Source organism: Siphateles boraxobius, unplaced genomic scaffold, assembly GCF_051911475.1.
Source record: "Siphateles boraxobius isolate OS27281-9 unplaced genomic scaffold, OSU_SipBor_1 6, whole genome shotgun sequence".
NCBI lineage: Eukaryota > Metazoa > Chordata > Actinopteri > Cypriniformes > Leuciscidae > Siphateles > Siphateles boraxobius.
The window spans coordinates 20186578-20258666 of record NW_027509186.1 but is presented as its reverse complement, the minus strand read 5'-3'; the positions used below and the strand labels follow the sequence as shown (position 1 = coordinate 20258666).

The window sequence follows — 72089 nt, the reverse complement described above, 5'->3', positions numbered from 1 at the left end:
CTAAAAGCCAAACCACTTTCATGGTCCCTAAAACCCAGGGTTGACGCAAACTAAACTGAAACATAGCTGGCTAGCCACCTAAACCGGCTTCATGGTATAGGCCCCAGGGGTCCGTTCTTTGTACGTTGCTTAAAACACCCAAGATCAAATGAGACATCCAAGATGATATCATCGGCCTAATCATGATCTGGCTAATTAGGTTCTTCGAACACACCTGCCGGTTATGATTAGTATAGCTGGATTGAGTTAATCTGTGATAATTGCGTGTTCATGCGCTGGTTTAAAAGGGGATATGCATTGATAGTAGAAACATTGATCAGCAACGCAGCTATTGGCTGCTCACCATGGCCAGAGAGTGCTCTCAGTTTTCTCCGCAGCGGATATCTTTCTGTTTTGAATCATACTACCATTCCCTGTTCTTTATACTGCTAAATACAACTTACTCAAAATCACATATTAACCTGACATCGCTAGCTTCAATCTAAATCATTGCTAGCACAACAAGCCACTAATTCGCTAGCCTGTGCCATCCGTGCGCTCTTTTTATTTATTTAGCTCGCGCCTTTTACAAATCCATCAAAGCTGTGGTAAGTAGAATCAGTTAACAAACACGGGGAGTCATGTCATCTTCTCCTCTTATTGTGACTTGCACTTCATGTAACATGTATAGCATAGCCTTCAATGTCAGCACAGGATTTACATTTGATAAATGCAGGGAGATAGTCAGGCTGACAGAGAAGATTTCAGAACTAGATACACACATCCAAACTTTAATTGAGGTTAATCTTAAGAGTGCAAGGGCCTTAGATACTGCTTTGGATGAGACTAGCTTAGAAAACATTGTACAATGTTCGGTTCAGGCTAAAGTAGAGCCCGTGCAGCAAGGCAATTGGGTGAAGGTGAGGCGCTGTAGTCGCGGGACAAAACACCAATCTTCCGTTCCGATTACAACATCAAATAGATTCTCCCCACTCAGTGAAACACCCACTGAGCATCCTGTTGAAAGTGGCCTAGTTATTGGCAATTCTATTACATGGAACGTGAAAATAGAGACACCAGCCACCATAAGCCCCTTTCACACAGAGATTCCGGAAAATACACGGATAAAGTGACCCGGGATTTGACCCGGGTTCGTTTGATTTTGGTTCATTCACACTGCCAGTGATTTTCTGGAATCAGAGTTGTGTTCACACACAACCCGTAAAAAACCCTGATTTATTTCAGTTCACGTGGGGATTTATTCCTCTTGCTTCTTCCTGCTCCCTCGGAGACGAGGCAATTCAATTGTGTTACCGGCTGGGGGCTAAGGAGGTCAGCCCGAGGGAGCTTCCCAATATCTCTGGTCTGGAGTGGAGAGAGGCACTCTCCTGATGTCTGGAGAGCTTCCTCCCACGGTACGCCAGGTCATCATCTGACCTCCACTCACAGCTGGATTTTCACATCCAGCCAGAGCTTCACGTCAGCCACGTCCAGCCAGAGCTTCACGTCAGCCACGTCCAGCCGGAGCTTCACGTCAGCCACGTCCAGCCAGAGCCTTCACCGCTGGTCCCGTCCAGCACAGAGCCCTCACCGCTGGTCCCGTCCAGCCCAGCGCCCTCACCGCTGGTCCCGTCCAGCCCAGCGCCCTCTCGCTCTCGGAGACAGAGGAGGAAGAGGACTTCCCGCGTCCCGCAATGCCTGGAAGTCCTTCCTGTTCTTCCTGTCAGCCCAGAATCCTCGCCGCTGGTCCCTGCCGATCCAGAGACTGTTCAAGTCACGTCTGCCGATCCAGAGACTGTTCAAGTCACGTCTGCCGATCCAGAGACTGATCAAGTCACGTCTGCCGATCCAGAGACTGTTCAAGTCACGTCTGCCGATCCAGAGACTGTTCAAGTCACGCCTGCCGATCCAGAGACTGTTCAAGTCACGTCTGCCGATGCAGAGACTGTTCACATTACTGCTGCTGATCCAGAGACTGTTCACGTCACTTCCTCTGAGCCAGTGTCTACGGACAAGATGGCCGCCTCCGAGCCAGTGTGTGTGTTGTCTGCTGTTCCAGTGTGTGTGATGTCTGTTCCCGAGCCAGTGTGTGTGATGTCGGTTCCCGAGCCAGTGTGTGTGATGTCTGTTCCCGAGCCAGTGTGTGTGATGTCTGTTCCCGAGCCAGTGTGTGTGTTGTCTGTTCCCGAGCCAGTGTGTGTGTTGTCTGTTCCCGAGCCAGTGTGTGTGTTGTCTGTTCCCGAGCCAGTGTGTGTGATGTCTGTTCCCGAGCCAGTGTGTGTGTTGTCTGTTCCCGAGCCAGTGTGTGTGATGTCTGTTCCCGAGCCAGTGTGTGTGATGTCTGTTCCCGAGCCAGTGTGTGTGATGTCTGTTCCCGAGCCAGTGTGTGTGATGTCTGTTCCCGAGCCAGTGTGTGTGATGTCTGTTCCCGAGCCAGTGTGTGTGATGTCTGTTCCCGAGCCAGTGTGTGTGATGTCGGTTCCCGAGCCAGTGTGTGTGTTGTCTGTTCCCGAGCCAGTGTGTGTTATGTCTGTTCCCGAGCCAGTGTGTGTGTTGTCTGCTGTTCCTGAGCCGGTGTCTGCTGTTCCTGAGCCGGTGTCTGCTGTTCCTGAGCCGGTGTCTGCACCGCCCTGGCCGCCCGAGGGGTCGTCTCCCCCCGGCCGCCCGAGGGGTCGTCTCCGCCCTGGCCGCCCGAAGGGGTCTTCACCGCCCTGGCCGCCCGACGGGGTCTTCACCGCCCTGGCCGCCCGAGGGGTCGCCTGCTCAGCCTGCTCCACCCACGGTCCAGGTCCGCCCTCACTCCACGAACCTGGCCCTCCGTCCCTCCCCCAAGGCCGCCTCCACTTCACCACCCTCCTGAACTTTAGTGTTTTGTTTCGAGGGGCGTCGGGAGCCGCCCTTGGGGGGGGGGGGGGGGGGGTGCGCTATGTCACGGTGTGGGCGTTGTGTTTTGTTCCTTGTTCTTGTCTGTCATGTGTTTCCCTGTCTTTACATGTTCAGCTGTTCCCCGTTCTGTTGATAAGTCTCGCCATGTGTTTCTGATTAGCCCCGCCCCCTTGTTATCTTGTTTAGCTTGTTTGCCTGTGTATTTATACCCTTGTTCTTCAGTTGGTGTTTGTCGGTCGTTGTTTGATGGTGTGTTATTCCCAGTTCCTTGTTCCTGTCCCTGTCCTGAGTTCCATTGGATTACCTGTTAGTTTGATTAAAGTGCTTGCATTTGGATTCACTCTCTGCTTCATTCCTGCCTACATCATAACACACAGAAGGCGTTCTGGCAATTTCCCGGGATCAACGTGCAAAGCAAATTTAAAAGTGCTGGCCAGTGGCGGTTTTAGAGGGGGGACCGGGGGGGCCCGTGCCCCTGTGACAACAAGCTTGGCCCCCCTTCTGGCCCCCCTAAATGTGGAGTGTGAAATAATTTTTACAAAACTGTTTTTTTGCTATCGTTGTTATCGTTGTATGCGTATTATTTTTTTTATTATTCTATCTTTGAGGATTTGCTTGTTCACGTGACAATTCGCATCACATTCGCGGGAATCGCGGCAGAATGACGTCTGTCTCCTGCACGCGAGAGAGGAGAGAAGGAGAAAGCTGGTAAATGTCAGTTCAGTTGCAAGTTCATTCTTTATGTGCATATCGGGTGTGCGATGTGTATTGTCTATTATGATATTGTAATCAATGTTTTAACTGTATACGAGGCACTGTGAGCTGACATCGCATTTGTCTCTCGTCCTTTCACTGCTGTGTGCGGTTCATAGGTAGGCTATGTCCCCAAATTAGTTTATGTCTTATATTTATATCATATTATGTTCTTATATTAGAATATCACATCAGCAAGAGTGCTGTTTTCCCGTGCACAATTGCAACTGTGATTTTGATATTATACAACAGTTAAATTAACAATAAGTTAACATTGGGCATTACTTTTTAGACACAATATTGTCAATATTGTTTGTTTTCCCTTTATTTCGCCGACTAGAATTTCAAAATGAAACCGTAGCAGAGTCTCAATGCAACAGACAGCGATGATTTCTTGACTGAAATCCGCGTTTTGAAGGAATCACTTGCTCCTTTCCCGAATGAATCAGCCGTTTGAACGAATCGGTTGAATGAATGAATCCCTCAACTCACTTATTAACACAGTGACTTGCCGCTGCCTACTGGCGGTTTTAGTTTCATATTTAAAGTATCCTTTAATTAAAACGTTAAAATTAGAAATCATTTCATGTTTAAATATTGATTTAAAAAAAATCCTCATAGCTTTATTTATGCAATTGTAAATGGAGTGTAAATATATTAATGTCGCTTCTGTGTCACCTCTAGACGGCACTGCAAAGATGGATTTTGACTTAATGATTTAATTTGACTGGTAACAGTGGTACTGTATAATTATTGTATAATTAAGTATTATTGTATAAATAAGTATAATTACTGTATAATTTGAATGTTAGTATTTGACATAAAAGGTGATTCATAACTTTAAATAAGGTTAGAAAGAATGTCCATATATAGGTGAAAATACCCCTGGAAATCAATTTAAGGTGGCAAATTAAATTAATTATAAATTAATTAAAAAATTAATTTCGGTCCCTGCTGTTAACTGACCACTGCATAGAATATTAAAAAAATATGAATATCTTTGTGAGTCTGCTGTCCACAACAGGCCTAAACCAGCCATGGCACCAGCACAAAAACACAATCAGTAAAATACCATCTAATTATCAACAAAACATTGAAAATATTGAGATATATTTTTGTCAATATTGCACGGTATAATAATGTACGGTATGAATTTTGATTTCTTCAGGTCTTAAAAAGCCTTAAATTCGATTTTAAAAAGTGTGCATGAACCCTGTAAACGGTTAGTAGTTACCTAGCAAGTCAGTTATTTTCAGTAAATGAATTAATACGCTTCTTGGTCCCCATTGCTTTTGCTCTATAGTTCTCACCAAAATGAAGGGAAAGAAGGACATCATGTCAATTACAGTTACTGTGACTAATACTGAATATGTAATGCAAATGTAAAAATATAATGGAAATGCAAATACATTGTTGAATGATTATAAACATGGTATTTTGCCTGTTAATGCCTGCAGTGCAGTGCAGAAAATGATATGACAACAATAAGGTCTAAATGTAACTGGCCCCTCTAACAGCACAACTGGCCCCAGCTTGGCCCCCCCAGTTGAAATGGTCTAGAACCGCCACTGGTGCTGGCTAATGCTAATCGTAAATTCTCTAAGATTATTATTCATGTCGGCACTAATGATGTTCGACTTCGCCAGTCGGAGATCACTAAAATTAATTTTAAAGAAGTGTGTGAACTCGTAAGTACGATTTCAGGCACTGTAATTTGCTCTTGCCCCCATCCTGTTCGCAGGATTGATGAGATAGTTAGCAGATTGTCATCAGTCAATTGCTGGCTGTTTAAGTGGTGTCCGCAAAATAATATAGAATTAATAGACAATTGTAAAAGTTTTTGGGGCAGACCTGACCTGTTGAAAAGAGATGGTATTCATCCCTCCTGGGATGGTGCTGCTCTTCTCTCTAGTAATATGACACATAGTCTTAGAGCTCAAACATGAAAATCTGGGGTTCAGGTCAGGAAGCAGACAAACTGACTAAACCGACCGTCTGCCAGCTGTCTCAAGTCACCAAGGTCAGATAAATCCCATCACATAGAGAGTCTTTCACCTAGATATCATCATAAAGAAACTGTGTCTGTTCCCTGAATTAGGAAATACAAAAAAGTTCCAAACCCATCCAAGGTTAAAAATTTAATTGATGATAAACAAATAAAAAACAGATTTAATACAAATGAACAAATGATAAGGCTTGGGTTGCTGAATATTTGATCCCTTTCCTCAAAAGCACTTATTGTTAATGATATGATTACAGAATATAACCTAGATGTACTGTGTATGACAGAAACCTGGCTAAAGTCCACCCCTCAAGATTACTGTTATAAACATGAACCTCCTCTGAAAGGCAAAGGGGGAGGTGTTGCTGTAATTTATAGTAATATTTTCAAAATTACTAAGAAGTCTAGTTTCAAATATAATTCTTTTGAAGTGTTTGTGCTTAATGTAACAATATATAGTGCAAATGATAAATCACGTTTAAGATTTGTGCTGGCTACTGTATACAGGCCACCAGGGCACCATACAGACTTTATCAAAGAATGTGCTGACTCTCTACAGCCCCTTTCACACAGTGCGTTGAACCCGGGAAATTGCCAGGAAATTGAAATAACATCTTCTGTGTGAACGCAAACACGAACCGGGATTGATGCCGGGATCGATGCCGGGTTGGGAACCTAGTAACATTGCTGTGTTCAGTCCCAGAACACGCGCTGTGTGAACAAAAGCCGTAATCAATGCCGTGTCGTAATGATAACGCTGAAGCCGTGATCGTTCGCCAGCGTGAAACGGAACATAATGCGCTAGTTTATGATCGAATCAGAGAAAAAAATGCACAAGCGTGGTTTCTCGAGAGAGAAATCGCAGCTCATAAGCAAACTATAGACGCTGCTGAGACATTATATGTCACATCGATGTCACATGTCTTTACGGGATTTTTACGGGTTGTGTGTGAACACACTCTCTGATTCCGAAAAATCACTGGCAGTGTGAATGAACCAAAGTCAAACAAACCCGGGTCATATCCCAGGTCACTTTATTTGTGTATTTTCCAGAATCTCTGTGTGAAAGGGGCTTATCAGAGTTAGTACTGGCTGCAAATAAAGTCCTAATTGTTAGTGATTTTAATATACATGTAGATAATGAAAAATATGCATTGGGCTTGGCATTTAACGACATTCTTAACTCTATTGGAGTTAGACAACACATGTCAGGACCTACTCATTGTCGTAATCGTACGCTAGATGTAATATTATCACACGGAATCAATGTTGATGCTGTTGAAATTCTGCAGCAGAGCGCTGACATCTCAGATCATTATCTAGTCTTGTGTCAACTTCATTTAACCAAGGCTGCAAAGCCAACTCCGTGTTACAAATATGTTAGACCAATCACTTCTGCCACTAAAGATTGCTTTATTAATAATCTTCCTTATCAGTTTCATCATCTCAGCATCACAGATAGCTTAGAATAACTCAATATTGCGACAGAAACTTTTAACTCTCTCTTTTCCAGCACTTTAGACACAGTTGCTCACTTGCGCTTAAAGAAGATCAAAGAAAATAGTCCAACGCCGTGGTACAACGAGCACACTCAGGCCCTTAAGAGAGCAGCCAGAAAAATGGAGCGAAACTGGAAGGAGAGCTCGATTGCATACAGAGAGGCCTTAAAAGCTGCTAGATCTGCTTATTTTTCAACCCTATTAGAAGAAAATAAACAAAAACTGAGGTATTTATTTGAAACAGTTGCTAAACTGACGAAAAATAAAGTTTCAAGCCCAGAAGTTTCCAAGCAGTACAACAGTATTGACTTTATGACCTTCTACACTTATAAGGTTGATAATATCAGGGAGAAAATTATAACTATGCAACCGTCTACCACAGCATCTCATCAGTGGGTGCATTGTAGTCTCCCTAAGGAAAAAATCGATTCATTGCTATAGGAGAGGAAGAATTTTCTAAACTTCAGGATTTAGACCATACCATAGTATCGAGACAGCTCTCATTAGAGTCACAAATGATTTTCTCTTATCATCCAAGCGTGGTTGTATCGCTATTTCGTGTTACTCGATCTTAGTGCTGCATTTGATACTATTGAACACAACATTCTTTTAAGTAGACTCGAAAATTATGTTGGCATTAGTGAAATTGCATTAGCATGGTTTAAATCATACTTATCTGACCATTGAGATGAAGAGATGTCTTCATAAAATGAAGAGATGTCTTATAGATCAAAAGTTCAGTATGGCGTACCACAAGGCGCAGTACTAGGACCGGTGCTGTTCACTCTGTACATGCTACCCTTAGGAGATATCATTAGGAAGCATGGCATTAGTTTTCACTGTTATGCTGATGATACTCGGCTCTATATTTCTTCAAGCCCTGACAAAACTTACCAATTCACCAAATTAACTGAATGCATAGCTGAAATAAAACATTGGATGACTAGTAATTTCCTAATACTTAATTCTGAAAAAACAGAGATTCTTATTATTGGACAAAAAACTTCCTCACGTAATAACCTATAATACTGTCTAACACATGATGGCTGCTCTGTCAAGTCCTCGTCGTTGGTTAGGAACCTGGTGTGCTCTTTGATAGCAATCTGTCATTTGAAAGTCACGTGAATAGTATCTGTAAAACCGCATTTTTCCATCTAAAAATATATATCTAAATTACGTCATATGCTCTCACTGACAAATGCAGAACAATTAGTTCATGCATTCATGACATCAAGGCTAGATTATTGTAATGCTCTTATGGGTGGTTGCCCTGCACGCTTAATAAACAAATTACAGCTGGTCAAAAACGCAGCTGCTAGAGTTCTTACCAGAACCAGGAAGTATGACCATATTAGCCCGGTTCTGTCAACACTGCATTGGCTCCCTATTAAACATCGTATAAATTTTAAAATATTGCTGATTACTTACAAAGCACTAAAGGGTTTAGCTCCCCAGTACTTGAGCGAGCTCTTAACGCATTATAGTCCTTCACGTCTATTGCGATCTCAAAATTCCAGCCAGTTGATAATACCTAGAATATCAAAATCGACTGCTGGTGGTAGACACTTTTTCTATTTAGCACCAAAACTTTGGAACAATCTTCCTAAAATTGCCCGGGAAGCAGACACAGTCTGTCAGTTCAAATCTAGACTAAAAACACATCTCTTTGGCTTATGATACACATAACACATTATAGATTTCTATAATTCAATGTTAGGTTGCATAGTTTAGATCAGCCGGAACCGGGAACACTTCCCATAAATCCTGATGTACTTTGTACATCATAAGAAGGATGGCGTCTACGCTAATATGAATCTCTCTATTTATCCCGAGGTTTATCGCAGTCCGCCGGATCCAGGCCGTATCCGGATCTAATGAAGGACCTGGGCCTGGACATGGCGACAACGACAAGTGTCACTAGTCTCTCCCTTGTGAAGGCCTCCTTCCCTTTACCTCTGTACTGATAAAACGTTGTTGGGATAATTACGATTCACGTGGCTACGCGGAAGAGATAAAAAATCCTCAGAGCCACCAGGCACTCTTTTATGCAAATGAGTGGCCGGATCGCATTAAAGAATTTTCTGTTCGAACGGTGTCGTGTTAGCGGCCCCTAAGTTAATAACTAATGATCGTTGTGACGGAAGTAAATCATTCAAAACTAACTTTAGCTGCACAATAACTTTATTCTACAGCTGCTGTAAAATAATCTCTGTTACTTTAATTTCCTGTTATTAATGTAAAGCTGCTTTGAAACAGTCCATATTGTTAATATTGTGCATTGCTATATAAATTAAGGTGACTTGACTTGACTTGACTTGACAGTACAGTATATATTCTTGTATTTTATTAATTTCATAATTGCTTTATGTCAGAGCCACTAGAACATGGGAACAAGTAAAAGTGAAGTACACGAATATTCTTCAAAATGGTAATCTTTTCTACTTATACTGTTCTTAGTCTCTTTCACAAAAAAACTGTTAAATGAGGTGTTCGCTTTTTTCTTGGTTTCTGTTATAAACAGACAGAGCAGAAAAAAGCAGGTGGTGGTCCTGCACCCGCACATTACACCCCGGCAGAAGAGCTGGCCCTTGGGTTAAATTGGGTGAACCGACCCATTGTGGAGGGCATCCCTGGGTCCAGCTCTTCCTCAGACCCACAGCCAGTAGCAGCAATACCTTCATTAAAAATGAGTGAAATGAGTTTTAAATTCTCTTGCTACCCTGTAAAATTATTTGTTGCTGCATTAAATTAAGAAGGCCTATAATCCAAATGGTGTAGTCATTTCAACTGTTAAATATTGAGAAGTGATCAATTGCTTTGACTTGTGAAAGTGAAAACTGATAAACTTATGTCAATGAAAAAAATATTTTGCCATGAGTTATTGATCCAATTTTTTCCCCAGTGTAGTTCATTGTAATGACACTGTGTTTTCTTCTTTTTTTTTGCAGTTTTGCATAATACACCAACACTTTTATCTGTTCCCAAGAAAGTGGTGGCTGAAACGTGCAGTAAGTGGACTTTTTTTCTAACTTATTTCATAAAATGGGAAGAAAGTACAACACTTTGTAATACCCATTTGTTTCCATTGCACAGGTAAAGAAACCCTCTCAGATGACTGTCCTTTGGAGGAAGTACGTGTATGTGCATAAATAACTGTACTTAATTTATACTTGTCTGCCTATTATTTCTGACTGGAATATGAGTTGCAGGAGTCCACATCTACAGAAAGGCCTACAGAAGAGTCTGCACAAAGAAGTCATACAGAGGTGGGCAGTGTAGTAGCCTACTTTTCCTTTTAATTTGTTGCACGAAGCATGTGTTGATAGTTCTTCAACAGAAAATTGAGTATTTTGATATGAAAAAAAATAAATAAATAAAGGGGAGAAACAGAACATGACAACTTAAAGAAAAAAATGGCACTAGAGAGAGTTGTTTCAAAAGGAACTTCAGAGGAATTGCTAATACATCATTTCACACAGAGTACTATTGCTGACCTTGTATAACAATATCTTATTGCAGGCAATATATGACTTAATCACTGGCTTTTCTTTACAAAGAATAATTGAAATAAAACTAAATAAATGTGTCAATATATTTACTAATATATCGTAATATATGTAATTTTATATTCAGTAATACACTTTATAATATATAGATGTATATGTGATCAGATATAGTACTGTATGTGTAATAAATTGCAAATATATTTACTCATGCAGCATAAACAAATATATAGAGAAATATATAGTGCAATATAATTCTTATAGTTTTAGATTAGATACATTATCAATGTTTCATATTGTCAAGCTAGTTAACAAAACCACAAGCACACCTGCATGTACTAAAGTAGTTAGCCAAGAGACTATCACTGTGCTGAGGAGTTCACAATCATTACTTATACAATATAGTAATTATGGTCTTATTGGTGTTTGGCCAATCGTCAACCGGACCACAAGCTCTAGTCTTCAGCACAATGACCCCAAAAACTCACACATATCAAAAAAAAAAAAAAAATTCCAAAAATAATAAACCATTAAACCCTAACAGATCTCTCCCTATATTAATATCGAGCAAAACACATTACAAGGTAAGTAGCCTATAAGAAATGTGAGGTATACAGTCAGTGTCATCAACCAACCACAAAATGTCCCGCCTTGATGAGATGAAAAAAAATAGACTTAAATATATTTGACTCAGACAGATTTTTGGAGTGTAGAAAGAAGTATATTGTAAGTAAATGATTCTATTGACATTCCAGAGTTAGATCAGATGCTTTTCCAGTTTATTAAAAAACTTTAGTCAATATTTTCTAGATGATAATGATCTAATTCCTGTCATTTCCTGTATTTTAAAAAAATGCTAAAATCCAATGTCATATTTTAACAGGTTGTTATGATCAAATATTATTGTATTATATTATAGACGTTATTATATTATATTATAGTAGGCTATATATATATATATATATATATATATATATATATATATATATATATATATATATATATATATATATATATATATATATATATATATATATATATATATATAATTATTATAATTGAGTAATTTGTGCTATGTATGATTCATGCCAAACCAGCAGTATAACAAGAAAATTATTCTCAGTGTACCTTAATCTATTTTTTCATCCAGCCATCAGGTCGTCATGTCAGCCGGAAACATCAGCTTTGTTAAGGAATTTTTCATTGTTGGTTTTCCAGGGCTTCAAACAGAATACTATGGCACGGTGGCTACTCTGCTATTTTTTGTCTATGTGTGTATCTTAGTGGGGAATGGAATATTTCTAGTAATTTTTGCTTTAGAAAAATGCCTTCATACACCTATGTATTATGTAATCTTAAACCTGGTTGTAAGTGATGTATTATTCAGCACTACTACCTTACCAAAAATTATTACTAGGTATTGGTTCCAAGCTGGTAGTATTTCATTTAGTGGTTGCTTCATTCAAATGTATTTTGTGCATTATTTTGGTTCAGTCAATGCTTTAATTCTGGCAGTAATGGCCTTTGATCGGTATGTAGCCATCTGTAATCCTCTAAGATATCCTAATATACTCACAAAATCAAACATTTTCTATCTTTGTATCATTGTATGGGTGCTAGGACATGCATCCTCTTTAATGATGGCAATAAGGGCATACCCTCTTCCTTACTGTGCAGAAAACACGATTATGCACTGTTACTGTGATCACATTTCTATCACATCACTTGCATGCACTAACAGGGCACTGTACAGTGTTCCAGCCTTTGCATCTGCTATGGTTGTGTTGCTCGGTCCTCTGACCTTTATTGTTTTCTCTTATTGCACCATCATTGTGGCAGTTCTGCGTATATCGAGCGCTCAAGGAAGAATGAAGACTTTCTCGACCTGCAGTCCTCAGCTCATCATAATAGCTCTCTATTTTATACCCAGGTGTTTTATTTATTTGGCTAGCAATATTGGTATCAACTTCAGCACCGATTTACGATTAGTCATTATTATGATGTATAGTCTGTTTCCACCCATGATCAATCCCCTCATATACTGTTTAAGGACAAAAGATGTCAAGGAAAGCTTACTTAAAAGGCTAAAAATTTCAAAACATCTCCAAATTAATCCAACAAAAGTTAATGTATCCACTGTGTGTACGTAAATTATTACAGCAGTCATACATTAGAAAAAACTACAAAAAACAAATAGTATTCTTTGAATGTCATGCAGCATACTGAACTAGAGCAACTGTAAGAACATAGGATTTATCCACAAAATTTGTATCATAGGAATCTTTTGTCTTTTGCTTATATTTCAGTTCTCACATTTTAATGCTCTGCTTTTTGAAACCAGGAAACACAACTGCTGTCTCTTTTACTGTAAAAAATAAACTTGAAACTATTTTAAAGCAAAAGCAAAGATTTGTATTTGTCACAACCTAATCTAACATAATATTTTATTGCAACTTCATTTTCTTAAATAAGGTTTACTTAAAAATTAGTCCAAAAAAGTCAATACATTAATTTTGTACATTGTGTGGTCATTCAACATTATGTCAGGAACTGAATAATGAACATTATGGAACATTTAACGACTACAATACATTCCTAAGTGTTCCCATTTTGTATGGATAATGAAACTGAAAGGATAACTCCTGTGTGTCATCTATCTAATTGTTTTGATAGCATTTTATTTTTTTAGATTCAGAATATATTTCAAAATTGTTCTTATTTTGTTGAAAAATTATATTAATTTAGTCCTGCCCTATGGGATCAATTTCCCGCCAAATGTATTGCGGCCACTGATCAAATATAATAAGCGTGAATCAAAAAATAACAAGCATGAATAAAACATTTAAACACATTAAAAAATATTTTTTACAAAACTCAAACTTGTGTTCATGCTTTCTTTAAAATTATGTTTTCCTTGGTTTTATTACTCTGTACTTTGCGCTCTTTCATTTTCTGCTAATAATTTATTTTTTGTACGCTTGTGCTGTTTTTCTCTTCGCTCTTCTTTCCATGTTCTGCGCTTGCTCTTCCAAATGTTGCATTTCGAGTTTCATGTAAATTAGGGCGGGCTTAAGCATCACCATTGGTCCACTAGTTCTAGATTGACAGCTCCTCCTCTAGCCAATCAAATGAAGAGGGGAGTTGACGTCACTCCAATGCGACTCGCGCTACTGATGCTCTCTCGTAGCTACAGGTGAAGATAACCATCAGCTCAGCTGGCAAAAATCTTTCCGTGGCAGGACACCGTTAAACTGTATGTGTGCCTGCAACTCGACCTGTTACGTCTACCTGGCGATCCGTTATCGTTAAATTCGTCACCCTAACGACGACGACCTGTCACAGTTGTGCCTGTCTGATGATCCATCATATTCACCTTTAATGCCCTGGCCTTACTTCTGGACCTTGCACTGTGAGCGTCGATCTCCTGCGAGCCACACAACAGTGTTTCATTAAAGAATTCCTGATTTGAACGAGAAGTTTGAATGAATGACTCCCTCATAAAGACAGTAACTTGCCACCACCTACGGGCCGCTTTACTTTCATATTTAATCTATGACATGGAAGGGCAATTTCGGTCCTCCTGGGTGCAGAGTTTAGCTCCTCCAACCCTAATCAAACACACCGAAACCAGCTAATCTTCATCTTTAGGATTATTAATGCTGCTAGGTTTTTATCGGTGTTGACGCTAAACTCTGCAGGACAGCGGCACTCCAGAAACGACATTACCTATCCCTGATCTTTTCAATATTTTTCATGTTGCTGTATTAAAAATGTAAGCTATATTTAAAACATTAATCCTAAAGTAATATGCAATTATGTAGCTATGTAAATGAACACAATAACTATAATAAATCACTGTATATCAAATCCACCTGGTTTCTGTAATCTCCTCTGTACACTATCATTTTCATTAATCTTTTGTCAAATGGTACATCTAGTCTAGAATTAATTTACCAGGCTAGCTATATGATCGCTTAACAACAAAAATTAAGAAAATATTTGAGGATAGCATATTTAACTGTAACGGATCACCAGGTAGGCTGTGCGTTTTTTTTCCTTTTAGAAAGTCTACATGTTTATTTTAAATTTTAGTTGTTGTTGTTCTTTGTTTTACATGCTCTGAACTGTACCACAAATGCCTTTGTATTTGTCTTGTACTTTTTGCACTGTATGCCTTGTCTGTAATGGATCTAAATTATATATATATATAGGTAGGCTTTGTGTAGCGTTGAAAGGCCAAAGTCCTAAATTCTTCAGACGGGCAAAATGGCCGTTTTTAACTTAATTTTTTCAAAGAAATGTAGTTTCTCTTTCATAGGTTCACTCAACGCTGCGTAGCGTAGACGCAGTGGGAACGCCCTCCGGGTGTGCCGATTGTCTGAAGCCCTTATAGAATCAGGCCAATTCATTGCTTTCATCTGCTCCTCAGATTTCTCTGCCTTCATGAAGCGGCCATCTTAGCCCTTCAATTTCGTTTTTTCTGAGCCCGTATATTCGGATTATCACCAGCTTCTTCATCTGCTTCTTCATCTGCACTTCAGCGACTGCGATTAGTGGAACTCGTTTCTCCTTGCGGTGAAGTGCCATGGAGTTTCGTCGTTGCCCGCCGCCATGCGTTCGCTTTATTGCGAACGACGACCCGCACACTAAGTGTGTCAAGTGTTTGGGTTTTTCGCATACGCGCGAGGCTGTTTTAGGCTCGTCGAAATGTAAATTCTGTGACAACTTCCTTCTCAAAACCCTCCGCTCTCGGCTCGCGGTTTTTGAGAAGGAGTCATTCGTTCCCCCCCGTCGCGCTCCTGAGGCTGCCGAGGCCTCGTTGTAATCTGCGACCTGGGGCTCGGATGTAGAGCTCGAGGATATAGAGTACGAGCAGACGGGCCAGGCGCTTTCTCTCCCTCCCTCTCCCGAGCACGCACGCGGTGTTAGGCCAGTCGAGTTTTCTCATGATTATTTATGCCCCAGCCCGAGAGCACGCGAGTCGGTTTCTTTCGGGCTGGAAGATATTATTTACACTACAGCGTCCGACTCCGAGGATTTCGGGCCTGTTTTAGCTTCTGACGCTCTCCCGCCTAGCGGCCAGGAGGCGCGGCCTACTGCGGCCTACTGCGGCCTACACGGAGCTTATCGACGTGCTTTCGCGCGCTACTGTAAAGCTTTCCATCGACTGGCCCGATGAGCCCTGCGAGTCACAATCATCTAAACTCGACGAAAGATTTTTAAGTGGCCCTAATTCTAGGCCTGAGCGGAGAAAGCTGCCCTTTTTCACCGATCTGCATCACGAGATCACCAGATCCTGGAAGCAGCCTTTCTCCGCGCGCCTAACGAACGCGGCAGCCGCTGACTTTACCAACCTCATTGGTTTTGTGGAGCAGGGCTATTCCTCTATTCCAGCGGTCGAGGACACGCTAGCTACACACCTTTCCCCGTCGTCTGCTCCGTCGTGGAAATCTCTGCCCCTCCTTCCCTCTAAACCGTGCAGGACTACTTCCGCCCTTATCGGAAAGTCCTACATGGCAGCTCGTCAGTCAGGCATGGCCCTACACACTATGGCCATCCTCCAAGCCTACCAGGCGGATGTTTTAAAAGAAATGGATGAGGGAACGGGGATCACACTGGAAGCTGTCAAGGAGCTTCGCAGGGCCACGGATCTGGCCTTAAGGGCCACCAAGCACACTGCGCGTGCTATAGGGCGTTCTATGGCGGGGGCGATTGCTGCAGAGCGCCACCTATGGCTCAATCTCACGGAAATCCGTGATAAAGAGAAGGTTTTCCTCTTAGATGCCCCAGTGTCTCAATCTGGTCTGGTTGGAGAGGCGATCAACACTGTGGTTGAAAAATTTCGGGCCGCAAAATCCCAGTCAGCTGCCCTCAGACAATTTATGCCCAGGAGAGGTAGGGAATCCTCCAACTCCTCCCAATCCCAGCCCAGAAAACGTCCTTCTCATCTTCTCATAGGCCGGATTTTGCCACTAGAAGAAGTGACGTGGCTCATCCCCTGCCCTCTACGGTCTGGGGAGCCCGCGGTCGCCCGTTCCCCCGCCAGCGGCCCCATAAGCGTCTGGAGCTGAAGCGGTCTAACAAACCCTTCACCCCAGCCTCCTTGAATCGTTCCTGACCCGCAGGTCAGAAAAAGGAGAGCCTCCCTCGATCTACGAGGTTGGGACAGACCGCCCAAGCGTTTCTGCCCACCTCTCACTTGCTCTCCTTCAAGTTCAAGTTCAAGTTCATTTTATTTATATAGCACATTTTATAGCAGTCACTGACTGACCAAAGTGCTTTACAGAACTACAAAATTAGAAGACACCAGCACCATGAGTAGTAGCACATCATAGAACAGTACAAAAAGGTTAAGAACAGCTTAAAACTGTAGACGTCCAAGCAGTCTCAGAGATTATCAGTAATAGAAAATAAGAACAGAAAAGACAGTAACAGGTTTAATACTAGTATCATACTCAAAGGAAAGAAATATAAAAATAGACAGAAAGGAATATATAAGTATATATATATATGTGACCCGTCACAGAAACCAGGGACACAAGTCGGCAGCACAACTTTCGAGCAAAATGAGAAAGAAGAGTTTTTTTTCAAAATTGGTGATTTTCAATTTTTTGGAGAATCTGTTAATTGAAATCACGAAGAAGCCTCTCCATGTTTGAGATAGCAGTATTGGTATATTTAAAAGCTTACATTTTGAGGTTGAAATCGGCTTGTTTTCGGAGATTCTAGCATGCAGTAGGGGCGTGGCGTGTCATTGTCTGTGTGTATTTCCATACTGAATAACCCGGCGCTTTTGCCCCCGCCCTCCAAGTCAACCACATGGCTACTTATTATGCTGTGCTCTGGCCAGCTCTCTCTGATATCAAAATTCAATGAAGATGGATGCCGCAAAGATTGTCGCAGACGAGATGAACCGTCTGGCAGTTACACCGAAAATGTTTTCGCCGCACTTCGTGGGCTCGGGAAACTGAACCGGAGGTATGGGCGCAGCGCGCGCGCCCTCAGTGCTTCAATACGGCGGCTCGGCTCGCTGACAGCGGTGGCTGGCTGTTTCATATGTGACGGAGAATCGAAATAGAGGATGCAGTTAAGACCTTTGCTGCGATGAAGGCCTGCCGTGCGTGTTTCTGAAATGTAAGTTAAGCTTCATTTGCTCTTTAGTCGTTATTTAAGATGCTGAACCTGCTGATGATATAATGTGCTTGCGGACATTTCATTTGTGTGTGTATACGCACATAAGAAAGTGGTGTAAAGAGATTTGCAACAGTAATTTGAGGAGGTGAAATGTGATTATTTGGAAAATTGCAGAAATGACTGCTTAAAGAAAAATGCCAGCAGGCATTTGCCTCCTACATAAACTTTAATATTGTTGACATTTTGGGCACACGAGCGTTGCGCACTATTTGCGCTATATGTAGGCCTATGGCTTATTGGTCTTTGTTTGTTGTTGTTGGTTTTGCGTTATATGTATATGGCATATTGGTCTTTGTGTGTTGTTGCTGGTTTTGCGTTATACTGTATGTATATGGCATATTGGCCTTTGTGTGTTGTTGCTGGTTTTGCGTTATATGCAGGCTATATGGCATATTGGTCTTTGTGTGTTGTTGCTGGTTTTGCGTTATATGTATATGGCATATTGGTCTTTATGTGTTGTTGCTGGTTTCGCGTTATATGCAGGCTATATGGCATTATTGGTCTTTGTGTGTTGTTGCTGGTACGTTGCAAATAGAGGGGCAGCACAATTGTTTTTCGCCTAGTGCGGCAGAAGTGCACTCATTCGAAGTGTAAAAAAAGCTGTAAAGCACATGGAGGAGCTTTACAGGGGGTATGGCTTATCTAAATGAGATGTAAATGAGCCCTATTGTCACCCCCAGCAGCAGAGACAGGTGAGAACTGCACAATCTTTAGAGCTCGTTTTCTCCTCTTTGAGCTTTTTTAAGTGCCTACTTTAAAATGGCCACAACTTCTCCAAATATTATCAGATTTCCACATGTTACACATCGTTGGAAAGCTTGGATATTACACTCTCAGAATCTATGAATAACTCAAAATGCCCCAGAACCGACTTGTGTCCCTAGTTTCCGTGACTGGTCACATATATATATCTACCCATACGCACACGTACACACACATACATATGTGCATATAAATACACATACACACACACACACATATATGTACACATATGCACATATATATACATGTACATGCACCTTATTTATAGGCCAAAGAGAACAAGTGCGTTTTTAAAATTGACTTAAAGGAATTCACAGTAGGGGCTATCCGAAAGTCCAAGGGCAAATTGTTCCATAGCCGAGGCCCAACCACAGAAAAAGCTCGATCCCCTCTACGTTTAAGTCTGCATTGAGGGACTTCTAACAGATTTTTTTCACCTGATCTCAGAATTCTTGACGGCGTGTAAGGTTGTAGCAGTTCAGTTAGATAGCTAGGCGCTTGGTTGCATAGGGCTTTGTACACAAATAACAGGATTTTAAACTCGATTCTGAGATTAATGAGCAGCCAGTGAAGAGACCTCAGAATTGGGGTGGTGTGGTTACTTTTCCGACTATTTGTGAGGAATCTTGCGGCGGCATTTTGCACCAGTTGAAGACGAGCAGTTTGCGTTTTCGAGATACCGCAGTAGAGTGAATTGCAGTAATCTACACGTGTGGTGATGAAAGCATGAACAGCCATCTCAAGGGTTTTGTGATTAAGAAAAGGTTTGACTTTTGACAACAGCCGCAGGTGATAAAAACTAGAGCTTATTACAGAAGAGATTTGCTTGTCAATATTTAAAGACTCATCCAGACAAACGCCCAAGTTCCGCACACTTGCAGAACTAAATGCCGCTAGTCTGCCTAGATCAAAGGAAGCAGCCTGGGGATTACCAGTTGACCCGAAAACAATGATCTCTGTTTTGTTTTCATTTAAAAACAAAGAATTTTGGTCCAACCAAACTTTTACTTCATCCAGACAACCTAACAATGATGAAAGGGTAGAGGGATCATTTCTCTTGATTGGAACATACAATTGGGTGTCGTCTGCATAACAGTGAAAACATACCCCATGTCTTCTTAGAATGGTGCCCAGTGGTAAGATGTAGAGGGAAAAGAGAGAAGGCGCTAAAATAGAACCTTGAGGAAGGCCACAGGTTAGATGCGCAACAGAGGAAGAGCAATTTCCTAGCTTGACTCTGAAAGTACGACCCGAGAGATAAGATTGGAACCACTGGAGGACGACACCTTTTAGCCCCACATCATATTCTAGTCTGGATAACAGGATAGAGTGGTCGATAGTATCAAAAGCTGCCGACAGATCAAGAAGGACAAGAGCCACAGAGTCACCAGTGTCAGTGGAGCGATAGATGTCATTTAACACTCTCAGCAGAGCAGATTCAGTACTGTGAGCAGACTTAAAACCAGATTGAAAATTTTCAGAGATATCATTGCGTTTTAGAAAGAGCTGGAGTTGGTCAAGAACAACTTTTTCCAACACCTTAGTGACAAAAGGCAAAACAGAGATAGGACGGAAATTATTTAACACAGTAGTATCCAGTGAAGGCTTCTTGAGCAAAGGAGTGACAGTGGCCTCCTTGAGGGCAGCAGGGATAGAGCCGGTAAGGAGGCATTTATTAACAAAGGATACCAATCCTGGCCCTACTGAATCGATAATCAATTTAAGAAACTTAGGAGAGATGATGTCTAGAGAGCAGTACGAAGGTTTTATCTTTGTGATAATTTCTTTGAGGAGATTCAGAGTGATTGGCTCGAAAGCATCCCAGGTAACAGGGTTCATCAACTGACTAATTGCAGAGCGGCTGGCATTGCATCTCAAGTTAGATATTTTGTCATTAAAAAATCTCAAGAAACGTTCACATAGCTCATCCGAAACATCATTCCATACATTTACCGGAGGATTTAAAACCGAGTTTATAACAGAAAATAAAACCTTTGGTCTAGAGTGGTTAGCCATAATCATGTTAGAGAAGTGCGCAGCTTTTGCCGCCTTTACAGCATTTTGATAGGTTGACAGACTGTCTTTAAATAACTGAAGTGAAATATGTAGCTTGTCCTTCTTCCATTTGCGCTCAGCCTTTCTGCTAGCTTGTCTTATTTGCCGAATATCCACGTTGAGCCATGGTTCAGATTTCGGTTTAGGTTTGAAGGGCTTAAGCGGAGCAGTTTCACTTAAGGCATTTAACCAAGTGGAGTATAGCAGACCATGCTGTTGGTCAGCATCTAGTTCCAATAGTGGAGAGTTCAGCAACAAGTGTGTGGAGGAATTCATAAAGTGCTCGTTAAAATTTAAGTCAAAAAGAGGAGAGTATGATCTAGATAGTCTTACATCTTCACTGGTGGTTAGAGCAATGCAAGGAAGAGATGTAGAAAATAAAATTGGCTTATGATCCGAAAGCATAAAATCAGATATTACAACCTCACTAATCACCATCCCATATGAAAGCACAAGGTCCAATGTGTGACCCTTCATGTGAGTGGAATCATTTATCCACTGGACTAGGTTAAAAGATTCAATGAGGCTTAGAAAATCCTTTGAGAGAGTATTAGATTGACAACAAACGTGGATATTAAAATCACCCAGCAATAAAAAACGATCATAGGTTGTGGTGATATTACCAATGAGTTCTGTAAATTGCTGAATGAAGTCCTTGAGTGAATGTGGCGGACGGTAAATCACCCCTAATAAAATAGGGCCATTCCAGTCTAAGTGAAGTAGTTGCGCTTCAAAGCTTGAAAAAGCACTGACAGGAACCGGCCGGCATCGCACAGAAAATGAGTCTTTAAAAATAGTCACAATCCCGCCCCCTCGTCTGTTCGGACGGGCGGTGTTGAAAAACGAACAGTCATTAGGAACTAGTTCAGAAAAAGGGGTCAGGTCACCAACCGTAGTCCAGGATTCAGTGATGAACATGAAATCCAAACAGTGAGAGGTGAAGAAGTCGTTGAGCAGGAAGGTTTTATTGACCAAGGATCTGGCGTTGATCAGTGCCATTTTGGGTGGATGAATCACATCGGGGAAAGCTCCGCCTTTCTTCAAAGAACGTAGATTACCGGGATTCACACCGTTTTGCCGATGACAGCTGCCAACCCGAGGTAAGCCAACCAAATGGACAGGCGAAGATCGCAGGGGAGTGATAGATAGGAGCCACCGATGAGCCAGCGCTCGCGATCGCCGGGCAACAAATTGCCGTCCGACATATGATTTACATCGATCCCCGACTCCCGCGTTTCCTTCTGCGTTTCCTTTGTAAAATGATAGGCGGTCACTGGCGAATACATTCCAATGTATGCGTAGTGGTGTTTCTGTGTGATTGATTAAAAGCGTGCACTACATCCTGCTTATAAAAGTCCATAAAAGAGGTGCGAATGTTCAAGAGAGACTGTCGGTCATAGACCAGACGTGTGCAGCAATTAGAGGCCCAGATAGACATCCATAAAAATATCCAAAACAATAAGTACAAGAGAGACCGACGGCCAGCCGAACACACAGGCGCCATCTTGAATCCCATCCCATTGTCCTCTCTCTCTCTCTCTCTCCTCCTCCTTCACATTCCTCCTTCTCTAAACCTGTCACCTTCGCTACCCAGCGTGTTTCGAAGTGCAGTTACCCCTCAACTTTGTTCAAGCCGTCTGGCGTAGGAGGAAGGAGACGCATTCAGCTTTCTCCCCTCGCACCCGACGCGTTTGATACCAGCCGCTCGAATCGGAGACACTTTCGTTTTCTCTCAGGAGCAGGCAGACCCTTTGGCCTTGGTCAAACAGGCAGTGGTGCCTCCCACTACGTGTCAGGACGTCAAGTGCTTTCCTTCACGCTGGACCGCGCCACACCACGGGAGACAGCGAACTCAGGTATGTCCGCCGCATTGCATCACTCCACCTCCTCTATCTAACTTCTTTCCAGAATGGAGGCGTCTGCCAGGGGTATCGCCCTGGATCCTCCGCACGGTTCGGCTCGGCTACACACTTCAGTTCTGTCGCCCGCCCCCTTACTTCAACGGGGTCTGTCCTGCTTTAGTCAACAGCGCCTCAGAGGCTTCTGTTCTACAGCGGGAGATTTCGTCCCTTCTCCTCAAGGGAGCTATAGAAGAGGTTCCTCCGAAGGAAGTCGAGCAAGGCTTCTTCAGCCGCTACTTCTTGGTCCCAAAAAGGGCGGAGGTCTGCGACCGATACTAGACCTGCGCCGGCTGAATTTCTCTCTTTACAAAGGGAAATTCAAGATGTTGACGCTAAAAGCTATCATATCTCAGATTCGGGGACTGGTTCGTGACAGTAGACCTGAAGGATGCATATTTTCATATTCGGGTCGTACGGCGACACAGGAGGTTCCTCAGGTTCGCTTTTGGAGAAAAAGCATACCAGTACAGGGTCCTCCGCTTTGGTCTCGCTCTAGCACCGAGAACATTTACAAAGTGTATGGATGCTGCTCTGGCCCCGTTGCGGCTCCAGGGCATCCGTATACTCAATTACCTGGAAAATTGGCTCCTCTTGGCCAACTCCAGGGAATTAGTGACTCACCACAGGGACATTGTCCTTCGTCACATTCAGTCTCTCGGCCTGAGGTTGAGCACAGAGAAGAGTGTTCTTGCCCCAGCTCTATGCACAGTATTCTTAGGGGTGCGCCTGGATTCCGTTCTGATGCAGGCCCGTTTGGCTCCTGCCCGGATTTCCAGTCTTCTGACATGTTTGGCCGCTTCACACTCGGCCGTCATGTTTCTGTGGGCAATTGTCGCAGGCTGCTGGGTCTCATGGCCACAGCATCCCCCGTGCTCCCCTTAGGGTTGCTCCACATGAGACCGTTTCTGTGGTGGATGAAACTCTCAGGTGCCCGGTCCACAGGATCGGCTTTTTGCCTGTTGAAGGTGTTGCGCAGTTGTTTCCGCGCGCTTTCAATTTGGCGGGACCCTCTTTTCCTTCAGAAAGGGGTCAGCATGGGTGCGGTTTACCGTCGCCAAATGATTACGACGGATGCCTCTCTAACCGGATGGGGTGCGGTTTTCGAGGGCAGGCCAGCATACGGGGTCTGGACTGGGGAGACACTCGATTGGCACATAAACAGCTTAGAGCTGAGAGCTGTTTCCCTGGCCCTCCTTCATTTTCTCCCCTTTGTCAAAGGGCATCATGTCATTGTCAGAACAGACAATATGGCGGTGGTGTCTCATGTAAACCGACAGGGGGGTTCACGGTCGCCCACCCTGGACAGGCATGCGCGCCGCCTACTCCTATGGTCTCAAGACAAATTCCTGTCACTGAGGGCAGTCCATGTTCCGGGGGTCCTGAACCTCGCAGCAGATTTTCTGTCGAGGCAGAAACTCGAGTCGGGGGAATGGATGTTGAACCGCCGAACAGTAGCCCTGATCTGGGAAGTGTTCGGAAAGGTAGAAGTGGACCTTTTTGCATCAAATGAGTCATCCCAATGCCCACTTTGGTTCTCCCTGAGCCCCCCAGCGCCACTGGGGATAGATGCATTCGCCCACCCATGGCCGATGCGGAGGCTTTATGCATTCCCGCCTGTCATATTGATACAGGCAGTTCTGTCCAGAGTAAGGGAGAGCGGAGCTCGTCTCCTACTTGTAGCCCCTTTCTGGCCGTCCCAGCCGTGGTTCTCAGAGCTGGTTCCTCTCCTGGAACTCCCCCCTTGGGAGATTCCGGTCAGGGAGGATCTGCTGTCCCAGCTTCAGGGCAGGATATGGCATCCTCGCCCCGAAATTTGGAAGTTATGCGTGTGGCCCATCAGGGGCCGTTAGCTTTAAACTTTGGTCTTCCCGCTGACGTCCAGGAGACCATTGCGAATGCGAGAGCCCCCTCCACAAGAAAGTTGTATACTTCTAAGTGGGGGGTTTTTGAATCGTGGTGTTCGGCACACACTATAGACCCAGTCAACTGCCCAGTCGGTTCAGTGCTGGAATTCCTGCAGGAGAAGTTTGCTTCTGGAGCGGCCGCTACTACTTTGAGAGTGTATGTTGCCGCTATTGCTGCTCATAGAGAATCGGATGAGATCCCCCTGGGCAAGTTGAGGTTAGTCTCAGCTTTTATGCATGTGGTTAGGCGCCTGAAGCCAGTACGCTCCCCTGGAATCCCCTCCTGAGACCTGTCGGTCATCCTGGAGGGCTTAACGGAGGCCCCCTTTGAGCCCTTAGAGTCAGCTCCAGAGCGGATTTTGACTCTCAAGATTACTCTTTTGTTAGCCTTGGCCTCTTTGAAGCGGGTGGGGGATTTGCAAGCTCTTTCTGTTAGCAAGTCATGTATTGATTTCGCTCCTGGCTTGGTCAGAGTGACTTTGAGACCGAAACCAGGTTATGTGCCCAAAGTTTTGTCCACAGCTTTCCGGTCTTAGGTTGTTAGCCTTCGCTCTTTCCATCCTCCTCCTTTTGTCTCTGAGGAGGACGGAAAGCTTAACTTTTTCTGTGACGGAAAGCACATTCCACCAGGGGCGTGGCTTCCTCTCAAGCCCTTTTTAGAGGTGCCCTCCTGGAGGACATTTGTGTGGCGGCAGGATGGTCCTCTCCGCACACTTTTGTCAGATTCTACAGTTTGGATCTTGACACGACTCCAGGTTCCCAGGTTTTGTCTGCCTGAACCAGTCGTGTGAGTTATCTGGTCTTGTACTAGTTGCGGCAGCGCTTAACTTGGCGAGTTTGGTATTTCGTTCCCACTGCGTCTAAGCTACGCAGCGTTGAGTGAACCTATGAAAGATAATGTCTCTGGTTACTGATGTAACCTATGTTCTCTGAATAGGGAACGAGACGCTGCGTTCACTGCCAAGCTCCTTGCGCTGCCGACAAGCTTCCTTTTTCGGCAGAGAAATCTGAGGAGCAGATGGCGCGCGCGCTAAGATAATATGATGACGCAGGAGCGTCATGGCGGCGCCCGCGCCATCAGCCAATGAATTGGCGTGATTCTATAAGGGCTTCAGACAATCGGCACACCCGGAGGGCGTTCCCACTGCGTCTAAGCTACGCAGCGTCTCGTTCCCTATTCAGAGAACATAGGTTACATCAGTAACCAGAGACGGTTTCAAAACTGCATGATATTTTAGAGCTGCCTTAGCATATTAACATCATGAGCCAAGTATTGTTTAACACCAATTATCAGTGTGCGCATTAAAATGTAGGCTACCTCAAAAAAGAGGAATTTAATTATTTGTATGTGCAGAGTTCAGATAGCTTTAGTGCTTAAAAGTCCTTGTAAAGTTTAAAATAAACTTGTCTTCCCCTGTACGAGTGAGAATCAGTAGCGCGAGTCGCATTGGAGTGACATCAACTCCCCTCTTTGATCGATTGGCTAGAGATGGAGCTGTCAATCTAGAACTAGTGGACCAATGGTGACGCTTAAGCCCGTCCTAATTTACATGAAACTCTAACTGCAACATTTGGAAGAGCAAGCGCAGAACATGGAAAGAAGAGCGAAGAGAAAAACAGCACAAGCGTAAAATTTTTTTTATTATGAGCAGAAAATGAAAGAGAGCGCAAAGTACAGAGTAATAAAACCAAGGAAAACATAATTTTAAAGAAAGCATGAACACAAGTTAAAGTTTTGTGAAAAATATTTTTAATGTGTTTAAAGTTTTTATTCATGCTTGTTATTTTTTGATTCACGCTTATTATATTTTGATCCGTGGCCGCAATACATTTGGCGGGAATTTGAATTTGATCCCTGAATTTGAAAGAAAAATTTTAACATCACCATTTGCTCAAAAGTTTACCCCTGGCTGCATCGTGTTGCATTCTTGAGCATTACCTTGCAGATTCTGAAAGATGTACAATAGGGTACACGTATGACTTTGACTATACATTGCAATCATTTTGTATGGTTTAAAATATTAATTTAAGAGGTCAGTGCTGAGACCTTTCGCTGGAATTAGATTTTTCAGGCGATCTGACTGCAGATACCGGACATTTTTGTCCGAAAAAACAAACCAAAACAGTTAGTAGATTAAAGTCAGTGGACTTGAACTTGAAAAATGGTGTATATTGATTTATTTTTGCAGTTTTGATTTTCATTCATGTTTAATCTGTGCTATAACTAGAAGAGATTGTCAGTTCATGTGCTGCTTGAACTGAGGCCTACACATTAAAGCACCACAAAACAGTATTGTTTGAATTTCATAATCATTTCATTATAATTATAAAAATTTGAAAGATGAGACTTTATTTCATACCAAAAGTAAGCTGCTCTGTCTTGTATGTTGGCGAATTGTCAGTGTCGTCTACGAGTCATTTAGCACCGGGTTCTCCACAAACTTGAGGTGCGATAAGGGGGAGAGGGGCGACGCTCTTTCGGCCGCCCCCCGGTTCCGGTCATGGACGGCCTTCCTCGCCGGCCCGGGGGCCTGCTATCCGGGGCCAATCAAAGTCCCGCGGCGCTGCGGTATCGTTCCTTCTAGGCGGGATTCTGACTTAGATGCGTTCAGTCATAATCCCGCAGATGGTAGTTTCGCACCAGTGGCTTCTTAGCCAAGTACACGCACCAAATGTCTGAACCTGCGGTTCCTCTCGTACTGAGCAGGATTCAGGGTTCCCACGGGTCCTTGAAATCCTTGAAAGTTTGTGAATCTGAAATATTTTTTTCATTTTTGAAAGTGCTTGAATTTATTTTGTGCAATAAGTTTTCTGGAAAAAATGCCATTTTATTCCCTCCGGTCCGCTAATGTGTTATTTCGCCAACACTTCTTGGCTTGTGCATAATAGCTTGCTTGATTTACCTTAGTTTCGTGCATTTATGCATTATGTTAAATGTTTCCTGCGTGAGGTGCTTTGTGTTGTACGTTGCCATGACTTCACATGCGCACAAAACTACTACGATGGCACCTCAACGTTTCACAGACACACTGTGAAACATTACAAGGGCTGAAACCGATGAAATGTGATACCTGGAAAATGCAAGTTTCAAGATATTTGGCAATGTTTTATAAAATCTGCATTAATTTGTGACGATATGTTTTAAGTGCTTACACCGAACCGAAATATGTTCAGTATATAGTCCTATTCGGACGGGAATGGTTACTCATGCGGTCGTAAGGTATTTTCATCATATACAGTGGTTGGTCTGTGATTTTATTGCCGTCCGAATCCATAATATCAGTGTTTTTCTCCCACCACCCGTGTCGTTTTTTTTTTTTTGATGAACTCCAAGGTCGTGTGGAGGTTTAATTGCCATCCGAATCCACATCTCGAGTTTACAAGAAGGGTTAGAACTTAAAAAAATTCACTGTTTAAATCCTTTTTGATCTCTGCTGATCACCATATGTACGATAACTGTTGAGCTAAACTGCTGGAATGCTGGTAAGTATTTACAAGAAATAGATTTAATTACCCGCTCCACCTCAGTGAACAAAAAGGAGAAAGAGAAAAAAGCATGCAAACATTTGAAATGGGCCGTTATTGTGACAGCAATATATGTTCCAATTTTAAAATATGTAGGTTATTATGCACAACATAAAAAATACAAACCATGCATCTTTATTTTAACCTCAAGAGGCTGCATTAACTTGTAAATGCTTATTTCCATTTTTTTTTACATCCTTCTGAGAAAATGCAAGAATATAAGAATATTTCAATTATGGCATACGCGTCTAGCTTCTTATTTTTATAAATGAGAATTAAATAATACATTATTTTATTAAATAAAATACAAATTTATTCGTCTTATTCCAAGCATATGACATTTTATTTACAGCAGACAGTCATGTGACTGACCACGTGAGCAGCGCGTTCGTGTGTTCCTGGACTTACAAAACTCACTCTTCCACGTCTTTAAATCGCCATCCGAATGTTTTATCACTGAGGTGCCATGCATAATGCAAATTTTCTTTACAGACGTCCACAACACATGAGAAGAATTAACGTCCGAATAGGGCTTGTACATTGTTTTCAATAAACATAAAACATTTGTGATAATCTGTTGCCCAAATATTTTATGTAATGTTGAATTGCTTTGCTTGTTAAAGGCACACTATGCACGATTTCTGTTTTTTTTTTATTTCTGAGTCAGGGCTCTCAAGTTTTATCAAAAGTTTAGAGTGAGATTTAGGGGAGGAGCCACCCAAATATTTGCAGCAGCGGTCCCTCGACCCAACCAAATCCGCTTCAATTTTTGCTAGCAGTTCAATTTTGCCTATTGTTCATAATTGAACAGCACAAATGGAAATTATAACAATTGTTAAATCTGATAAAAAGACAAATTCATCCAAATAAAATAAATAGTTATATTTAAAAAATACAAATTTATTGAAAAATAAAAATAAATTTGGAACATCAGTGCTCAATGTACATAACATTGTGTCATAACAACTTGCCCTGAGCATGTATGTCAAGACCCAAACCGGTCACCTTTACAGGGGTCATCGGATGCCCATTTTCCACAAGTTGGTATGATTCTTTTGGGTCTTCATGTAAAGTTTGTAACATACTTTGGTAAAAAAAATTCTCAATGGTTGTGTAAAACAACACCCTTTTTTCACTTCTTCAAAAACAGCTCTGTTCACAGTGACCCGTTTCGGTGCATGTCTCTTGAAATGATAATGAGCAACAACTTTTTGGCTTTTTGAGGATTAAAAAAAAGTAAATGGATTTTTTTCATTGCATGGTGATTGTGTCCATACACTGCAAAGACACATTTATTTGCAAATACCATATAATGGTGTATTTTGCATCCGATGACCCCTTCAAAAGCAGTTGGAGAGTTTTTGAATGCATCAAAAATAATTTAGCATGAATTTGGCTATACTCCTCAACATCAGCTCTCACTGTCTTTGATCACAGGCAAGAGATATCGTCCAGGAATCGTAAAATCAAAATGCTAAAAAAATAAATAAAAATAAATGAAGATGTCCGCAAACCGCATTCATCAGATCGTGCTCTTTCAACTTCCACTCCGTGTGTGCACGTGTTGTATAGTAACGAACGTGCTTGCAGCGGGAACACATAATTTACCCGGAAACAACTAATTCTAATTTCTGATTGGCTGGTAGCTAGCATTTAACTCTGTATAACTCGAGACAGATGCTATGAATTCGGCAGAGAACTTCCCTCCGTTTGCCTGCGCCTCGTCGATTAATTGTATGGCGGGACAAGTTCCCTTACTCCTCAGCGTGAGAAATACAAGGTGGGGCGTGTGAGCGTGTGAATGGGTTGAAATGCGTTTGTCTCACGCCCAATGCGTGAGACTTGAGAGCCCTGTCTGTGTACTTTTAACGTTACTGTCGTAAATACCACTCACGCAGAGCATATCTGCACTCACGGCCTATCATGGGCAAACAAAATTACCACTACTAAGTTAGTTTTATGAAAGTAGGAATCTGTCACTTGGGCGAAAAGCATGAGATTTACACATTTAGGCTATGGGGTTCCATTTAGCTTTGGTTTGTAGCCTGTTAGCTTCACCTGACCATAGTTAGCTTCTACTAAACAGTGGAAATAATGACAAAGACATATGCCTGTATACTAGGAGCAAAGAGTTCACTTACCAGTCTAATAATAAAGTTGAGAGAAGAGAATCGGTTTTACATCCAGCTTCTTCTTTCAACCTGCGCCAACGAGTAAACAACGAGTAAACTTTCCAAGATCGACTCTTGTTTTTCCTCGAGCACGATCCCTCGCGCGATTTCTCTTTTTGCCTCCGCAGACGCAGTTTTACATTTTTTCCTTGCCTCAGCCATGGCCAGGAGTCGAGCAGGCGGAAAAATAGTAGCAAAAGCCTTAGCTCCATGAGTATATCAGAGCCTGTGGTCACGTGACGGTCGTAAAGCGAAACGTTCTCCAGGCATTCTTCAGGTCACATGACCTGGCCAAAGACGGTGCGCTTTCTCCAAACTTACATAGGCGGTATTTCAAGAGGGCAGCCCTGCTCGGAGCATTGATAGTGTCGAGCGCTATGTATTGGCCTGAGGAATCATTTAAAATAACTCATATGCGTCAACTCTTTAGGTCACAAAGTCCGTGGTGTGCCTTTAAGATAATGTAATCCCAAGAGGCAAGAAAAACTTAAAAGCATATGCATATATCTTAAAGGTTAATTGTGTAATATTTAGGAGGATCTGATGACAGAAATGCATTATCATATACATAACTATATTTTCAGAGGTGTATATAGACCTTACATATTGAAATGTTGCTTTTATTACCATAGACTGAGCCTTTTCTATCTACACACACCACGGGTCCCCTTACATTGAAAAAACAATTTTGAACTCAGTATAACAAGCAGAGAGGAGATTGACCTTCTCATCAGATGGCTTGGTCCTGATTCGTCTAAGCATGCCAAACGGATTAAATCAGTTCATGTCAATAATCCTGCCATAGGAGTTCAAATGATATGGCGTCGCCTTGAAGACTGCTTTGGATGTCCAGAGGTCATCGAGCAGGCAATGTTGAGGAGACTAGAGGTTTTTCCTCACATCACTAACAAAGACACCTATCGTCTGAGAGACCTTGGGGACTTGTTGCTTGAACTGCAGTCTGCTAAGGAGAGTGGACGTTTACCTGGACTCACTTACTTGGACACAGCGAGGGGAGTCAAAATCACTTGGACAAAATTTGACGGAGCTGTCAGGTCGAACAACAGAACATCTGTCTTTGTAAGAAAAACTGAAATAATGGCTTCAAGACCGAACCAAGACAGAAACTCTGATGAGAATGTAGGCCCAGACAAGGTTTGCAACTTACACAACAAGCATCATCCACTTTACAAGTGTCGCACTTTTAGAAGCAAACACTTGGACGATCGAAAAGCTCATCTGAAAGAAAAGTCCGTCTGTTTTACAGGTGCTGGTCATATAATTAGAATATCATCACTTAACACTGAACTTCAAGCATCTTGGATTGTGTGCCTCTCCATTCTTCCTCCAGACTCTGGGACCTTGGTTTCCAAATGAGATGCAAAATTTGCTCTCATCAGAAAAAAGGACTTTGGTCCACTGTGCTTTATTAAAAGCAGAGTCAACGCAGCCGTCTACTAGGACATTTTCAGAGCACTTCATGCTTCCTTCATTTTCCAGTAGGATTTGCACCTGCCCACACTGCCAAAAGAACCAAAACCTGATTCAATGACCATGGTATTCCTGTTAGAGCTTAGATCGGGCCCAAAAAATCAAGCCCGACCCGACCCGAGCCCGTGCACGTTGTGTCCAAAGCCCGGCCCGGCCCGACACATTAACTGTAATTATGAGCCCGAGCCCGATTTAAACCCGACCATTTTTAATATGTGGGCCGTTATAACCAGGGGCGACGACAGATCATTTTTTAATGCAGGTGCTGAATGGGTTCTAGACCATTGACAGTGTGGAGCTGCGCAATTATAATTATATATATATATATATATATATATATATATATATATATATATATATATATATATATATATTATTAATAAATGTGCAAAAATTGGCCACTTAATATTTAATATTCAATTATTTTAATTATCACAATGATAGTTTTAATTTTATTAAATTGAACAATTAGTAAATTCGGTGACAAGCGTGCCGAGAATTGATTTAATTTTATGATGAGATGCTCCAGTTCACGTGCTATGGTGAACACGGCTCGCCGGCGCCTCCATGTCATGAATATTGCCTGCTATATTTGCTTCTTATTAATGCTTCTTCTTCTTCAGGCAATTGGTTGATGAAAAATGTATTAAAATTAAGATACAATTTATACAAAACGAAATTCACTTTAAAGAAAGGCTTTCTACAAAACAAAACATAATGAAGTGGTCAAAATCATGCCTGAACCACTCCATGTCTCCTGATATTGCGCATCCTTCTATCTACTCTGTTCACTTTCATAATCAACATAGATGGAAAAAAATAACATTATAATATTTTAATAAATATTAAACTAAATGCGCTTATTTAATGGCTACAACACATACAGACTCTCTAGCAGCGCGCCGCACTTGGACTCAACAAAGCCAACACATATGTTGTCACTGCCCACGAGTTTAAAATATTTCCATACCTCCGACTTTCCTTCATACTTGATCAAAGTTAATTCTCCTGTTTAATTTTTTTTCTTTACTTCTTTAAGCTCCATGTTGCACTTAAGCTACACAATACAGCACAGCGTGCGAGTGGAGGAGACGCTGCGCGTGACACGTGACGTGCTTGATCAAGGGCCCGACCCGAACCGAACCGAGCATAGTGGCAGGAAATATCGGCCCGGCCCGGCCCGCGGGTCGGGTCGGGTCGGGTCGGGCTCGGGCTCGGGCAGAGAATCTAAGCTCTAATTCCTGAGTAATTACTGTGTGATTTCATGTAATATTCTAATTTTCTGGGATTTTGATTTTGTGGGTTTCATAAGCTGTAAGCCATAATCATCAAAATTATAACAAATAAAGTCTTGAAATATCTCACTTTGCATGTAATGAGTCTATATAATATATTAGTTTCACCTGTTAAGATGAATTCTTGAAATAAGTCAACTTTTTGATGATATTCTAATTATATGACCAGCACCTGTAGATGTTGTGCTTCCACTAAGCATATAACAAGAGACTGCAGAGCATCTATTAAGTGCAGAGAATGTGAGAGTGACAGACACATAGCAGCCATGCATCCGGGTCCTGCTCCGTGGTCCATTGAAGCTTCTGTATCAACACCAGATCAATTTGTGGGAAAAAAAACAGATGAGGACGTTGCTGAGATTAACAACAAGTGCATTGAGATTTGCGGGAATGCTAGTAAACCCAAGTCTTGTTCAAAGATCTGTCTTGTAAACGTTTACCCCTCTAATCAACGCGAAAAAGCCAAACGCATTTATGCTGTTCTGGAAGAACAGAGTAATAGATCATTGAGGAAGTCACAGTTATTTGATCTGTTCAACATCGTTAGTGGTTCTTCCCCCTATACACTGAAAACGTGTTCAGGCGTAGTGTCCACGGCGGGGAGGAAAATAAGTGGATTCTCAATTGAGTCGCTTGATGGGAAAACCGTTGTCACAACACACCTTATGCACAACGCTTGGACTTAGGCTGGGTGATAATGGGAGAAGTTTGCCTCGATGGGACTCATTGGCAGTCTAGCGTGAACGCTTACAAGACCAACGTACTTTCAAATGGACGAACTTCATTCTTCTCTCCATGCATAAAAAAGCATCAACATCATAGAACGGGGTAAGTTACCTCTTTTGTCATATTTGCCTGATCCACCATGTTCTCAATGTTCAAAAAAACGGTGAGGGCTATACAAAGAGCTTGAACGAGAATGTGTTCTTCAGATCTCCAGAGGATGATAAAGCTGCTTTATCTGTGGAAGATAAAGTTTTTCTAGACATAATGGACAAAGAGGTGTACCTTGGTGAGGATAACCATTGGGTAGCGCAACTTCCATTCCGCTCTCCAAGAATTCAACTCCCAAACAATAAAGAGCAAGCTATGCAGAGGCTGAATTCGTTACAGCATACTCTCCTAAAGAAACCAAATATGGAAACACATTTCTTTGATTTCATGCAAAAGGTGATTGAAAATGGGCAAGCAGAACCTGCTCCACCCCTGCAGTCGGGGGAAGAATGTTGGTATTTGCCAATTTTCGGAGTTTACAACCCTCACAAACCTGACAAAATTCGGGTGCTCTTTGATTCGAGTGCCCAGTGGAAAGGGATCTCCCTCAATGATATTTTACTGAGTGGACCTGACCTTCACAATACTCTTTTGGGTGTACTGTTGCGCTTCCGTAGGGAGAGGATTGCGGTGATGACGGACATAGAACAGATGTTCTATTGTTTAAAAGTAAAAGAGCAGCATCGCAACTATCTCTGTTTCCTTTGGCACGAGGACAACTGTGCGGAAAAGGAGATCATTGATTACAGAATGACTGTACATGTCTTTGGCAACAGTCCTTCGCCAGCAGTCGCAATATACGCTCTAAAAAGAGCGGCAGAGCTTGGTGAATCAGAGTGCGGAACGGACGCCAAGAATTTTGTGTTCCGCAATTTCTATGTTGATGATGGCATCACATCTGTCCCTACTGAAAGAGAAGCAATTGATCTCTTAAAGAACACACAGACTATGTTGGCGAAGTCAAGCTTAAATCTGCATAAAGTGGCCTCCAACAGTGCTTCGGTTATGGAAGCTTTTCCATCTTGTGAGAGAGCCAAAGATCTCAAAAACTTAGACTTTGAAAAATACCCTATACCCCTCCAACGCAGCCTCTGCATAAGTTGGAACCTCAAAGCGGAATGCTTTACATTCAAAGCTTCGCAGGATCACAAACCCTTCACTCGAAGAGGCATCCTTTCCACTGTCAATAGTTTGTACGATCCTCTCGGGTTTGTCTGTCCAGTCACCATGCAAGGTAAAGCTCTTGTGAGAGAACTTTCAACAACACAACAGGATTGGGACACCATTCTTCCATTAAACAAAATAGACAAATGGAAAGCATGGACTTCATCTCTAGCTGAACTTGATCAATTGCAAATATCAAGAGCTTATGTCCCAACCTCAGTATGTGGAGCTCAGCGCAGAGAGCTGTGCATTTTCTCAGATGCTTCTACTTCAGCTATTGCTGCAGTAGCGTACATACGAGGAATGGACTTAGATGGACGGCCTCATGTGGGGTTTGTATTGGGAAGATCCAAGTGGGCCCCTTTTCCTGCTCACGCTGTTCCACGCCTGGAGCTATGTGCTGCGGTGCTTGCTGTTGAGTTGATGGAACTCATAAAAGGAGAAATTGATACAGAGCTTCACGACATACCATTTCTATACGGAGAGTCGTATAGTTCTCGGTTACATTCACAATGTAGTGATGTGTGTGTATTGGTTTCCCAGAGGTCACGTGATCGATGACAAACGAAGCCTCACTTTCTGTCCAATCACGTGCGCGTTTCGCTTTGGGTGTCAGAAGGCTCGAAGGTCCTTGTTGGCTCAGTCTGGTTGATGGGTTTGTGAGGAGACTAGAGTGCTGTACTTTGAAAGTTTATCAATACATTACATTTAAATAACCAAAACTAATTATTATTTTTTTGTTATTGTTGTGTAATTTTGTTTTTGTAAGATCGTTGCACTTTTGGTGTTTTTTTAGGTAATTTGGTGTTGGTATTTGGGTGTTTGGTGAAGGGTTTGTATATACAGCAATGGCAACAGCCAAAAAAAGGAAGACTTCCCCTAACTGGGAATATTTTGAGCTTATAGCTTCCAATGAATGCATTTCTAAAAAAGAGGAAGAAAAAATAAATATTTATTTATTTATTATTATTTTATTTTTTATCATTGTATTGTATAATTGTTGTCTTATATTCAGTCAATGTACATGTAGACACTCCCAACAGAAAAAAATGTATCCTCACACTTCTGAGGTGGAAACCTTTGTCTTCTGTTGGACAGTGCAGTAGACCAGCGCAAACAAGCTCAAATGACACTTCTGATGCGATCCTAGAAGTGGATAAATACCTTACAGAGACAAACATACAAAGAGCTGAAGATCCACTTGAATACTGGAGAATGCAGAAACATGTCTACCCCCATCTATATACATTGGCATTACAGAATAATTCATTTTTATCTCCTTTCTGTCATTCCTACTGTTACATAAGCACTATCACTGCCAAGTGTCAGATGATCCTATCACACAATGTCCTTATTCACTATATGTGTGTGTGTGTGTGTGTGTGTGTGTGTGTGTGTGTGTGTGTGTGTGTGTGTGTTTGTGGAAAGAGAGAGAGAGTAGGCCTACATTAGATCTTAATAAATAATATGCTCATTTTATATTTTATTGTCACACTTTAATGGGTAAAATAATTTATTTAATAATGAACAAATCAAACACAAAGTGTAAGGCTTTTTATTTGTACACATAACATTGAAACTATGGAGTGTGTTATGGTTGCTTCATCTGACAGAGAAAGGCTTCTGGCTGCTTTATTTTAAAAAAGCACCAGATGGCGCTGTTCTCGACACTCTCGAAGCTTTGAATCTTTTCCCGGAACAGTTAGGGGAAAGGCTCATTGCTTCACGAGGCTTCATTTCCCCATCCCTATCACAATGTGACACGAAGATTCTACACGTATGTGGCCAATAGGGTTGCACGCATAATGAAAACCACGGAACTTAGACAATGGCATTACATCTGTTCTGAACAGAATCCAGCCGATCATGCTACGAGGTTTGTGGCGGCAACCCACTTATCCCTTACCAACTGGTTCTCAGGTCCAGGTTTCCTTGAAGAATGTGGCCCTATAGCATGTAGTGTAGAAGAGTCGTATGGGCTTGTTAAAGCTGAAGAGGATGTTGAAATTCGCTCTCAAGTGAATACAATGGCAACTAACATCACAGAGCAGTCCCTAGGCTCAAGCAGATTTGAACGTTTCTCAAGTTGGAGATCCTTGGTGAGGGCTCTCACTACACTTACTCACATTGCAAAATCGTTCTCACAGTCCCTATCAAACAATATTTGCTAAAAATGGCATCAATGTATCGAAACTTGACCCCTTTGTGGACGAGAAAGGTCTGTTAAGAGTAGGGGGTCGCATTCGCTGTGCTGATATCTCAGATCCAGAGAAGCATCCTTTGATAATTCCACTCAACCATCACGTGGTTAATCTTTCTTTTCAGCATTACCACAATCAAGTGGCTCATCAAGGCCATCATTTTACAGAGGGTGCGATACGCAGTGCTGGTCTGTGGATCATCAGCGGCAAAAGACTTATCTCAAATGTCATCCACAAATGTGTGTTATCCAGGAAGCTGAGAGGTAAAATGGAGAGTCAAAAGATGTCTGCTTTGCCCTCAGACAGAGTTTCTGTTGATCCACCTTTTACATACACAGGCCTTGATTGTTTCGGTCCATTAACTGTGGTGACACGCAAGACAAGAGGGCACAGCACTGAGAACAAGCGATGGGCTGTCATATTCAGTTGCTTGAGTACCAGGGCAGTTCACTTGGAAGTTGTAGAGTCCCTATCAGCGTCAAGCTTCATTTGTGCTTTGCGACGCTTCTTGGCTGTCAGAGGACCAGTGAAACACTTTCGTTCAGACAGAGGGACTAATTTTGTCGGAGCAGTGAAGGAACTGCAAATTGAGAGTAACAACTGAATGGCCATTAATCCAAGTTATACCAGGTGGGGAGTGTTCTGTGCAGTGTTAGTTTTTCTTTGTAAGCTGTATTTTGATTTGCATAAGTGGAACGTGTGTGACACCTAGTGGGGGAAAATGGTATTACACTGCTCAACAGAACACAACAGGAAGCACGTAAAGCAATAGAAGAAGAGACTCGATCTGTGTTTCGGATGCAAGTCATTGTTTGTTGTCTAGTCCTTGGAGTAGATACGATCGTAAGTTATACATTTTATATTGAAAACAACTGTAATAATGTTGTGTTTAATTAAAGGCTAGTCGTTATTAAAATGTTTAGACATTGGTGTTTGATACTGAAAGCTAGCGCGATCTAACGGCAAATAAACAAGTGAAGCTGTTCTTTCCTTTATTCTCTTTAAGTACATGTTTTTAAGATATTAAGGCATGTCGGTTGTTTATTTAGTTGTTTAAATGTGTAAGTGGATGTTTGAATGTGAACAATATCCATGACATTTTGTGGATTACTTTGTAATTTGTGTTTTTTGTATTTCTTTAGTTTTACAGTAAAGTAAAGTGTGCTTCACATAAGCACAAAGGATGACGTGTGATGGAGCTTCATTTCTGTTAGCTATCTGACAAAGCTTGGTTTAAAACACCATTGCCAGGACAGAATACTGTGTGAGAACATGTGGAGTGAGAGCGGAACAGCTTGTCGGACGTAGCAAGAGTAACTAAGAGGGGCGGGTCTTTGGGAAAGGTTAATTTTAAATCACTTAAATCTTTGAGGACTCGGCCGGACTTTACTCGGATTTGGATGTTAAGGACTCGGACTCAAGTCCGACTCGGACTTGTTGAATCTGTCCAGAGGTAAGTCAGACATTTTTTGTTCTTCCACCTTTCCTCTTAATCTTTTGCAGATTACACATTTGTGAATCACACTTGACTCCAATCTCTTACTTCCTGTTATCCACAGTCCAGCTGTTCGAACTGCGCCTTCAGTGAAGTGTCGTCCTTGGTGAGCAACCTGTTCATGATAGTGTCTTACCAGCAAAGTAGAGACATGATGTTTTTTTGGAAGAAGGATTGGATGCTTTTCTTCCCAGGACATGTCTGCTGATGATGTTCGACCTCCAACTCTCAGCAAACCATTATCATCAATGACGGGATCCAAACTTCTGATTGAACTGTCTTGAGGCTTCTTCACCCTTTGAGAGGTTTTTAATTACCTCTTTAAAGAAGTCCTGTTGTACACTTCTCATAATTATGAGTTTTGCTTGAGGAAGCTGTAGCAAATCAGCTCTATGAAGTATTAATAATCAACTAGAACGTACATTTCCAGAAGAAAATGTGAAGTGGTGCTTGCAGTGGCAAAACTCAACACTCGGTTGCTAGGGTGTGGTACATGATTGCATATGAGCCAAAATACATGTCTATATGATGTTCTCATGCTGAGATATGGCTTATTCGTGTGTTCAGGTGGTTGCTATGCGGTTGCTAAGGTGTTTTGGGTTGTTGCTAGGGTATTCTGGGTGGTTGCTAGGGCATTGCTAGGGTGTTCTGGGTGGTTGCTAGGTGGTTGCTAGGGTGTTTTGAGTGGTTGCTATGGTGTTGCTAAGCGGTTGCTAGGGTATTCTGGGTGGTTGCTAGGGTGTTGCTAGGGTGTTCTGGGTGGTTACTATGAGGTTGCTATGAGGTTGCTAGGTGGTTGCTAGGGTGATCTGGGTGGTTGCTAGGCGGTTGCAAGGGTGTTCTGGGTGGTTGATATGATGTTGCTAGGTGGTTGCTAGGATATTCTGGATGGTTGCTAGGCAGTTGCTAGTGTATTCTGGATGGTTGCTAGGGCCTTGCTAGGCAGTTGCTAGGGTATTCTGGGTGGTTGCTAGGGTGTTGCTAGGCGGTTGCTAGGGTATTCTGGGTGGTTGCTAGGGCGTTGCTAGGCGGTTGCTAGGGTGTTCTGGGGGGTTGCTAGGCGGTTGCTAGGGTATTCTGGGTGGTTGCTAGGGCGTTGCTAGGTGGTTGCTAAGGTATTCTTGGTGGTTGCTATGGTTTTACTAGGTGGTGGGTAGTTGTCACAGATGGTTACTATTGGAGTTCTTAATACTTTCTTGGCATGATTTAGCACTTACCTAATCACTATTAGCCAGTAGCTATTCACAGCTAGCATGTGTAGCATGTTGGAAGCCCTGTTTGCTAGCATGAGTCAAAAGAGCCAAACCACATCTCTATACAATGTTCTGATACAGAGATAGAGGTCTTGCAAAATGGTTGCTAGGGTACTCTATTTGGTTGCTAGGGAATGGCTTGGCAGCTGCCAGTCATCTAAGTCCAAAGGTTGCTTGTAAGTATGAATGATATAAACCAACTCCCATGCCTCTGTGACATTCAGAATGAAAGATATCCCTCTATAGATTTTAGTTGCTAAGGTGCTCGACAATGGCTGCTAAGGAGGGACTCGGAAGTGTTGAGGGGATTCATGATTGGCTGTGTGCTGCCCCGAGTCAAACGAGATCACCCTTGTGTTTCTATGACACTTCTATCCGGAGATATTCTTTTGACCTCTTTCAATGTAAGTCTATGGGACTTGTTGCTAAGGTGCTCTAAATGGTTGCTAGGGCGTGGCTTAATAGCTTCACAATGATCCTGAGAGACTGATTGGTCATCTGAGTAAAATGAGCCCGTCCCCTTGTCTCTATGACACTGTGATCCAGAGCTATGTTCAATACAAAATCCCTATGCAATGTGTAGGACCACACCATAGTAAGTCAATGGGGCAACTTTGAGCAGCTCCTGCCCCCCAGGGGTGCAACTTTTACCCCATTGTGAGGTATGTTCTTACAGAGCCTGTCAGCCTCTTCAAATGTGGCAAATCACAAGTTTCTGTGAAATCTGATTTCTGAGCTATGACTCGTCAAAGTTTGTTGCCATGTTAAGACTATGGGATTTTTTGGGCGCTTTTTTGCCCCTGGGACAATTACCGTACCCCCCATCTCTTAGAAAAGATGTAGCACACCTCTCCTCAATAGGCCGCACGATTTGATGCCTCTCTCAATGGCCTCGTGCCATGGCCTACGGTTGCTAGGGTGCTATAATTTGTTGCTAGAGTGAGGCTATGAAGATTTTAGGCCATTACTTATTGGCTGCTTGATAATATAAATCCTCTGAGGGAGAGAGAGAGGGAGAGAAACGCAGGGGTGTCAGGCCCTTTGTGTCTGTGTGTGTGAAAAAGTCGGTTGGGATTTGAATTTCTGAACATTCCGCAATGTTAAGTCAATGGGATTTTTTTGGCCGCTTTTTCGTCCGCTGTGCGAACATCATACACCCGATCCCTTAGAAAAGTCATAGCACACCTCTCCTCAATGAGCCGCATGATTTGACGCCTCACTCAGGGGTCTGTGACAAACGGTGCAGGAGGAGTTACGCGCCAAACTTTGTCAAGAATAATAAAAAGAACGTCTCGGTTACGTATGTAACCCTAGTTCCCTGATAGGGAACGAGACGCTGCGTCAAACGCTGCGGGAACGCCCCTGCGTTGTGCGTCATGAAGCACATATGGAATCAGCCCAATGGAGAGATGAAACGTCATAGGCGGGTGACGTCATCGACCAGGAAACTATAAAGCACCCCAAAAACACAAGCGCATTAGCTTCTGATAGGCTTGAAGGAAGCGCTAACGGGAGTGCCGGGAGTATGGCGGAGCGACGCAGCGTCTCGTTCCCTATCAGGGAACTAGGGTTACATACGTAACCGAGACGTTCCCTTTCAAGGGAACTTCGAGCTGCGTCAAACGCTGCGGGAACGCGAATACCCACGTCGCCATAGGACCAAATGACCGTCATGTGAGACTAGCGCACAGAGGACGAGAGCACCTGTGCCCCAGGGGTAGAGCTTAAGTCTAGGTCATAGAACTTAATAAAAGTATGCGGTGAAGACCATCCAGCCGCATCACAAACATCACTCAGGGAAACCCCCGACAAAAGAGCTTTAGAAGCAGCCATACTCCTGGTAGAGTGAGCTCGGACAACCAAAGGTGAAGGCTGGCCAGCCGACTCATAAGCAAGTGAGATAGCCTCAACCACCCACTTGCTCATTCTCTGTTTAGACGCCGGACACCCTTTCCTGGGTGGCCCGAAACATACAAAAAGTTGTTCTGATTTCCTCCACAGGGCAGCTCTGTGGACATAAGCGTCTAATGCCCTAACAGGGCAGAGTGAATTAAGTTTCTCCTGGTCCGATGACATAAATGGAGGAGGACAGAAAGCCTGCAGAACCGTAGGTCTAACAATATTAGTAGGAACCTTAGGAACGTAACCTGGTCTAGGATGCAGAAAAGCTTTAACCATGCCAGGTGCAAATTCCAGGCACGAGGGTGAAACCGACAGAGCCTGCAAATCTCCGATTCTTTTTAGTGAAGAGATAGCAAGCAAAAAGATAGTCTTAAAAGTGAGAAACTTCTCGGGAACTTCTTCGATAGGTTCAAAAGGAGCTAGGGAAAGACCTTCTAATACAATGGCCAGATCCCAAGTCGGCACCCTCGTACGAACTGCTGGCCTCAGCCTCAAAGTGCCACGGAGGAAACCAGTTATAAGCGGGTGTCTCCCAAGAGAAACTCCACTGAAAGGGACGTGGTAAGCAGCTAGTGCCGCCACATACACCTTTAGTGTGGAGGGGGATAACCCTGTGGAGAAGCGCTCCTGCAGGAATTCCAGCACTGCACCCACTGGGCAGTTAACTGGGTCCTGCAGGTGTTCTCCACACCAAGAAGTGAAAAGTTTCCACTTCAAGGCATAAAGCTTCCTCGTGGATGGAGCTCTGGAGTTAAGAATGGTCTCAACAACCTCGGTTGAGAGACCGGAGTCTATGAGCTGGGCCCCCTCAGAGGCCAAGCCCACAGTTTCCACAATTCTGGGCGGGGGTGAAGTATCGTGCCCCCCGCCTGGGAGAGTAGATCCCTCCTGACCGGGAGCTCCAAAGGAGAACCGTCCAGGAGAGAAATCAGGTCCGCAAACCATACTCGGGCCGGCCAGAACGGGGCTACTACTAGTAGACTGACCCCGTCCCGGCGGACCCTCTCCAGAACTCCTGGTAACAGAGCAATCGGGGGAAAGGCGTACAGACGTGACCTCGGCCACGGCTGCACCATAGCATCCAACCCCAGGGGGGCTGGAAGAGTGATGGAGAACCACCGATGACAATGAGTGGTCTCCTTGGAAGCGAATAGGTCCACCTCGGCGCGACCGAAACTCAACCAAAGGAGCTCCACCACCTCGGGGTGGAGTCTCCACCTCGGCCCCTGCCTCGACAGGGAGTCTGCTACCACATTCAAATACCCAGGGAGATACATTGCTCTCAGAGATAGTAGCTTCCCTTGGGACCACAGGAGGATCTGACGGGCCAACTTGTAAAGCCGGCGAGACCGCAGGCCCCCCTGATGATTTATATAAGAGACCACCGACGTGTTGTCTGATTGAACTAACACATGATGGCCTCTCAGGTCTGTTAGGAAGTGTTTCAGAGCCTGAAACACAGCCAACATCTCTAGACAATTTATGTGCCACGAAAGATGATGATCCTGCCACAGACCTTGGGCTGGGCGACCACTCATGACCGCCCCCCACCCTGTGAGGGAAGCATCCGTTGTTAGCGTTATGCGACGACAAAGAGCCCCCAGCACAGGACCTTTGGATAGGAACCAAGTTTCTCTCCACATGACCAGAGCACGAAGGCAGCGCCGCGTGACTTTGAACGTGCGGAGCGGATTTCCCCTCGGGGAGAATCCCTTGGTCCTGAGCCACCACTGTAGCGGTCTCATGTACAACAGGCCGCAAGGTATAACGTTGGACGCTGCTGCCATCAGACCCAACAGTCTCTGAAACTGCTTGACAGTGAGTAGCTGGCCTAGCTTCACTTGTTTCACAGCTCAGAGAATCGAAGCGATGCGGGTCGGAGAGAGTCGCGCCCGCATCGATACCGAATCCCAAACGACACCCAGAAAAGTGGTCTTCTGGGAAGGAGATAATACACTTTTCTTTGCGTTCAGCCTCAACCCCAACTTTCTGATATGAGCGAGGACGACATCTCGATGCCGAACCGCCATCTGCTCGGTCTGAGCTAAAATCAACCAATCGTCGATGTAATTGAGAATACGAATGCCCTGAAGCCTCAGAGGCACTAGTGCTGCATCCATGCATTTCGTGAAAGTGCGGGGAGATAAAGCTAGGCCAAACGGAAGAACCCTGTACTGGTACGCCTCGCCCCCGAAGGCGAACCTCAGGAACTTCCTGTGTTGTGGAAGGATGGACACATGGAAGTATGCGTCCTTCAGATCTATCGTGACAAACCAGTCCTCGGACCTGATTTGAGACACGATCTGCTTGATAGTGAGCATCTTGAATTTTAGCTTCCCTACCGAGCGATTCAATATGCGCAGGTCTAAAATTGGACGCAACCCCCCATCCTTCTTTGGAACGATGAAATATCGGCTGTAATAACCTGACTCCAAACTGGGAGGAGGAACCCGTTCTATAGCCTCTTTTTGAAGGAGCGTTTTCACCTCTTGTTCCAATACCAGAGCCTGCTCGGGGCCCACCACTGTGTGCAGAACCCCTCTGAATTTTGGTGGACGACACCTGAACTGGATAGCATAACCCTTTTCTACTGTCTGCAGGACCCAATGAGATATTTTTGGAAGGCTTTTCCACTCTGCCAGAAATTCTACTAAGGGTACCAGCCTCTCGAGACTGGCCTCTGGTGTAACTTGAGCAGCAGACGCAGCGCCCTGTAACGGCGCACCGGCAGGGAACAACTGGTCTGACCGCTCTGAGACCCTCCTCAGAGGGAGCAAGCATCCCTCGGGAAAGCGCTCGCTGGGATCGTCTGTGCCCCGGCATAAAGGCGGGGTTGGCAGAACGAGCCCCTGAGGGCACCGAGGAGGAATGGGCACCGTAAAAAGAGGTGAACACCTTTCCGCCTCGGTGGGGACCACCCTCAGCATCCTGAACGGCTTGGCGTCAGGACTTCTTCTTAGCCGAAGCCTTCTTAGCCAATATAACTGTCCTCAGATCAGTTCTACTGGGAGAAGGCTTCGGCTGAGAGTGTCGCGGCTGAGCCCACTGTCCAGCAGGGGGAGCACGAGACGCGACACTCTGCCTCTGCTGCGCTCTATGTGATGAGCTCGAAGACGGCCGGGGCTGCTCCCGCCCAGCAGCCCCAGGGACATGAACTTTAAGGGGAAGAAACTTTTTAAAAGCTGCAGTTTGTTTCTTTTCTTCTTGGAATTTATCGATAACTGAATTCACAGCATCACCAAACAACCCCATGGGAGAAAGAGGAGCATCTAAAAGAAAATCTTTTTCTCTCTCTTTAATATTAGTCTGATTTAACCACAAATGTCTTTCTGCGGCCACCAGAGCTGCCATAGAACGACCCATTAATTTGGCCGATTCTCTGGTGGCACGCAGGGATAAATCAGCAGCCTGACGCAGTTCGCGAACTACGTCAGTACTGACCTCCTCACTCTCACTCATGTCCCTTAGCAGATCAGCCTGGTATGCCTGCAAGATTGACATAGTATGCAGACATGACGCAGCCTGACCTGCTGCCGAATATGCTTTACCCACCAAAGCCGAAGTGTTTCTTAAAGGCTTGGTGGGTAATGCCGGTGCCTTAAAAGATGATGCTGCTTCGGGGGAGAGATGGCTCGCAAGCGTCTCTTCCACACGAGGCAAGGCACCATAACCATGAGCCTTGGCTCCCATAATATTAGCGTATGTTGAAGTCTGGGGACTAAACACTCTATATGACACCGGTTTTCTCCATGATTTCGACACCTCGGTGTGGAGATCATGGAAAAACGGCAGGCACCGGCGTGGAGGCTGCACACGTGACGGCAAAAATCTATCATCCAACTTTGATTTAGAAACAGACTCCTGTCTAGTCACTGGCCATTCAATATTAAGTTTTTCAACAGCTCTTGTTAACACCTCCATAAGCTCATCACTCTCAGGAGTGTGGGGTGGCGAATCCTCCACATCTCCCTCAACACTAACAACATCAAGTTCCTCAGAACTGGATAGCTGCAGCATTGGTGCCTCAGCCCGAGCGGAAGAAACCGCAGCGCGTGCTTCCGAACCCGGGACTGAGGCACTGGATCTCACAGGTGAAGGGAGAGATAAGGCAGAGCCCGTCTCAAGCCCCGCTGTGAGATCCATCTGCGATCCCCACGATAAGCGCCGCCGCTCTGCCTCGGCAGAAGCGGGACCCGAACCGCGGGGAGCGCGCACCGAACCGCTCTCCTCAAAGAGCGATCGGCGGGAGCGGAGCGTCCTTAACGGCAAACGCTCGCAATGCTCACAGTCTGCTCCCTCGAGAGCAAACTGGGCATGCTGAACTCCCAAACAAACAACACAAAGATCATGTGTATCCCCGCTCGTTAAATAACGCGAGCAGGGAGGAACACACTTTCTAAACTGCTGTTCGTCCGCCATAATCTCTCAATATATATATATATAGGGATAAATTGTTTGTGTGGTGCAGGGTGACAGATTCACATGTAGCGCGACTGAAAGCACAGAAGCTAATGCGCTTGTGTTTTTGGGGTGCTTTATAGTTTCCTGGTCGATGACGTCACCCGCCTATGACGTTTCATCTCTCCATTGGGCTGATTCCATACGTGCTTCATGACGCACAACACAGGGGCGTTCCCGCAGCGTTTGACGCAGCTCGAAGTTCCCTTGAAAGGGAACTAGAATGTACATTTCCAGAAGAAAATGTGAAGTGGTGCTTGCAGTGGCAAAACTCGGCACTCGGTTGCTAGGGTGTGGTACATGATTGCATACGAGCCAACAAACATGTCTGTACTATGTTCTGGTGCTGAGATATGGCTTATTCATGGTGTTCAGGTGGTTGCTAGGGTGTTCTGAGTGGTTGCTATGTGGTTGCTAGGGTGTTTTGGGTGGTTGCTAGGGTATTCTGGGTGGTTGCTAGGGCGTTGCTAGGGTGTTCTGGGTGGTTGCTAGGCGGTTGCTAGGGTGTTTTGAGTGGTTGTTATGGTGTTGCTAAGCGGTTGCTAGGGTATTCTGGGTGGTTGCTAGGTGACATTTAGAATGGAAGATATCCTTCTTTGAATTTTGGTTGCTAAGGTGCTCAACAATGGTTGCTAGGGAGGGGCAAGGAAGTGTTGACATGATTCATGATTGGCTGTTTGCTGCCCAGAGTCAAACTTGTGTTAACCCCATCTCTATATGATGTTCTGATACAGAGATATAGGTCTTGCAAAATGGTTGCTAGGATGCTCTGTTTGGTTGCTAGGGAGTGGCTTGGCAGCTGCCAGTCATGAAACTGAAAAGGCTGATTGTCAGTGTGAATGATATAAACAAACTCCCATGCCTCTGTGACATTCAGAATGGAAGATATCCCTCTATGGATTTTGGTTGCTAAGGTGCTCGACAATGGTTGCTAGGGAGGGGCTACGTAGTGTTGAGGTGATTCATTATTGGTTGTTTACTTCCCCGAGTCAAACGAGTCCACCCTTGTGTTTCTATGACACTTCTATCCGGAGATATTCTTTTGACCTCTTTCAATGGAAGTCTATGGGACTTGTTGCTAAGGTGCTCTAAATGGTTGCTAGGGCGTGGCTTAATAGCTTCACAATGATCCTGAGAGACTGATTGGTCATCTGAGTAAAATGAGCCCGTGCCCTTGTCTCTATGACACTGTGATCCAGAGCTATGTTCAATACAAAATCCCTATGCAATGTGTAGGACCACACCATAGTAAGTCAATGGGGCAACTTTGAGCAGCTCCTGACCCCCAGGGGTAAAACTTTTACCCCATTGTGAGGTATGTTCTTACAGAGCCTGTCAGCCTCTTCAAATGTGGCAAATCACACGTTTCTGTGAAATCTGATTTCTGAGCTATGACTCGTCAAAGTTTGTTGCAATGTTAAGTCTATGGGATTTTTTTTGGGTGCTTTTTTGCCCCTGGGGCAATTACTGTACCCCCGATCTCTTAGAAAAGATGTAGCATACCTCTCCTCAATAAGCCACACAATTTGACGCCTTTCTCAGGTGTCTGTGATGTCAGCATGTATTTTTTATAACATAGTAAAAGATAGTTACTATAGAGTTATTATAGAGTTCTTAAAATCTATATTAAAAAGTGCCTTTGGTATTTGGGCAATTACCGTACCCCCCATCTCTTAGAAAAGATGTAGCACACCTCTCCTCAATAGGCCGCACGATTTGATGCCTCTCTCAATGGCCTCGTGCCATGGCCTACGGTTGCTAGGGTGCTGTAATTGGTTGCTAGATTGAGGCTATGAAGATTTTAGACCATTACTTATTGGCTACTTGATAATATAAATCCTCTGAGGGAGAGAGAAATGCAGGGGTGTCAGGCCCTTTGTGTCTGTGTGTGTGAAAAAGTCGGTTGGGATTTGAAATTCTGAACATTCCGCAATGTTAAGTCAATGGGATTTTTTTGGCCGCTTTTTCGTCCGCTGTGCGAACATCGTACACCCGATCGCTTAGAAAAGTCATAGCACACCTCTCCTCAATGAGCCGCACGATTTGAGGCCTCACTCAGGGGTCTGTGATGTCAGCATGTATTTTTTTATAACATAGTAAAAGTTATAAACCTCGTGCCTATGGCCTACGGTTGCTAGGGTGCTGTAATTGGTTGCTAGATTGAGGCTATGAAGATTTTAGACCATTACTTATTGGCTGCTTGATAGTATAAATCCTCTGAGGGAGAGAGAGAGGGAGAGAAATGCAGGGGTGTCAGTGCCCGGTTGCATAAAGCACCTTAAGTTTTTCCCTTAAGTGTGATACTTAAGGGGCGATTTCCCCTTACCTAAGAGAATAACTTAAGGGTGTTGCATATAATCTCTTAAACGGTTCTCTTAGGTAAGGGAAACATTTAAGTGTGTCACGACAGCGATCCTGGATTCACGTTATAAAAGTCTGTTGTTGCCATAGATAAGCAAAACACTAACACTAGCAATTACGCGTTTTCATCAAATAAAGTAGGCTAATAAAGTAGGCTACGATATCGGAATGGACAAAGAAAACAAAAAAAGAAAGCCTAATTGGACAGAGGAGGAGAAATGCATTCTTCTTGACGAATTTGATAAAAGAAAAACAATTTTGAAAAGCAAACTAAATCCGCATGTAACTGCTGCAAAAAAACAGAAACAGTGGGAAGAAATAACGGAAAAAATCAACGCAAGGAATCTTGATGTGAAGAGGACGGTTCAGGAAGTCCTTAAAAAATATGAAAACATCACTGTGATCGCAAAAAAAGAGTTGAGCGCTTATAAGAAAGAAGCCAACAAAACAGGTAAGATTGAGCAAGACTAGCTCTACGCTTTTAAGATTGTAAGCACTACACCCTGGTGAAGAGTGCGCTTTATTGCTGTACAGTGTTAAGACCTAACGATTACAAAACTGACCAACAGGTGGAGGACCCCCACCGGCTGAGTTGTCGGACTGTACTATAATGGTACAAAACATCATTGGAGCTGACTCACCTGTCCTGTCTGGCATCTATGGCGGTTTAGAGAGTGAAGCTGAACCAGTGCAACAGTGTAACATAGAGTGAGGCATTAAGTTATTTTCCTGTATCATCATATAATAACAGTGGCTTAGAGGAAACATTATTATTTTGACATCATTAGAGACATAATACGTTATAACATAATGATTTAACTGACATTAATGTCACATTTAGACCCTTGCAGCACTCTGAAAAACAACTTCAGCACCATCAGATCGTCAGCAGAACGCCGATACAGGCAACCCCTAAGTAATGATTTATGTTAACTATTGCTTCAGCCTATAATTAATCCAACGAACAGCTTTAATATTATTTTTTAAGATTTTCTTAATTTTCCCCATTACTTGCGTATTTCAGAAGACCGCAAATATCACCTGCAGCCAAATCAAGAGAAGATGTGCTGGAACTGCAGAGAGAGGTTCTGCAGCTTCAAAAGGAGAAACTGCAGCTGGAGATTGAAAAACTAAAGAAGGAGACGGAAAATCAGGAGCTCTATAATTTTATTCTAAATAACAAACTTTTACAGCTAAAGGCTGAAGGAAAAATAACAATAACTACAATTGAGTAATTTTTTGACAATTGTTTTTTTAGATTTCAGATTGTGTGTGTGTGTGTGTGTGTGTGTCTGTGTTATAATAATAAAAACTACTACTACTACTACTACTACTACTACTTCTTTTTTCTTCTTATTAAGATGACTACTATTAATACAACTATATTATCAGTTAAAGAAAGCATTTACAATGGCATCTCTAGCAGCATATCCAGCCTGTTGGAAATCGTGATTTTGAATCAGATGCAGTTCCTCATAGCCCTCTTCATTCCCGTGCTCATCCTCTTCTTCGATAGCAGAATACGTCTTGGAAAGGTTGAGGAGCACAACACACGCTACAATAATTCTGCATGCCCTTGAAGGCTCAATACGCAGTTCGCTGTGGAGACAGTGAAACCTGCGCTTCAGCTGTCCGATGGTCCTCTCAATAATCAACCTTGTGTGGGTCAGCGCATTATTGTACTTTTCCTAATCGGGTAAAAAAAATAAAGAAAAAATAATAAAGATTTTTTCCAGTAGGCTATAAACAGTGCTTTAAGATAAATACTATGAAGGTAATGTATTGCATAAAAAATTTTCTTTCAGAGTGCAAAATATTTGAGGCTTTGATTATTTTAAAACATACGCAAATCAGGTAAGGTGTTACAGAATTGACAACGTGTAGCAGCAACACAATAGAAAGTGCATACCTATTTTAAATACATATTTTAATACATTTATAATTCAGTAAACTACTGCTAATATTTCTTTAATGCTCACAATTTCATTAACATTTTCCATGCAAATCTTTTAGGCACCAAATTATACCTTCATAGGAATATACGTATTAATTAATTACATGCCTGTGCAGCATTACGGGGATTCATGAAGGGCGTCATGAGCCATGGACGGCAGGGGTAACCACTGTCCCCGAGCAGGAGACCAGTGTGCACTCCAGCTTCAAAATCACTCCCTAGTTTGCTCTCCGGCAAAATCCTGGAGTCATGTGTACTCCCGGGCCATGATGCAACAACATTTGTAATTTTGCAGAGATGGTCACACACTAATTGTACATTAATTGAATGGTAGCCTTTTCGGTTTACGTACTGGTCTTCGTGTGTTTGGGGCGCCTGTATTCTGATATGTGTGCCGTCAATAACACCACATATGCGAGGAAAACCTGCTTTCCGAAAAAAACTGGTTTGAATGACCTCCTGGTCATGATGGGATGGAAACTTGACCGTTGCGTTTAAATGACGGGAAAGAGCCCCCGCAACCCGGTGAACCACTCTGCTGACAGACGATTTATGCACGTGGAAAACATCTCCCACTACCGTCTGAAAACTTCCAGTTGCAAAAAAACGCAGTGCTATAAGCAGTTGTAACACTGCAGGTAAAGAGTGGTTGCGATGTGTGACATGGTCAAGGTCGCCGTCTAGTTTGTTAGCGATGTCAAAAATTGCGCGTCGATCAAACCGGTATTCAAGCAACAATTTTTCATCGCTAAGATGGTCCAAAGGGTTCTCCCGATCTCTAAAAATTCGTCTTTGCACATAATTATCTTCAACTGGTTCCATAAATTCAGCCATGTCGTCTTATTTTTGTCCGCGTTACTCTTAAGGTTACGATTTCCAAACCTTAAATTATACTTAGGGAAAGACCGTTAAGGGGTTTTATGCAACAGTTAACGCTTTTTAAGGGATTACTTAAGGGAAAAAACAGCATTTAAGGGAAATTCTAAGTGTTTATGACGTTTCACTTAAAAAAACCGTTAAGTAACACTTAAGGGTATTTTTCTGCAACACCCTTAGATTTAAGGGAAACATAAGGGCGAACTTAAGGGAAAATGTCACTTAAGGTGCTTTATGCAACCGGGCACAGGCCCTTTGTGTCTGTGTGTGTGAAAAAGTCGGTTGGGATTTGAAATTCTGAACATTCCGCAATGTTAAGTCAATGGGATTTTTTTGGCCGCTTTTTCGTCCGCTGTGCGAACATCGTACACCCGATCGCTTAGAAAAGTCATAGCACACCTCTCCTCAATGAGCCGCACAATTTGACGCCTCACTCAGGGGTCTGTGACAAAATTTGCGGGACAAGTTACGCGCCAAACTTTGTCCAGAATAATAAGAATAAGTATAACTAGAATGTACATTTCCAGAAGAAAATGTGAAGTGGTGCTTGCAGTGGCAAAACTCGCCACACGGTTGCTAGAGTGTGGTACATCAGATTCAGATTCAGATTCATTCTTTATTATCCTCAGAGGAGGAAATTTGTTTTCACAGTCTGTACACAAAGTGCCATCGACATGAATTCTACACACAAACTACACATAGTGCACATATATATAGACAATATACACACATAACATAGGAGTGACATCATTACCTTGTCTGTGAGTTTAGTGCTCTTATAGCACATGGTACAAAACTATTCCCAAAGCGTGCTTTTTTGAAGAGCATCTGTCTATATCTACGGCCAGATGGCAGAAGGCTAAAGCTTGGGTTGAGAGGGTGGCTGGGATTTTGTACTATGGTGGTCGCCCTACGAGCAGTGGCAGTGTTAATGAGGGCTAACAGGTTGGGAGTGGGAAGACCTATTATTTTAGGTGCTAGTGATTTTAACAACCTTATTCTTATTGGTAAGAGAGAGCATGGTGAAGTAGCAGGTAGCACAGTACAGGAGGATGGGTTCAATGATACTACGGTACAGGAGAAGCAGTAGATGTGGTTTGACTGAAAGAGTCCTGAGTTTACGAATAACATAAAGTCTTTGTTGACAGCGTTTGTGAATGTCCGTGATGTGATGATCAAAACTTAGTTTATTGTCCATAGTGATGCCAAGGTACCTGAAGTTGTCGACAATTTCTACTAGCTGGCTGTTTATGGAGATGGGGCAGTGGGTGGTAGAATGTTTACGACGTGTGTCCAGGATGATTTCCTTTGTTTTGGTGACGTTGAGGAGCAGGTGACTGTCTTTACACCATTGGGTGAAGTGGGCAATGGACTGGTGATATGCTGTAACTGACTCTGTGTCAGAGAGAAGGGCGAGTATAGCTGTGTCATCAGAGTATTTAAAGTATTTTGTAATGGGAGAAGGACTAAGGCAGTCATTGGTGTAAAGAGTGTAAAGAAAGGGGCTAAGGATGCAGCCTTGGGGGGCTCCGGTGTTGACAGTAATGGTGGTGGAAGTGGTGCTTCCCACCTTCACTACCTGTGATCTGTCGCTCAGAAAATTATGAATCCAGCGAATGAGGAGAGGTTGTACATGGAGGTGTTGGAGTTTAGTTATCATGATGTGACGTTGAATTGTGTTAAAGGCAGAGCTGAAGTCTACAAAGAGAATCCTGGCATGATGGCCGGGGGAGTCCAGGTGTTGAAGTAGAGTGTGAAGGAGGCATGCTAAAGCGTCCTCTGTTCCTCTTTTAGCCTTGTAGGCAAACTGGTAGGCATCCAGCTGTGAGAAAACAGCCGGCAGGATGGTTTTCAGTACCAGTTTCTCAAGACATTTAGCGATTATGGAGGTGAGTGCTACTGGTCTGTAATGATTTAGTTCAGAGGGGCGGGGTTTCTTTGGGACAGGGATGATGGTGGCTGTTTTCCAGAGGGTGGGGACAGTTGCAGTTAGTAGTGATTCTTTGAACAGTGAGTGCAGAACAGGAGAGAGTTCTAGGGCACAGTTCTTGAGCAGCCTACCGGAGATCCCATCGGGCCCAGGGGACTTGCCAGTTTTGCACCTCCTGAGCTGCTGATGTACGTCTTCCACTGTGGGGAAAACAAAGTGTGGCTGCTCGGGGGAGGGTAAACCCCTGAGCAATCTTTCACACTCAGTGGTGAAGTTTATGTTATCAAACCTGGCATAGAAATTATTTATTTCTCTGGCGAATGAGTTGGAGTCAGTTGGTGCAGGAGTGCTAGCTTTTGACGTGGTGCCAGTTAGTGTTTTAACTTTCTGGAATGCCTGTCTGATGTTCATGCTGCTGAAATCCTGTTCTAGTTTGTCCTTGTATACTAGTTTAGCCTTTTTTATTTCTTTTTTCACAGAGCGGTTAATATCTCTGAGTGAGAGCCAGTCTTTGCGTTGAAAAGCCTGTTGTTTCTCTTTGAGTTTGAGTTTTATCTGGTGGGTCATCCATGGTCTGGAGTTGGGATATTTTTTAACAGTTTTGACTGGGATGGTGGTTGTCATGCAGAACTTGATGTAATCAGTTATCGCCTCTGTTTTTATATCCAGGTCACCATCAAAAACACTCCAGTCAGTGCATGCAAGGGACCCCTGCAGTTGTGCAGTTGCGTCTTCCGACCACTGTGTGATGCTGTAGGTGGCTGGTTTAACCCTCTTCAGCTTTTGTTTGTATTGCGGGAGCAGGAAGACAATATTGTGATCTGCGGCTCCTAACGGAGGTTGCACACGAGCAGTATAAGCGTTGTTTATGTTTCCATAACACAAATCCAGCACCTTTTCCCTCCTTGTGGGGATATCCACATATTGTTCAAATGATGGGAGGACAGAATCCAGCCTACAGCAATTAAAATCCCCCATAATAAGCACTGGAGCGTCAGGGTATTTGCCCAGCATAGCATTGACATTCTGGGCTGCCAGCTCAGCTGCCGTGTTGGTGTTCACACCAGGCGGGATATACACACAGCCGATGACCACCGTGGGAAATTCCCGAGGGAGGTAGTAGGGCCGAAGCGAAATAGTCAGCATTTCAATGTCAGGTGTGCAGACCCTATCGTGGATCTTGATATTATTGCACCACCGGTTGTTAATGTAAATACAGACTCCTCCACCCCTCTCCTTACCGGAATCACTTGTCCGGTCCGCTCTGATGATGGTGAAATTGTCCAGGCTAACATCTTCATCTGGAACAAAGTCGTTCAGCCACGTCTCGGATAGCGCGATGATGCAAGCCTCCCGAAAGGATCTCTCCACTCGGCATCTGGCATGCAGGATGTCCATCTTATTCCGGAGAGATTGCACATTAGCCATCACAACTGAGGGAAGGGGGGGATTGAAAGGGCGCCTCCGTAACCTGGTGCGTACCCCTCCTCGCCTTCCTCGTTTCCTCGGCTTGTGCAGGATGTCAGCTGGAATTACATCCGATGGTTTTAGGCCAAGAGTGATGGAGCCACGGAGAGCGAGAAGATCTTGGCGGGAGTAGGTGAGTTTGTTGCCGCTAAACCCATCCGGGTGTAACGCTGCACTTCTGAGATCGCAAGTGATCAATAGAAGGATCACCATGATCCACAGCACTTTTTGAGAGTAGTTCATGTTAGCCATGATGGTGAATAGACTCACAGAAGACGTAGACAAAAATAAACTAGACTTGACAAACAACTGGACTTAACAAACGCGCACCGGTGACTCGACGTGGAGTGTACAGACTGTGCTGTCGCAGCAGAGCATGCGCCAGACCCCATACATGATTGCATACGAACCAACAGACATGTCTGTATGATGTTTTGGTGCTGAGATATGGCTTATTCATGTGTTCAGGTGGTTGCTATGCGGTTGCAAGGGTGTTTTGGGTGGTTGCTATGGTATTCTGGGTGGTTGGTAGGGTGTTCTGGGTGGTTGCTAGGGCGTTGCTAGGGTGTTCTGGGTGGTTGCTAGGCGGTTGCTAGGGTGTTTTGAGTGGTTGCTATGGTGTTGCTAAGCGGTTGCTAGGGTATTCTGGGTGGTTGCTATGGTGTTGCTAGGGTATTGTGGGTGGTTGCTAGGCTGTTGCTAGGGTGTTCTGGGTGGTTGCTAGGGTGTTGCTAGGCAGTTGCTAGGGTGTTCTGGGTGGTTGCTAGGGTGTTGCTAGGCAGTTGCTAGGGTGTTCTGGGTGGTTGCTAGGGTGTTGCTAGGCAGTTGCTAGGGTATTCTGGGTGGTTGCTATGGTGTTGCTAGGGTATTGTGGGTGGTTGCTAGGCTGTTGCTAGGGTGTTCTGGGTGGTTGCTAGGGTGTTGCTAGGCAGTTGCTAGGGTGTTCTGGGTGGTTGCTAGGGTGTTGCTAGGCGGTTGCTAGGGTATTCTGGGTGGTTGCTATGGTGTTGCTAGGGTATTGTGGGTGGTTGCTAGGCTGTTGCTAGGGTGTTCTGGGTGGTTGCTAGGGTGTTGCTAGGCAGTTGCTAGGGTGTTCTGGGTGGTTGCTAGGGTGTTGCTAGGCAGTTGCTAGGGTGTTCTGGGTGGTTGCTAGGGTGTTGCTAGGCAGTTGCTAGGGTAATCTGGGTGGTTGCTATGGTGTTACTAGGTGGTTGGTAGTTGTCACAGATGGTTACTATTGGAGTTCTTTACATTTACTTGGCATGATTGAGCACTTTCCTTATCACTATTAGCATGTAGCTATTTACTGCTAGCATGTGTAGCTTGTAGCAAGTCTTGTTTGCTAGCATGAGATAAAAGAGCCAACCCCCATCTCTATACGATGTTCTGATGCAGAGATACTGGTCTTGCAAAACGGTTGCTAGGGTACTCTGTTTGGTTACTAGGAGTGGCTTGGCAGCTGCCAATCATGAAGCTCCAAAGTCAATGTGAATGTATAAACCAACCCCCATCTCTATACGATGTTTTGATGCAGAGATATAGGTCTTGCAAAATGGTTGCTGGGGTACTCTGTTTGGTTGCTAGGGAGTGGCTTGGCAGCTGCCAATCATGAAACTCCAAAGGCTGCTTGTCAGTATAAATGATATAAACCAACTCCCATGCCTCTGTGACATTCAGAATGGAAGATATCCCTGTTTGGATTTTGGTTGCTAAGGTGCTCGACAATGGTTGCTAGGGCGTGGCCAGTAAGTGTTGAGGTGATTCAGGATTGGCTGTTTGCTGCCCCGAGTCAAACGAGCCCACCCTCATGTTTCTATGACTCTAATATTCTGAGATATCCCTTTGATCTGTTTCAATGGAAGTCTATGGAACTTGTTGCTAAGGAGCTCTAAATGGTTGCTAGGGCGTGGCTAGATAGCTTCACAATGATCCTGAGAGACTGATTGGCCGTCTGAGTAAAATGAGCCCGCCCCTTTGTCTCTACGACACTGTGATCCAGAGTTATGTTCAATATAAAAGCGGTTTCTATGGTGTAGGACGGCCCATTTCATGGGCCGTCCTACACCATAGTAAGTCAATGGGGCAACTTTGGGCAGCTCCTGCCCCCCAGGGGTGCAACTTTTACCCCATTGTGTGGTATATTCTTACAGAGCCTGTCAGCCTCTTCAAATGTGGTAAATTACACGTTTCTGCGACATCCTCGTTCCGAGCTACGACTCGTCAAAGTTTGACGCAATGTTAAGTCTATGGGATTTTTCGGCCGGTTTTTCGCCCCTGGGGCGAACATCGTACCCCCGATCGCTTATAAAAGTCATAGCACACCATTCCCGAACAGGCCGCACGTTTTGACACTTCATTCATGGGTCTGTGACAAAAACTGCGGGAGGAGTAGCGCGTCAAAAAGTGGCCAGAAGAATAATAATAAGAAGAACTAGAATGTACATTTCCAGAAGAAAATGTGAAGTGGTGCTTGCAGTGGCAAAACTCGCCTCTCGGTTGCTAGAGTGTGGTACATTATTGCATACGAGCCAACAACCATGTGTGTACGATATTGTGGAGCTGAGATATGGCTTATTCATGTGTTTGTATGGTTACTAGGGTACTCTATATGGTTGCTATGGTCTGCTTATACAGTTTATGAGATGATATTTAAAGACTAGTTGACAGTCTGACTATGTTTCTACTATTGTCTGGAGCTGAAATATGGCTTGTAAATGTTGTTTTATGGTTGCTAGGGTGCCCCAAGTGGTTGCTAGGGCACGGCTATGAAGTTATTATGTCACTACTTATTGGCCTCTTGATATGCCGAGTCAAAAGAGCCCAATCCCAAGTCTCTATGACCTCCTGGTCAAAAGATATGATCTCACAAATTTTGTGCCAATGTTAAGTCTATGGGACTTTTTTCGGCCGATTTATCGCCCGCCGGATGATCATCGTACACTCGATCGCTTAGAAAAGACATAGCACACCTCTCCTCAATGAACCGGTCGATTTGACACCTCATTCATGGGTCTACGACAAAAGCTGCGGGAGGAGTAGCGTGCCGAAGTTTTGTCTAGGTGAATAGTAATCACAATACTAGAATGTACATTTCCAGAAGAAAATGTGAAGTGGTGCTTGCAGTGGCAAAACTCGCCACTCGGTTGCTAGGGTGTGGTACATGATTGCATACTAGGCAACAAACATGTCTGTACTATGTTCTGGTGCTGAGATATGGCTTATTCATGTTGTTCAGGTGGTTGCTAGGGCATTGCTAAGGTGTTCTGAGTGGTTGCTAGGGTGTTTTGGGTGGTTGCTAGGGTATTCTGGGTGGTTGCTAGGGTGTTCTGGTTGGTTGCTAGGGTATTTTGGGTGGTTGCTAGGGCATTGCTAGGGTGTTCTGGGTGGTTGCTAGGTGGTTGCTAGGGTGTTCTGGGTGGTTGCTATGGTGTTGCTAGGCGGTTGCTAGGGTATTCTGGGTGGTTGCTAGGGCGTTGCTAGGCGGTTGCTAGGGTATTCTGGGTGGTTGCTAGGGCGTTGCTAGGCGGTTGCTAGGGTGTTCTGGGTGGTTGCCTGGGTGTTGCTAGGCGGTTGCTAGGGTATTCTGGATGGTTGCCATGGTGTTGCTAGGCGGTTGCTAGGGTGTTTTGGGTGGTTGCTAGGGTGTTGCTAGGTGGTTGCTAGGGTGTTCTGAGTGGTTGCTAGGGTGTTGCTAGGCGGTTGCTAGGGTATCCTGGGTGGTTGCTAGGTGGTTGCTAGGGTGTTCTGGGTGGTTGCTAGGGCGTTGCTAGGCAGTTGCTAGGGTGTTCTGGGTGGTTGCTAGGGTGTTGCTAGGGTAATTTGGGTGGTTGCTATGGTGTTACTAGGTGGTTGGTAGTTGTCAAAGATGGTTACTGTTGAGTTTGTAGCATTTTATTGGCATGATTTAGCACTTAGCTAATCAATATTAGCATGTAGCTATTCACTGCTAGCATGTTTAGCATGTAGCAAGTCCTGTTTGCTAGCATGAGTAAAAAGAGCCAACCCCCATCTCTATACGATGTTTTGATGCAGAGATATAGGTCTTGCAAAACGGTTGCTAGGGTACTATGTTTGGTTGCTAGGGAGTGGCTTGGCAGCTGCCAATCATGAAGCTCCAAAGTCAATGTGAATGTATAAACCAACCCCCATCTCTATACGATGTTTTGATGCAGAGATATAGGTCTTGCAAAATGGTTGCTAGGGTACTCTGTTTGGTTGCTAGGGAGTGGCTTGGCAGCTGCCAATCATGAAACTCCAAAGGCTGCTTGTCAGTATGAATGATATAAACCAACTCCCATGCCTCTGTGACATTCAGAATGGAAGATATCCCTCTTTGGATTTTGGTTGCTAAGGTGCTCGACAATGGTTGCTAGGGCGTGGCTAGGAAGTGTTGAGGTGATTCATGATTGGCTGTTTGCTGCCCCGAGTCAAACGAGACCACCCTCATGTTTCTATGACAATTCAGTCCAGAGATATCCCTTCGATCTCTTTCAATGGAAGTCTATGGGAGTTGTTGCTAAGGTGCTCTAAATGGTTGCTAGGGCGTGGCTTGATAGCTTCACAATGATCCTGAGAGACTGATTGGTTGTCTGAGTAAAATGAGCCCGCCCCTTTGTCTCTACGACACTGTGATCCAGAGTTATGTTCAATATAAAAGCGGTTTCTATGGTGTAGGACGGCCCATTTCATGGGCCGTCCTACACCATAGTAAGTCAATGGGGAAACTTTGGGCAGCTCCTGCCCCCCAGGGGTGCAACTTTTACCCCATTGTGTGGTATGTTCTTACAGAGTCTGTCAGCCTCTTCAAATGTGGTAAATTACACGTTTCTGCGACATCCTCGTTCCGAGCTACGACTCGTCAAAGTTTGACGCAATGTTAAGTCTATGGGATTTTTCGGCCGGTTTTTCGCCCCTGGGGCGAACATCGTACCCCCGATCCCTTATAAAAGTCATAGCACACCATTCCCGAACAGGCCGCACGTTTTGACGCCTCATTCGTGGGTCTGTGACAAAAACTGCGGGAGGAGTAGCGCGTCAAAAAGTGGCCAGAAGAATAAGAATAAGAAGAATAAGAATAATAAGTATGTGAGATAACAATAGTGTTGCTTTGCCATAGGCAAGCACCACTAATAAGAATAATAAGTATGCACAATAACACTAGTGTTGCTTTGCCATAGGCAAGCACCACTAATAAGAATAATAAGTATGCACAATAACACTAGTGTTGCTTTGCCATAGGCAAGCACCACTAATAAGAATAAGAATAAGAATAATAAGTATGCACAATAACACTAGTGTTGCTTTGCCATAGGCAAGCACCACTAATAAGTATGGACAATAACAATAGTGTTGCTTTGCAAAGCACCACTAAAAAGAATAATATGGACAATAACAATAGTGTTGCCTTGCTTTCAGCAAGCACCACTAAAAAGAATAATAAGTATGGACAATAACAATAGTGTTGCCTTGTTTTCAGCAAGCACCACTAATAAGTATGCACAATAACACTAGTGTTGCTTTGCCTATGGCAAGCACCACTAATAATAAGTATGCACCATAACACTAGTGTTGCTTTGCCTATGGCAAGCACCACTAATAAGAATAATACGTATGCACAATAACACTAGTGTTGCTTTGCCTATGGCAAGCACCACTAATAAGAATAAGAATAAGAATAATAAGTATGCACAATAACACTAGTGTTGCTTTGCCTATGGCAAGCACCACTAATAATAAGTATGCACAATAACACTAGTGTTGCTTTGCCTATGGCAAGCACCACTAATAATAAGTATGGAGAAGAACACTAGTGATGCCTTGCCTTTGGCAAGCACCACTAATAATAAGTATGCAAGAGAACACTAGTGATGCCTTGCCTTTGGCAAGCACCAATAATAAGTATACAGAAGAACACTAGTGATGCCTTGCCTTTGGCAAGCACCACAAATAAGTATGCACAATAACAATAGTGATGCCTTGCCTTTGGCAAGCACCACTAATAATAAGTATGGAGAAGAACACTAGTGATGCCTTGCCTTTGGCAAGCACCACTAATAATAACTGGTTATAATTGATTATGAATATTTGGATCATTTAATATAATTAACTTAATGTAGTAAAATTAATTTTTACTTCAACCCACCTGTTTGTCCCGTGGACACATTAATTGTTTATTAATTCTTAGAAATATTCATTTCTGGCGAAGGGAAATGTCTTTCTTACTGTACAGTACTAAGAGCATGTAGTCACAATCTAAATCGTAAGGTAAACTTCATATGCAAGCAGAGAATTAGAACCAAATACATATTGTGCACAAGTTTTATTAACAAAAACATGAAAACATAACTAACATACAAACAATTACACATTCATTCATGCATTCATAGGTAGATGGTTAAATGACAGAATGAAACCGGAGGTAGGAAATGGAACTATGGAAAAGATCCATTTAACTATGAAAAGAACCATCAATATTATCATTTTCAAAGCACCTTAAATGCATACTTGCATGGCCTTGGATTGAACACAATTCTTGAAGTTGTTGAAAATTGACGTTAGTTGGTTCTGTGAGTGTCAAATGTTGAAGTTGCAATCGTTTTCTTCTCCGTTGGATGAAGAAGGTATGATGAACTTGCGTGGTTAGTTCGACTCTGTTCTGGATGGAGGTTTTCTCTCTCTCCCTGAGCACATGGCTGGGCACATGCAGCCTGTGACCTGCCGACCCTGGGCCGGAGAGGCCACGAAGGTAACCAAGGAGACCGGGCTGACTCCAGCTCCTTTTTCGCCAGCTATTCGTTCCACCTTAAAAATGTTGGATGTTGTTAACCCCTCCCCCTTGGTGATTTTGGCCGTATCCTTAAATGAACAGTTGTACGGGAATTATGAGCCTGTGAATTTTTCATTTAACAGTGAAAAAATATATACTACTGTAAAAATGATCTTGTCTGCCTATATAAATGGTGTAAGCTACGTGGTAAATTCAACCAGAGTACTTATTTTGTATTTAATTTCCATTTCTTACTAAATGTCTTTTTAAAAGTATGGAGAAAAGTAATATGTTTGCAACTGAGATTTAATGTTATGTTATTTCTGTTCTTTATTAGAAATTATCCATTACTCCAGTCTAACATATATGTTAGACTAGAGTAATGGATAACTTTATGTGCCGACTGTTAAGACGGTGGAAGGTGAACCCAGGCGCAGACAGGATGCAGTGACACAAAGTTTATTATAGACAGAAAACAAAACCCACGAGGGGGCAAAACATGAACAGCAAAATAAATGTTTTCTTCACAAGAAAAATTTCACAAGTTCTCAAAAAAGGGGAACGTATAGGTATAGGTAAATTCATTCTTAAACGAAATCTTGCATTACAACATTTTCTGATGTGTCATTGTTGAAACATGATACCCAGAACATGCCACTCCATCCAACTTTATGTGCTGACAGAGCATACTGGATTAGTCATTTCTTTATTATTTCACAAGTTCTCAAAAAAGGGGAACATAGAGGTATAGATAAATTCAGTCTTAAACGAATTCTTGCATTACAACATTTTCTGATGTTATTGTTGAAATATGGTACCCAGAACATGCCCCAACTTTGCAACTTTATGTGCCGACAGAGAATACTGGTTTAGTCATTTCTTTATTATTTCACAAGTTCTCAAAAAAAGGGGAACTTAGAGAACTTGAAAACTTGTGAAATACTGAAGTAATGACACCTCCAGTATGCTTTGTTTGCACATAAAGTTGCAATGGTGGGACATTTTCCGGGTACCATATTTCAACAATAACACATCAGAAAATGTTGTAACGCAAGATTTCGTTTAAGAATGAATTTGTCTATACCTCTATGTTTCCCTTTTTTTGAAAAATTGTGAAATAAAAAAATATTGACACCAGTATGCTTTGTCGGCACATAAAGTTTCATTGGTGACTTTAAACCAGTTGTCTACAGCTAACTGTTCTGAGGACATGTCTAAAATTAAAAGGAGATCGTGCCTTTTCAGTGGCCGCTCCACAGCTTTGGAACAATCTGCCATCTTATTTAAGACTGCACCTACATACATTGATTTTAAATCGTTGCTTAAAACCCACTTATTTACTGCTGCTTATGGTCACAAGCGGCTGTAGTGGTATTATATTGTTTTGTGCATTGTTTATCAGTTCTTTTTCTGTTTTTATGGATATCTGTTTACACTTGTACAGCACTTTGGCCAATAGCTGTTGTTTTTAAATGTGCTCTATAAATAAATATGACTGACTTACTGACTGGTGGGGCATATTCTGGGTACCATATTTCAACAATAACACATGAGAAAATGTTGTAATGCAGGATTTCGTTTAAGAATGAATTTTTCTATACCTCTACATTCCCCTTTTTTGACAACTTGTGAACTATTAAAGAAATGACTAATCCAGTATGCTCTGTCGGCACATAAAGTTGCAATGGTGGGGCATCTTCTGGGTACCATATTTTAACAATTACACATCAGAAAATGTTGTACTGCAATCATTCGTTTAAGAATGAATTTATCTATAGCTCTGCGTTCCCCTTTTTTTGAGAACTTGTGAAATACTAAAGTAATGACACCTCCAGTATGCTGTTAGCACATAAAGTTTCAATGGTGGGGCATGTTCTGGGTACCATATTTCAACAATAACACATCAGAAAATGTTATAATGCAAGAATTCGTTTAAGAATGATTTGATCTATACCTCTACGTTCCCCTTTTTTTGAGAACTTGTGAAATAATAAAGAAACGACTAATCCAGTATGCTCTGTCGGCACATAAAGTTGCAATGGTGGGGCATGTTCTGGGAACCATATTTCAACAATAAAAAATCAGAAAATGTTGTAATGTAAAAATTTGTTTAAGAGTGAATTTATCTATACCTCTAAATTTCCGTTTTTTTTGAGAACTTGTGAAATACTTAAGTAATGACAACTGTATGCTCTGTCGGCACATAAAGTTGCATTGTGGGGCATGTTCTGGCTACCATATTTCAACAATAACATTTCAGAAAATGTTGTAATGCAAGATTTCATTTAAGAATGAACTTATCTATACCTCTCATGCTTATTTCTTTGAGAACTTGTGAAATACTGAAGTAATGAACCCTCCAGTATGCTGTCGGCACATAAAGTTGCAATGGAGTGGCATTTTCTCGGTACGGTATTTAAACAATAACACATCAGAAAATGTTGTAATGCAAGAATTAGTTTAAGAATGAAATTATCTATACCTCTACGTTCCCCTTTTTTTGAGAACTTGTGAAATAATAAAGAAATCACTAATCCAGTATGCTCTGTCGGCATATAAAATTGCATAGAGGGGCATATTCTGGGTACGATATGTCAACCATAACACATCAGAAAATGTTGTATTTCATGAATTCGTTTAAGAGTGAATATATCTATGCCTCTACGTTCCTGTTTTTTTGAGAACTTGTGAAATACTAAAGTAATGACACCTCCAGTATGCTATGTAGGCACGTAAAGTTGCAATGGTGGGGCATGTTCTGGGAACCATATTTCAACAATAACACATCAGAAAATGTTGTAATGCAAGAATTTGTTTAAGAGTGAATTTATCTATACCTCTACGTTCCCCTTTTTGAGAACTTGTTTAATAATAAAGAAATGTCTAATCCAGTATGCTCTGTCGGCACATACAGTTGCAATGGTGGGGCATGTTCTGGGAACCATATTTCAACAATAACAAATCAGAATTTTTTTTAATGTATGACTTCGTTTAAGAGTGAATTTATCTATACATCTACGTTCAAGTTTTTTTGAGAACTTGTGAAATAATAAAGAAATGACACCAGTATGCTTTGTCGTCACAAAGTTGTATTGTGGGGCATGTTCTGGGTACCATATTTCAACAATAACACATCAGAAAATGTTGTAATGCAAGATTTCGTTTAAGAATGAATTTATCTATACCTCTACGTGTTTATTTCTTTGAGAACTTGTGAAATACTAAAGTAATGAACCCTCCAGTATGCTGTCGGCACATAAAGTTGCCATGGAGTTGTATATTCTCGGTACGGTATTTCAACAATAACACAATAGAAAATGTTGTAATGCAACAATTGGTTTAAGAATAAATTTATCTATACCTCTACGTTCCCCTTTTTTGAGAACTTGTGAAATAATAAAGAAATTACTAATCCAGTATGCTCTGTCGGCACATGAAGTTGCATGGAGTGGCATATTCTGGGTATGATATTTCAACAATAACACATGAGAAAATGTTGTAATGCAAGATTTCGTTTAAGAAGGAATTGATCTATACCTTCATTCCCCTTTTTTTGAGAACTTGTGAAATAATAGAGACATGACTAATCCAGTATGCTCTGTCGGCACATAAAGTTTCAATGGTGGGGCATGTTCTGTGTACCATATTTCAACAATAACACATTAGAAAATGTTGTAATGCAATATTTAGTTTAAGGGCAGGCATAATAAGCTTTAGCTTCTGCCTGCACCTGGTCATCTATAGTGTTTATGTTTCGAATTATTTGATTGATTGAATGATCTGTAAATGACCAAACCGAAAGAAAGAAAGAATGAATTTATCTATACCTCTACATTGCCATTCTTGATTATGTTTGCAACTAAGAATTAATGTTATGTAATTTTTAAGCTTAATTAGAAGTTATCCATTACTCCAGTCTAACACACATATACATATTATATATATATATATATATATATATATATATATATATATATATATATATATATATATATGCTAGACTTGAATAATGGATAACTTTTAATAAAGAATTGAAATTACGTAACATTAAATCTCAGTTGCAAACATAATATCACTTTTCTCCACACTTTTAAAAAGACATTTAGTAAGAAATAGAACTTAAATACAAAATAAGTACTCTGGTTGAATTTAGCACGTAGCTTACACCATTTATATAGGCAGACAAGATCATTTTTACAGGAGAATATATTTTCACTGTTAAATGAAAAATGCTGCCCGATTCACAGGCTCATAATTCCCGTACAACTGTTCCTTAAAGGAATACGGCAAAAGCAACGAGGGGTAGGGGTTAACAACCATCCAACATTTTTAAGGTGGAACTAATAGTTAGACGAATAAGGAGCTGGCGAAAAAGGAGCTGGAGTCAGCCTCGTACCAAACGAGTGAGGAATTTGGAAGAGTTGATGGTTGCCCATTCAGTAATGGCAAAGTTGCAGTTTTCCTCTGAGTTGGATTGAAGAAAATACAGTCTGACTCTTTTGGGAGAGTGAAAGCATAGCAGGCTGTGGTCACAGCTGCTGGGGCCCCCAAAAACATCAACCAGCAGTCGAGAAGCAGGACCAAGAGAGGGCAGGGCTTGTGGACAGGCCATTTAAAGCTTGACAAAGGTCACACCTTTCAGGGTTGGCTATAAGAAAGGTGGAGTTCCCCTTCAGGGACTACCGCTGCGTGTAATCGCAGTGGGAACGCCCTCCAGCGTAACGCGTCTGAAGCATGAATGAAATCAGTCAATGGAGAGATGGAGCGTCATAGCGAATGACGTCATCTACCAGGAAGCTATAAATATCCCCTGAGCACACAATACGCCAGCTTTTTGTTACTTCAGCAAGCTCTGTGTGTGTCTGAAATCTAGCGATTGTGTTTGTCTGTTTAGACAGGAGTTTCTCACTATATATATATATATATATATATATATATATATAAAACCAATATGAGTGTCAAAGTGACGAGCGAGCAATATAGAAAGTGTGTTTCCCCCTGTACACGATACATCACGGGTGGGGATACACATCAGCTGTGTGTTGCTTGTTTGGGATTGCAGCATGCCCAGTCGGCTCTCGAGGGGGTCGATTGTGAGCATTGCGAGCGTTTTCCCTGAGAACTCTGCGCTCGCGGCGATCGCTCTTCGAGGAGAGTGGTTTGCTGCGAGCTCCCCGAGGCTCGGGTCCCGCTTCTGTTGAGGCAGAGCGGCGGCGCTTGTCTTGGGGCTCGCAGATGGATCTCACTGGCGACGTTGAGACGGGCTCCGCCCTATCTCAGCTATCTCCAGCGAGATCTAGTGCCTCTCACCCAGCTCTGGAAGCACGCGCTGCGGCGGTTACTTCTGCCCGGGTCGAGGCACATGATGTCGAACTTAGATTATCCAGTTCTGAGGAGCTCGATGTCGAAAGTTTTGCATCAGAAGAAACTGACTCGTCACTCCAGCATACTGCTGAAGAGGGGCTGATAGATGTGTTATCTCGGGCTGTTGAAAAGCTCAGCATCGAGTGGCCAACTGATAGGCAGGAGTCTAGAAATAAAAGCAAATTAGATGATAGACTTCTGTCTGCACGTCCTCAGCCTTCTCGCCGGTGCTCACCATTCTTCCCAGATCTTCACTCTGAGGTTTCAAAGACCTGGGTTAGACCTGTTTCAAATAGAATTTATACTAACCAGTCTAATGCTTATGGAAACATTTTTGGTGCAAAAGCTTCAGGGTACGTGACCATGCCGAAGGCAGAGGAGACGCTCGCTAGCTATCTCTCTCCTGCTTCGTCATCTTCACTTAAAGCACCGGCTCTGCCCTCTAAGCCACTAAAAAATACTTCTGTGTTAGTGGGGAAGGCTTACTCGGCGGCGGGTCAGGCGGCTGCATGTCTACACACTATGGCCATTATGCAGGCTTATCAGGCTGACCTGCTTAAAGATGCTTGTGAGGGGGGTGAAATTTCTGTGGATATGATTAATGAGCTCAGGCAGACTGCTGATCTCACTCTCCGGGCCACCAAGGTGACCGCTAATCTATCGGCCGGTCTATGGCAGCCATGGTGGCCACAGAGAGACACTTGTGGTTGAGTCAGACCTCTATGAATGTGAAAGATAAGACTCTCCTTTTAAATTCCCCAGTTTCGCCTGCAGGCCTCTTCGGTGACGCTCTTCACTCTGTCACGGAGAGGTTCCAGGAAGAGAAGAAACAGGCGGCTGCTTTTCAGAAATGTATGCCCCTTAAAGTGCGTGTCGCTGGGGCTGCTGAGCGAGGGCAGTCCCAGCCGCCGAGTACTTCAAAAAGAGCGCAGCAGAAATGGAGTGTCGCGTCTCGTGCCCCCCCGCAGAGAAACTGGAGGGACGAGGCGGGGCGCTCTCCGGCGCGACCTGCTCAGGGTAGGGCTGATCTGAGGACAGTCATTATCGCAAAGAAGGCCGCGTCGAAAAAATCCTGACGTGCTGAACGTCAGGACTCTGAGGGTGGTCCCCATCGTGGAAGACTTGAGTTCACTGCACAAAAACACGGTGCCCTGTCTTTCCCGATGCCATCAGGGGTCTGCTCTACTAACCCTGCCTATACAGGGCGTAGAGAGACTCGGCGAGCGATTTCCCGAGGGACGCTCGCCCCCTCCGAGGAGGGTTGTGGAGTGGCTAGACCAGTTGTTCCCTGCCAGTACGTTACAGGGCGCTGTGTCTGTCACTCGGGATGTTCATCCAGAGGCCAGCCTCGAGAGGCTGGTTCCATTAGTAGAGTTCCTAGCGAAAGGAGCTATAGAGCGGGTTCCTCCACCCAGCAGGGAGTTAGGATACTACAGCCGGTACTTCATCTTTCCGAAAAAAGATGGAGGGCTGCGTCCCTTTTCTAGATCTGCGTATCTTAAATACAAGCAGATCGTGTCAAATCAGATCCGAGGACTGGTTCCAGTCATCCACTGTAAAACAGTTCCAGAGACTGTTAGGTCTCATGGCAGCTGCGTCCAACGTGATACCTTTTGGCCTCCTGCACATGAGACCGTTACAGTGGTGGCTCAGAACCAGGGGATTCTCCCCAAGGGGAAATCCGCTTCGCATAATCGTGAGTTCGCGACGGTGTCATCGCGCCCTGGTTATGTGGAAAGATCCTCGGTTTCTGTCCCTAGGCCCTGTGTTGGGAGCTCCTTGTCGTTGCGTTATGCTAACGACAGATGCCTCTCTCACGGGGTGGGGGGCGTTCATGAGTGGTCGCCCAGCTCAGGGTCTGTGGGAGGACCATCCCCCGTCTATGGCACATAAATTGTCTAGAGATGTTGGCAGTGTTTCAGGCACTGAAACATTTCCTCCCAGACCTAAAGGGCCACCATGTTCTTGTCCGGTCAGACAACACATCGGTGGTCTCTTATATCAACCATCAGGGGGGTCTGCGTTCTCGCCCACTTTACAAACTGGCACGTCAGATCCTTCTATGGTCCCAGGGGAAAATTCTTTCTCTGAGAGCTATTTATCTCCCGGGGTATTTAAATCAGGGGGCAGACATCCTGTCGAGGTAGGGGCCGAGGCCCGGGGAATGGAGTCTTCACCCCGAGGTGGTGGAGCTCCTATGGGAGCATTTCGGTCGTGCCGAGGTAGACCTATTTGCTTCCCGAGAGACATCACACTGTCCACTGTGGTTCTCTCTCAGCCTGCCAGCCCCACTGGGGTGGACGCGATGGTACATCTGTGGCCGAGGTCACGTTTGTACACTTTTCCCCCGATCGCTCTGCTCCCGGGAGTTCTGGAGAGGGTTCGCCGGGACGGGCTCAGTCTTCTGCTAATAGCCCCGTTCTGGACGGCCGGAGTATGGTTTGCCGACCTGGTGTCTCTCCTCGACGGCTCTCCCCTGGAGATACCGATCAGGAGAGATCTACTCTCTCAGGCGAGTGGGTCGATCCTTCACCCCCGCCCAGAACTATGGAGGCTGTGGGCTTGGCCTCTGAGGGGGCCCAGCTCATAGATTCTGGTCTCTCGACTAAGGTCGTTGAGACCATCCTCCAATCCAGAGCTCCCGCCACGAGGAAGTTATATGCCGCGAGGTGGAAACTTTTCACCTCTTGGTGTGGAGAGCGCCAGCAGGACCCAGTTAACTGCCCGGTTGGTACAGTGCTGGATTTCCTGCAGGACCGTCTCTCCACAGGGTTATCCCACTCCACACTGAAGGTGTACGTGGCGGCCTTAGCTGCTTACCAATCCCCGTCAGACCAGAAGAGAGTTAATTTGCTGTGCCCCGTTAGGGCTTTAGATGCTTATGTCCACATAGCTGCCCTGTGGAGGAGATCGGAACAACTGTTTGTCTGTTTTGGGTCACCTAAGAAAGGGTGTCCGGCATCTAAGCAAAGGATGAGCAAGTGGGTGGTCGAGGCCATCTCGCTTGCTTACGGTTCGGCCCATCAGCCTTCACCTTTGGCTGTAAGGGCTCATTCCACCAGGAGTATGGCTGCCTCTACAGCTCTTCTTTCAGGAGCTTCTCTTCAGGACGTTTGTGATGCTGCCGCATCGTCCTCACCGTAAACACTTTCGTTAGATTTTATTCCCTTGATCTTAGCTCCACTCCCGGGGCTCAGGTTCTCTCCTAGGTTTGTGTCTCCTAATGACACACGACGGGGATTTGGTCGTATGGGGATGTGGGTATTGCGTTCCCACTGCGATTACACGCAGCGGTAGTCCCTGAAGGGGAACGTCCCCCCATATGTAACCCTAGTTCCCCGAAGGGACGGACGCTGCATGTCCTGCCATACTCCCGGCATCCCCTTGGGTTGCTTGCTTCAGTAACTTTAAGCTGGCGTATTGCGTGCTCAGGGGATATGTATAGCTTCCTGGTCGATGACGTCACTCGCTATGACGCTCCATCTCTCCATTGACTGATTTCATTCATGCTTCAGACGCGTTACGCTGGAGGGCGTTCCCACTGCGATTACACGCAGCGTCCGTCCCTTCGGGGAACTAGGGTTACATACGTAACCCGGGATGTTTCCAAGGGGGAGAATTTGATTTCTGGATCTTTTGTTTCAAGCGTGCTCATTTGCATGTGCAGCTGGATTGATTGCTGATAAGGAAACTATGAAATATTCTTGTAATACTAATATGTTGTTGTTATCGACATATCATGTACACAGTCATTTCGATCTTCAAAGTACCAATTTATCGAGACTAAACATGGTATATGTGAGGTTACAATGACCGTTGGTTGTATAATAAAATACATACCGTGGTATCAAATTCACAATATACATAAAATACAAAACAGTAAATCATTCACAAAAATGTTCTGGGATGCATGCTCATTTATAGATCCGTTTATCGATAAATAAATGCAGGGAAGTCTGTTTTAATGTCTGTAGGTTCTAATGGCAGGGGCCCTGACCACATTCTTAACAGCAATAAAACCAACTTATCTGATCGTAGTCATGGTTACTAAGACCTTCTTGCCCTCACTGGGGGATGGGACCACAGATCCCAGAATGAGTTTTAAAGATTGTTTGGTACATATACAAAATAATTGTGTCTGATTTGTCTCAGTCGTTACTAAGCTCACCCATTCTCTGTTTTTGGTCTGTATTTTTGGAGTAGGCTTTGGCCTTTTGGATGAGCCTGGCTGTTGCACGGGTAAGTGATTTCCAACTGGAGAATCTACTCTACCGATAAGAGCCGATACCTCCACCTGTAGTTTTTGTAGCATAGGTTGAAACTTGAGGGCGAATTTCTGTATCAGACTCTGGATGTAGAAGGTCAAATATCTCTGGCTGAAGAGACTCATCCGACTCAGGTTTTGTCAGAAAAGCTGTACCTGAAAACCAGTTGGTGTCTTTTAGGAGAGCGGCTGGGACGGACCTGGATCCATGATCTGCAGGATTATGGCTCTTGCTGATGTAGTGCCACTGATTAGGGTGCGAGTATTTCCTTATTCTTGTCACTCTGTTTGCGACATAGACATAGAAGTTCCTGGACGTGTTATGAATGTAGCCAAGTACAATCCTGCTATCCGTGTAGAACTTGACTGTGTGAATCTCCAAATCGATTTCATCCATTATCAGGTCTGCAAGCTCTGTTGCCAAGACAGCTGTACAGCTCCAAACGAGGGACAGTGTGTGCAGGACGTGGAGCCAGCTTGGACTTCCCCATGATGAACCCGACATGACTATGTTCTTCCGTATTAACTGCCTTAAGGTAGGCTACAGCTGATACAGCTATAGTCGAAGACACAAATTTCTCTGTGTACAGTGACAAGCAGAGAAACAGAAAGGTGGGTCCTCTGGAGTCTGGAGTAGCTTAAGTTCCATCAGGGAATCTTTCCAGGCTTTCCACTGGATTATTTTGACGTCTGGTAGTTGAGTGTCCCAATTGTACTCTTCTATGGAGATATCTCTCACCAGAGTCTTTCCCTGAATCTTGACTGGTGCCACAAACCCCAAGGGATCGTAGATACTGTTGACAGTCGAAAAGATGCCCCTTCTAGTGATTGGCTTGTCCTCATCAGACACGCAGAAGGAGAAGCTGTCTGTTTGCAGGTCCCATCTGAGCCCTAGACTGCGTTGAAGAGGCAAAGGATCAGATGACAAATCCAGATCCTT

At 43.6% G+C, this 72089-nt stretch overlaps 1 protein-coding gene and 2 long non-coding RNA genes across 3 annotated transcripts; 2 read left to right on the top strand and 1 right to left on the bottom strand.

Moving 5' to 3' along the window:
- Positions 1–11785: 11785 nt before the first annotated feature.
- Positions 11786–12772, top strand: LOC143715615 (olfactory receptor 2AT4-like). Its single transcript, XM_077207392.1, has one exon. It carries the CDS (start codon positions 11786–11788, stop codon positions 12770–12772), a length of 987 nt encoding a protein of 328 aa, XP_077063507.1.
- Positions 12773–49034: 36262 nt separating this feature from the next.
- On the bottom strand, positions 49035–51347 carry LOC143715614 (uncharacterized). The gene is made up of 3 exons (XR_013195837.1): positions 51296–51347; positions 50964–51020; positions 49035–49086 (listed from the first exon to the last, which is right to left on the bottom strand). It is a non-coding gene; the product is annotated as an uncharacterized LOC143715614 (long non-coding RNA).
- On the top strand, positions 49190–49806 carry LOC143715613 (uncharacterized). Its single transcript, XR_013195836.1, has 3 exons — positions 49190–49236; positions 49370–49444; positions 49553–49806. It is a non-coding gene; the product is annotated as an uncharacterized LOC143715613 (long non-coding RNA).
- Positions 51348–72089: the final 20742 nt, after the last annotated feature.

What these genes read in the sequence shown, in the direction of transcription:
- LOC143715615 (XM_077207392.1), top strand. Translation starts at nt 11,786, where the DNA reads ATGTCAGCCGGAAACATCAGCTTTGTTAAGGAATTTTTCATTGTTGGT.